General features: G+C 45.6%; 1 pseudogene; it reads left to right on the top strand.

The window, feature by feature from the left end:
- The first annotated feature begins 53,898 nt into the window (after positions 1–53,898).
- LOC148508345 (uncharacterized) lies at positions 53,899–55,919 on the top strand (annotated as a pseudogene).
- The last annotated feature ends 16,170 nt before the right edge of the window (positions 55,920–72,089 follow it).

Raw genomic sequence — 72,089 nt, 5'->3', positions numbered from 1 at the left:
TTTTTAAACTACCATCCTGTCTGCCACTGTAGTGATATGCCTAGATGGGCCACGTGTTTGTGCCGCCCACTCGTATCGCTTAGCATAGTCATCCAGCTTCCTCGGTGCAACCTTTTGGACATAAAAACACTATTGTGAGGTGTGAGGTGTTCAGAATAGACTGGAAATTAGTGGAAATTAAGGTTATTGAGGTTAATAATAGCATAGGAGCAGAAAAACCCACAGATTCTGTGATTTTAGCTGTTTTTATGCATTTAAAAAAAAAAAAAATATAGATCCAAAACACAAAACCCAGAACCCAAAACACGGAAGGGTGGTTTTGGCTAAACCAATCCAGATCCAAAACACGAAGAAAGATCCAGATCCAAAACCAAAACACGAAAAGTGGCCGGTGCACACCCCTAATATTAATTTTACTTAGTTATGTGTACAAAATCAGCATAAAGGAACCTTAGCCATCAGTATCAAAGGTAGCGTACTTCCATCCCTAGCCCATTTGATAAAACTAGGTGTTAGCCTAGGTCACCAACAGGTAGAAGTGTTTCAAATACTGAGTGAGTGACCTGTTCTACTTTTAAAACTCCCTCACGGAGCACTGACACCTTACATGAAGAAGAAGCAACCTTCTTACAATATGAATCTGTCAATTTTATCGCAAACTGCTCTTCAAAGTCAGTGTTATTCTTGTAGTGGGGTACTTGCCTATGAAGTCACAGCCTGGTGTCATATGTTCAGTATCAATAGCTATCTGCCAAGTTAAGAATAATCAGGGTTTACGGCTCCAATTTGGAGTACACACAAGGTTTTCATCAGCCCTGACCATCCCAGTAACCCCAGTAACCGCGGTGGCCATTTTCTGGTGTTCTGAGCAGCGGTGACACCCGACGCGGGACCACGGACAGGTAAGTTTCAAATAATATGGGTGTAGGGAGTGCGGTGCGGGCCCCCCCTGGACCCGGGGCCTCATATGCCCCTCACACACTGCACCCATTATAGATACACCACTGACTATGTGACATTGGGCCTGCTTCAGAGTTCTACACTGTTAGCATCACTGCTGCAACCTTGGACACAGCAGCGATGCTAACATACTGTATGCTAATGCAGCAGGAGGCATCTCCTCTGTAAGTGAAATTTTATGTACCTCATTTTTATGAATGTCTCTGCAACTTTACTGTGGCCCCTTCCCCTCTTTTTCTGTAGTGAATACTGAACAAAAGTAATTATTTAGATGATCTGCTATTTCTTTGTCTCCCTCGATCATGTACTCACTCTCTGTCTTAAGTCTTATTATTCCTCCATGTGACTTCCTCCTTTCACTTATATACTTAAAAAAAAGTTTTGCTCCCTTTATCTACTGACTGGGCCATTTTCTCCTCAGCTTCTGCCTTTGCCTTATCACCTTCTTAGCCTCCTTCCTTCTGGCAAGATACGCCTCTTTGTAGTTATTATTTTGAGTCTGCTTATATTTCCTAAAAGCCATCTTTTTTAATTTCACACTAGCTGATACCTGTTTTTCACTATTTGTATTTTAGGTTCTCTCATTCAGAACATCAAAGTACAGATTATCTTTGATTTATTTCACTTATGTCCTTCTTAACACATATATAAGTTCTATATAATATTATGCATGCAAAATGCCATTAATCTCTGTAATTTGGTCAGTATATATTGCTTTATATATATATATATATATATATATATATATATATATATATATTTTTTTTTTTTCCATAGTTTTTCTAGTACAGAGAATTGTCCATTTTCAAACATGTTCCAAACTCCAGCTAAAACAAGGTTGTGATTGCTAGGCAACCAGCTACAGTACTGATCACATTATAGCCTGGACAGTGCAGGCAGCCTTGAAACAGATATAAAATCTAAAAAAATACATCTTTTAGCCTAAATCATATAGAAAGTTCCATGTGATGTGGCAAATGCATGAAAATTAATCTTTATTAAAGATCTGCTTACTCCCATTGCCCCTTCCATAGATTTGTAGATTCCTTTTCCATTATAATTCTGCTTGTAGGTACAAGTGAGATTGGCTGTGATAAGGCAAAAACTATAGAAAGACATCAGGAAATAAGGGTGCTCTCATGGGGCAAGAGGGGAGGGGAGCAGAGGTGCAGGTACTAATTTCCTGGGCCTGTTGTAGGGGTCTGGCGCAGCGCGGACCAGTTTCTATGGGGAACAAAGGTTTCCCTTTGCAGCACTGCTAATGCTTTAGTAGTGTGAAGCAATAACTGATCAATGAAACTGGCTTGCAGGGCTTTCTAATTGATGAATGGTACATATCCAAACTATTGTGACCACCAGGTGATTTTATGCTAAGTAGCTTTTTCGCAGATAATGCTGATGTAGGAGGTCTGAATCTGTATAAAAACGGAAAGGCGAAGGTATGCACAGCTTAATGAAGTCACTCATGAAATAATAGGTACACACCACAATCTGACAGACTTTAAATGGGGAATGATTGTTGGAGCTCGCAGCAGCGGTGTAAGCATTAGCAAAACAGCTGCACTGGTGACTTATTCGAGGGTGGCAGTTGTAAAACTGTTCTCATAGTGGACCAGCAGACAGAAAACTGGTTTTGAGCGCAAGGCCTATGGTTGTAAATGGCTACTGTGGGTTTTTTTTTCAATCAATCGCAAAGACTAAACTAGGAGAGGAAGTATTGCATATATTTTGTGATACATCCTACCTCCTATTGCATGCATACCGGCGTTTATTAATACATAAATACTTAGCTTCTGAAACTGCTCTTCCTATATAGACCTGTCCCGGCAAAGTGCCGACTTCTGTGTTTATGACCCTGGAGTCCTATTTCACATGTGCGGCCGCTGGGGGAAGGTGAGGGATCCTTCGGATCTCTCGCCAGGAACTCATTGCAGAAAGAAACCTATAGGAAATGCCATGGAGTTAGAATGTAACAGGGTAACATTAGTACAATTATAATTACAATGCAACTTGCAAAACTAGAGATGCTCAGGGAAATGATCTGACCTTTAACCTCAATCAGTCCCAACCAAGCTCTATCAAGAGTAGTTCTAGGCATATATTTATATTGAAGAAAACAGCAGTAATGTCTGTAGATGTCTAAAGAAATAAAATGTATAAAGCCATTTGTTAGATATAAGTGTAGGTAATTCGCACATTCCCAAATATCATTAATATCGAAAGGAAAGTACTTGACAAAATGTACTTCTGCAAGTAACAGATACAGTGCTTGATATTTGTCATGTTTTTCAGAATAAAATTGCCAGCAAATACAAAATATGTATATTGAGTTTAATTTTGCAGAGGCAAAAAAGAAGAAATTTAATTTCTTCTTTTTTGCCTGTGCAAAATTAAACTCATTACAGTTATATACCAATTCCACCGAAGCACCACAAACTTTGTATTATTGACAAGGATATTACTGCAGTTTATTTTCATTTATATTGGTAGATCACTACTTTCTCAAATAGATCCTGTGCATAAATCCTCCCCCTTACCCTTTTTCCCTTGAATTTAGCAAATACAAAATATCAGCAGATCACATTTTTTCATTGACAAAACCTATTCATCAGAAATGCAGATTTATTGTATTCATTTTGTTTTAAATACTTTATTCAGGTATTCATTCTTTTGTAGAGTTTATATGAATGATAAAACTGGAGCACATTGTAATTATATTATACTAGCCGATATACACGGTTTCACCCGGGTAGACCTTAGATATTTACTGTTTCCATTTCCATCTCACCACTCAAGTAACACATTAATCCTTCACCTCTATAGTAATGCATCTGCTCCCTCACTGCTATAGTAATACATTTCTCTCCCTGACCTGTGTACTATTAACACATTATACTCCCTCACCTCTGTAGTAACACATTATCCTCACTCACCTCAATAGTAACACATTTGCATTCTTCTCTGATTTTTTAACACATTCAACATTCCCCTCCCTCACCTGTGTAGAAATACAATCCCTCCCTCATATCTGTAGTAAGACATTACCCTCACTCACACCTGTAGTAACTTATTCCCCTCCCCCTGGAGCAACACATCCCCCTTCCTCACCTCTGTAATAAGACATTACCCCTGCTCACCGCTGTAGTAACACATTCCCATCCTTCACCTCTGTAGGAACACATTACCCCCACTCACCCCTGCAGTAGCACATTCCCCTCCCTCACCTGTGTAGTAACAAATTCCCCACCCTCACCTGTGTAGTAGCACATTCCCGCCTCACCTGTGTAGTAACACATTCCCCTCCCATACCTGTGTAGTAACACATTCCCCTCCCTCACCTTTGTAGTAACACATTCCCCTCCCATACCTGTGCAGTAACACATTCCCCTCCTATACTTGTGTAGTAACACATTATCCTCCCTCACCTGTGTAGTAACACATTCCCTTCCCTCACTATTCAAATAAGGGAGCCACATCAACTGCCAGCGATGTTTGGCAGGGAGCAGACTTTAGGATTGCAGGGAGGATAGGACTAGTATGTGGAAATGGGGAGATTAGAGGTAGGTTCCTTGAAAGGGAGGTATGGCCTGTCTGCCGGAGGTCAGCTAACGCAGTGGGAGATCTAAGCCTGTGTCAGCAGAAGCAACCACTATTGCAAGCTAGTTTGGGGCCTGAAGCAGAATGAGTATTACGCCAGTTTACATGGTTTATCTTGCATGAAATCACTTTGCACATGTCTAGGGAAGTAAGTAGGCATATGCACCTATGCAGATTTCCATGATTCTGGCACTTATGTCAGCCTTTGCCTGGAGAAGTGCGATGGGGAAAGTGGCATGCTAACATAGTACAGTAACAATAAGGCTTGTTAGCGCAATTGTGAATAAATGGGCACAAACTTATATATGCATGAGAAGCCATATTATTTGACTTTGGTCAAAGCAGGTGCAACTAGCAGATGATAATGATGATGATCGCCAGTACTAAACAGCTTACGACTGACTGTTTGCATATGCACCGCTGATTATGAGTCACACTTTCTTTGTGCATGTTTAAGCAAATGCCTTTTGTTCTGTTATGTGAGACGTACATTGTTGCTGATCAATTAGAAAACTATGTTAAGTTTTATTGATACCAAATAACAAATGCATATTTTGCTAATAAAACAAATGGCTGGAAACATGGGTTAATATCTGAGTAAACCGGGCACAAGGTGGAGTATCTATAATGGGTGCAGGGTGTACGAAGCACACTTTGTGCCCCACCTTTTTTAATACATCTCTGCTGGCACATATATTACCGATGCTAATGTGCACGTGTCTTGCTTTGCATATATATAAGCAATTGTGGCTTTTCTATTGAACACAAGTTGTGCTAGCATTTTGGGCTTCAACTGCAGCCAATTCTGCAAACTGGTCTGGATGAGATGAGTATACAAAGATCAACCTTATTTAGTATCTAACGAGTATTTTTTTTTTCAAAACAAATTCTTTATATATTTTACATTGTAGAACTATTAAAACAATGTAGCTGCAGATTTAACAGTTATAGATAAGTTAGTTTCATTATAATTTGTTGAATTTACAGGATAAATTAAGGGTGTAAAACAAATCAGCGTGCGGCGTGATGTCATGACATCACGCCACACTGGCTCACAAGAAAATTTTATTGTACGAGCCGGCCGTGGCATAGGTATGAGGCGGAGTGGGAGGGTGGCCCCGGGCTGGGCATTTCACTCTCAATGGACGTGATGGTAGGAGCGGGCCCCGCCACCGGGCCTGTTAATTTCAATGGGATAGTAGAAGCAGACGGCATGTGGTAGGAGCAGAAGGGCACCCCCAATGTCCGGGCCCGGGACTCCAGTCCCCGCAGTCCCCCCTGATGGCGGCCCTGATTTTGGGATCTAAATGGCTGTGCACTGAAGTCGTGCATTTTGTTTAGCATGTTATGTCCTCTTCTGTACAGACTTCCTTGAACCCACACAGTGTTAGAGTTTTGATGGGTGCTCTATAAAAGTTTGACAGTGTATAGATAGACACTCAATAGGTCGACACCAGATGGTCAACAGTTAATAGGTCGACAGGGTCAAAAGTTTAACAGGGTCAAATGGTCATCAGTTAAAAGATCAACATGGACTAAGGTTGACAGGGCCAAATTGTCAACAGGGTCAAAACGTCAGCACACAAATGGTTGACACAGAAAAGGTTGACACTTTTTATTTTAACCCTAATTCTCACCCTAACCCTATCCCTCCACCTAGTGCCTAACCCTAACCATCCCCCTAGTGTCTAGCCCTAACCATCCCCTTCTGCAGCCTAACCCTAAGTGCCTAAACTTAACCAAAACCCTAAACCTAACCCTAACCTTCATCCTAACCTTAAAAATCATGAAAAATCATGTGTCAACATTTTCTGTGTAGACCTATTCACCATGTTGACCATTTGACCCTGTCGACCATCTGGTGTCGACCTATTGACTGTATATCTAGACACTGTAGATCTTCCATCCAGATACCGTTTTGTTGTATAGAGGAAGCTGACCTACAACTGCGCACTCTAGTTTGACAAACAACCCAGCTTTAAAAATTTTATATTGAGGAGGGTTTATTTCAGTACATTTAATTCATTTTAGTAAAGGCATCCAAATACCTCATGTTTTAAGAAAGTTTATTTTGTTTTTATTTACAGTTGAAACTATTTTGTTTGTTTTGGCCAATATGACATTAACTATCCTGGCTCCTCTACATGCGCCACTTCAAGTCAAATCATTGTGGTATGATACCAGTGATTCTGGATCCATAATTATCCAAAGAGGACATATAACAAGTGGTTTGCATGCCTCTGCCCACAAGCCCATATGCGAGGATTACTTTTTGTGAGGCCATACTATTTGTATTTTAAAAACCTGTGTTTACCTTTCCTTTTAAGAAAGCTTTAACATATTGTAAGTAAAATGAAATGTAGAGGGCATAGAATAAAAGTTTATAGTATTGTAACATTAGTTTTCTATGTGCTTCCAATCACTTAAAATGCTATGGTTTCAAAATTTCTATGTACTTTATATCTTTTTAGAAAACAATTATACCTAGTGAGGCATTGCAATAAAAGCCTCTCGGTTGTTGAATAGCACAAATCATAGCTTTAAGCAGCATAAAATTATTCAGGAGTTGAAGATTAGTCATGGAATGATTTTACAATTTCAGCAATTATTGAAGGGTGTATCACGGACTTAGCATTTTTTTTTCATGTTAAAAAACAGCTGTAAGCTTAACAAAGTAGTCCCAATGATACGATTAAAGGCAGTAATGCTTTCAAATGAATGTCACATCCTTTGCAGCACTTATTTTTAAAACAATGTATTATTTAAATAATCAGCTATTAAGACTTTTGTCTTATTTACCTAAGTTTGACAAAAAAAAATACCATTGTCGTGATTATGTTAAGGATCACAAGACATCAGGAAACATGTAACCCTTTATGATTATTTATCATATTTCTTTTAATTACCAGCATGGTTACCTGTGATTGACCCATGAGGTGTAATATCAAACTGTAGGGTTAATTATTTGTCTGAGAAGGTGAGACAAGCAAATATATATATTTACTGGATCACTTTTCAGATTTATTGTTTCACTCCCCTGACCTGCATGGAGACAGGAAGTTAGGAAGATGTAGTGAGCTGCTTAGACAGAACAGACAGGGCCGGATTAAGGGCAGGGCGACAGGGGCGGTCGTCCAGGGGCCCCCACACATAGGGGGCCCCCACACACTGTCCCCAGCCCCTGGCCACATGCCCGGCGAAAAGGCTGATCGCGATCTACTGGAAGCTCGTGGGGCTCCCGCCCATAGATCGCGATCAACTAAGGTAAGTGGGAATGTTGGCCTCTGAATACTGATCGCTTCAGAGGCCATTGTTCCCAGTGATGCATTGCGCGGGTGACGTCATGACGTCACCCGCGCACCGCAGAGGAGATGAGCCTGCGTGCCTCTACAGCAGACAGCGGCAGTAACGGTGATGGCGCGGGACTCGGGAGCCGTGACAGCGTGGAGCGAAGACAGGTAAGTTTTTTTTAACAGGGGTGTGGGAGGGGAGGGAGAGCTACTGGGGGCACTACTTTACGGGGCACATCTACAGGGGGCATTTAAGAAGAGGCACAACTACTGGGGGCATTGCAAGGGGCACAACTACTGGGGGTATTTAAGAAGAGGCACAACTGCTGGGGGCATTGCAGGGGGCACAACTACTGGGGGTATTTAAGAGGCACAACTACTGGGGGCATTGCAAGGGGCTCAACTACTAGGGGCATTGCAAGGGGCACAACTACTGGGGGTATTTAAGAAGAGGCACAACTACTGGGGGCATTGCAAGGGGCACAACTACTGGGGGTATTTAAGAAGAGGCACAACTACTGGGGGCATTGCAGGGGGCACAACTACTGGGGGTATTTAAGAGAAACAACTACTGGGGGCATTGCAAGGGGCACAACTACTAGGGGCTTTGCAAGGGGCACAACTACTGGGGGTATTTAAGAAGAGGCACAACTACTGGGGGCATTGCAAGGGGCACAACTACTAGGGGCATTGCAAGGGGCACAACTACTGGGGGTATTTAAGAAGAGGCACAACTACTGGGGGCATTGCAAGGGGCACAACTACTGGAAGCATTGGAGTAGGTCCTCAACTACAAAGGGCATAAAAGAAGGGGCACAAATACTGGGGGCATTGGAGGAAAGGCACAAATACTTGGGGCATTGCAGAAGGGGCACAATTACTGGGGGCATTGAACGGACACAACTACAGGGGGCATTGCAGACGGGGCACAACTACAGGGGGCATTGGACATCAGGCAGATAGACGTGTGTGTATATTATATATATATAACTCATTGATGAGGGCCCCCACACGTTTGTTGCCCAGGGGCCCCCACAGGCCTTAATACGGCCCTGAGAACAGATAGTGGTTTATGGGAAGGTTATTAAGTTTTGTACAGTGACTCTTGTTACTAATAGGTCAATGTTCACATGAGATGTTAATCTACTCCCCAAATTCCTTCACAAACCCTGATCCTGTAACAAAGACCACTCCAGCCATGACAAATTCCATTTAGGAAACAGGAATAAATTAGGTAATATTATGACTTTAAAAAACAAACTATAAAAAAATTCTAAATATTCTGTCTATTTGTTGGTAATGAGATACTGCATTATTTAAATCCCATATTATCCTTCTCCTATCTATTCTTGCAGAGATATCATGGGCTAAATCTAATTGGGTCCAAATTTGGAAAATGTGCAAGTATAGAGCTATACGCGTACATTTTCAGAACTCACTCTAGTTTGCATGTTCTCACACCTCTGCAACTCGCAATGGCAAAACACGCATCAAGATATTTTGCCATTGTGAGCATACAACTCGGGTAATGTAATAGAGTGCAAGTGTAATAGAGTGCAAGTCGCATACTATTACTGCCTGAAAACTCTGAAAAAACAGATCTGCTTCTGGCTAGCGAGTCTTGCCTGAGCAGGTCCAAGTTACACAGAAAGATGCACAGATCCGTGCATGTTTCTGTGTGTAAAAAAAAGTAAACAGTAAAAATAAAAATAAAATAAAAATGACATGCGTCTCCCCCCCACAATCATAAAAAAGCCCCGAGCTCTGTTGAGCCTGGCCTGGTTCATAAAATACAGTGGAAAAAATGCATAGGGGTACCCTGTATTTTAAGAACCAGCACCGGGCTCTTTTGAGCCTGTCCTGGTTCTTAAAATACAGGGGAAAAATGTGTAGGGTTCCCCTGTATTTTAAGAACCAGCACAAGGCTCTGCTGGTTGTGGCAATACAGGAGCCAAAATGAGTAGTGGTTCCCTGTATTTTTCATAACCAGCACGGGACTCTTTTTAGCGGGGGTGTAATGCAAAAGCCAGGGAACCCTTTTGCTGTGTCCCCCGGCCAGAGCATTATACCTGACCACTAGTCAGCCCGGGCAAGGGATCCCTAGAGAGGTGGGGACCCTCACTAATAAAGGGGCTCCCCCTCTCCAAGTCACCCCAGGCCTGGGTTGCTAGCCTGGGGCTATTCCCGGTACCCCCGGCCGGCGGGTGCCCGTATTGATTGTGTAAATGTGTTGGTAAAAAATATAGTTAATAATATTGTCTTTATCTGGAGAACTAGAGGTCCCAGCAAGCCTCCCTCACATTGTTTGCTGGTACTTGGAGAACCACAAGTGCCAGCATGTGGGATATTAAGGTATTGCTGGTACCTCTAGTTCATCTGCAAACAAAATATTAAAATAAAGACAAAACTCACACACTTTGAAAGTAAAATGTTATCAAAGCATACATGCACACTCACATTCACGCATGCTCACCTAGAATCCCTGTAGCCATCCACATTCATTTGTCCAGTAGCATCCACGACACCTGTAAAAAAATTCAATACTCACCTATTCCTAGTGTAGATCACATACTCTTCATTCCAAGTAGGCATCCACAGGGTTAAAAACAAAATAAATGCACACCCAAAACCAGATCGGACAGGAGAAAGGGTATGTGTTTACACATACACTTCCTCTGTGCGAATGACCGGGACCCAAGTGACTCCTGCAATTACAGGAGCCAATCAGCAGGTGCCTCTGTAGAACCTGGTGCTGGCACTAAAAATACAGTGGAACCCTATGGATTTTTTCCCCTGTATTTTAAGAACCAGGATAGGTTCAACAGAGATCAGGGCTGGATATGCTTGTGAGGGGCGAACGCACATCATTTATTTTTTATTTTTACTGTTACTATTTTTTTTAACTCAGAATCCTTTAGGGATCTCACTCATCTGTGAAGGCTTCTGTGTAACTCTGACCTTTTAATGCTAATCGCATTAAATGGTCCAAGTTTACATAGGGAAAACTCGCACAGATTCACATAATGTAATAGCCTCAAACTCACAAGTTTTCAGGCGATTACATTTGGGGAGTTGTGGGATGAACACGAACATTTAAATATGCAAAAAGGTCTGGGTTTGTCCTGCAGGAAAACTTGGACCCTATAACATTTACCCCCATGTGTTTTAACTTTTCAGCTGTTCATACAGTTGGTTTAAGCATGCTCTGGACAAATGGTCATGAAGTCTAGTTTTCATTGAAAGTAAAGGAAATGAGGGGGGCAACCACCTGACACCCAGATAAGGATAAATACCATATCCCTTTGGTTCCCAAACTACAGTAGGTGCCATGGGGAAGTTTCAGGGGTGCCATATGTTGGTGGTCCAGGACCAAATAAAATTACCTACGGTCCATGTGGTAGGCAAACCCAGAGCTGGTGGCTGCCAGTCATAAAGTATTTGGAAAAACAGAATTGTAATCATGTCCACCACTACATAACTGAATCAAAGGATGACAGGGGTAAGCAAATGGCCTTGGGGTGCCATAAATAAAATGCTAATACTCTAGGGTGTAGTAATTAAAAAAAGTTTGGGAACCACTGCCATGTCATACAGTCTAAAACTTTGTACAATTCTTGAGAGCATTGGATATTGCTCTATATTCTTGTGTCTCCCCACAAATAGATTTATGTGAGACGTTTCCTTTTTGTTTAGATAAAATTATTTGCAGAAGATTATCTTTGTATATTATTCTTGTAAATTGTTTATGTATATACTTAAAGCATTATGAGTATCTTTCTCATATTAAACTTAATTTAATAAGATTGGTCTCTGTGATTCTTATTGGATCCATTTTGCCTGTGGATTTGGCTAATCCATGCTAGGAATCAACTAGAATTGACCAGATATGCTAAAATCAAGCCTTGGATCTGGAGAGTGTTATCAAAAAAAGGAACATTGTTGGATAAACCTAGATTTAAAGTGTGTCTTTACTGAGGTTAATACATGGTTGTGTGCCTTTTACCTTTATTTTCATATGAAACTATGGAGAGGCGTGACAGGACTACCCACAAAGAAATTTCAGTTGAAGTTCTAAAGACCAAGCCACTGTTTATTGAGTAGAATACCTAAGGAGGTTCACCTATGAAGTGCAAATGAGATGGCTTAGAAGTGGGGATTATCTAGGTGAATAGACTTTTTTAATATATTGAACTCTCTTCTTTACAATAAGAAACCACAACCAGGACTACTTTTGTGGTTATTTATTCATGTTTCTGGTACTTGTGGATGTCCATGTATGTCCTCTACTGAATTATTTCACACAAAAAGGGATATATTATTATTCATCACAGAACTTGTGTGGATATAATACTGCCGAATACCATCTGTGATTTCTAGTTTTACGAACAGTTCTTTGTAGTGACAACCATACGATCTTGCTACTTAATTGTTATCTGGAATTAGTCTTTGATCATATGTTGCAATCCTAGCTTGTCTACGCTACATCAGGGATTGTGTTGATCTCAGCTTTTAAAAGCAGCAGTTCTGTACAGAGTGATCCGCACTACTTGGTAACATAGTTGTTGGCTGCAAACCTTTCTTGATTATTTGTTGCAATCTTAGCTCATTTTGTGTTTCATCAGGGAATCTGATCGTATGTATTTCATCTTTTACAATACTGTGGTTCTGCCATACTAGTGACCGATAGGTGTGTGAGCACAAAAGTTTGTTTGTATATGTTTGATGGTTCTAGGTGGAACCAGTGGTGCTCACTTCTGTGGGCTGCTTTTGGTCCCCTATTTGTTGTTTTACATTGATTAAAGGATGACAAGATACTGTATATAGCACTAACACCATCATTCAGAAAATAAGTTATCAAATCAATTTAATAGTTAGGATAAAAATATTGAAATGGTGTAGCCAGTTGGCATGATGAAACACAAATGCAATCCACTTGCCCGGAACACTACATGGCGTAAAACAATGAAAGGATACAAGGGGCAAGGGGCTTGCTTTCATACATTTTCTCACCTACATATTTATATATAGTTCTGCAAATAAAGATACATTGTGCTGCATTAATGATATAGTTTGTAAATGACCTCCACTGACTTTTCTGAACATCTTTTACAGTCAACATCTGTTCCAGCAATAAAACCAGTGGCTTTATAAAGAAATCCCTTTTCTGTTTTATTATGCATTATAGACTTAATATTAAAACAGATCAAAGTACAAAGAATAAAGAAAACCTGTGTCTTGTCTGCTAAAATGTATCTTGGTTACCTATGATCAGACAGAATGGATTAATACTTCCATGCTTCAAAATGACCCGACCTTTACATTCGCCGCTTGGTTTGTGCCACCCAGACGTGTTTTGGATTTACAGCCGTACAGAGCAATAATGTTTTCATGAATTGGTGCCAGAATACAGGCGAGAACTTGATAAGCAATCTTTTATCAATTTAAGTCTGTCGAGCTTGCTCAGCACATAGACACAATGATTGTGAATGAATAAATCGAATGGCTATATATTCTAAAAATAACCTGATTTAAGGGAGTTGTATTAAAAAATAAGTTTATAAAAAAAACCAAATACGTCTAAACTAAAAGATACTTTAGATGTTTTTGAAACCCATCATCTTTCAATTTATTTCACACACACTCTCATCACTATCACCGATGACGATGACCCATGTTTATTGTAGAACTCAAGTATTACAGTAGTATCAGTGTTTTAGATGTTGTAAAATAGTTACTATAACAATTTAATGTGTGTTACAACATTGTCTACAAAGGGATGGGTACGGGATGCCAGTGCTCAGGATCCCAGCGATCAGAATCCCAATGCTGGCATCCAGACAGGTTTAGAATACCAACAGTTGTCGGTCAGTATTCTAAAACTCCCCCTCTCCCTTCTCAAACCCTCCCCGGTGCCTGACCTTAACCTCCCACCTAAAACTAACCTGCCCCTCCCCGCACACTAAATCTAACCCTCCTTTCTTAATGCCTAACCCTCCCCCCAGTGCCTAACCCTAAAACTCCCCCTAGTGCCTAAACCTAACCTCTAATACTAATGCTAACCCTCCCCCCAACCCCGCTACTTACCTTCGGGATTCCAGCGGTCGGGATGCCAGTCCTGGGATTCTGAGAAGTGTAGGCATATTGACTGCATCCCGTCTACAATAGGCCAGACTGCTTAAATGTGAGATATAAGATATCTGTCACTTATTAAGGTTATAGTTACAAACTGAATTTTATCACACAGTTTGGTAAACACAGAATACTCCTTATGTTCAGCATCTTCTGTTTGAAATTGAACAAAGCTAATTCTGCATTGCAAGCAAGTGGCATGGCATGGGTCACTTAGCTGGCTGATGTTCTCGCAGATTATCCGATGCTGCATTGCACAACGCTGCTTGGATAAGTAATGCATGAAGGAGGCTTGATGCCTCCTGCTGCATTACCATAATTGCAAGGACGGAATTGCAAAGCTGCATTCCTATCCTAGTTCTCATCCTACTATGAAATAGTTCTTTCAGTGTTTGTTTCTCTGATCCACCTCTTCGCTTCCTCTATCAAGGTTTTTTCCTAGGCCCTCTGCTTTTCTCAATCTATACCACATCTCTTGGCAAACATATCACCTCTTTTAGATTTCAGTATCATCTGTATATTGATGGTACTCAAATCTACGTACGAGTATTTCCCCCATATTTGTCATCATCTGTGTTGGTCGACATGACTAAATGTTTTTCTGCTATTTCATCTTGGATGTCATCTTGTCACCTCAAACTTAATCTTTTTCAAAATTGAATGAATAATATTTCCACCGGTCAATAGTAGTTACCATCCTGATATTTCTATCACTGTTGATAACTCGAAAATCAACCCTATCTCACAAGCTCGCTGCTCAGATGTAATCGTTGATTCGGAACTGTATATTGTTTCCCACATTTAATCTGTTTTCAAATCCTGTTACATACATCTAAAAAAAAGTATCTCCCGCATTGATTACTGCAATAGTCTCCTTACTCGTCATTCTCAAAACAAACTCTCATTACTACAATCCATTTTGATGCTGATCCTCCTAGCTAAACGTTCATCTTCTGCTGCTCCGCTCTGTCAGTCCCTCCATTGGCTACCTGTTTTCTACCGAATTCAATATAAAATACTTTTAACTCCCATGCACAATAAGACTTTCCTCTAATCTGAAAACTCATCTATTTAGGCAAGAATTAAAGAATCACCCACATAGCCTCCATAAGTATCCTTCTCAATTACATCCCCTCTATACAGTCCACACATAACTTTACATATTTTCTCTTTCTTCACTTTCACATCCTCCTGACCCTAGGCCAACACTCTTGGGTGGCCTGGTCATACAGCTCACTCTGAACCTCTGCAATCTGGCTGGACCAATATGCAATAGGTACCACGAATCCTTCTGTATCAATGCCTGTTTCCCCATAGATTGTAAGCTTGCAAATAGGGCTCTCTTACATCTAAGTCTGTCTGTTAATACCTAGTCCTGTTTTATTACTGATTGCACAAGTTAAAAAAATCCAGCACTCAAACATGTACTGGATTACTGGAAGGAATAATAATAATAATAATAATAATAATAATAATAATAATAATAATAATAAAAAGCTGACACCGCAAGGCACTAATACTTAGATAAACAAGGACTGCTTATAGACATTGGTTAGACGATTGATGCATGCGCAGGATCTTTACTACGCATTCTCTGGTCTTCTACTTTGAGATATCTTGCAGTTCCCCAAAGCCTGTTTGAGAGCAGGGAGTAGGTGGGGCAGGGTCTCCTTCCAACACAAACTTCCTGGCTCAGCAACGGACCTGTAAAAAGTTGCACTAACTGGATACTAGGGCTCAGGTTACAAGGTACTAAGAAAATAAGAGATATTCATGATTCTCTATATTAAGAAGTCTAAGCAGGTGTATACATTCAATAAACTGAGCTTCCAGGAAGAAAGAAGGACTAGGTGCAATGGAATAATTATTATTGCTATATGCAAGAAACTGAAATCCAGACAGTCTGTCTCCACCTACTAGAAAAAAGATTATAGCCACAGGTGCTGAAAATTATGATATCTACTATACACAAGTGTAAAGATAAGGGGTGATATTCCACGCTGCTGTTAAAAGGTTGCGAACCAAGAGTGAAAAACAAAAAGAGAAAATAACAGCACTGTGGACAACCCAAATCAATAATTATGCATTATCGTAATGGTAGGAATAACCATTTGCCAAAACAATATAAGGAAAATAATAAAAAATAATAAATAATATGCAATAATGATATTAATAATAATGAAGAAATGAAAAAAATATCAAATATATATATATATATATATATATATATATATGTGTAAAAAACAGTTATGCCATATGATAATCAATAATAAATATGTCAATTTATTAATTACATATATTCAATTACAATACATATAAAAATTAATAAACATAAAAAAGAATAAATAATAACACTGATGTGAAATTAATAAAAAGTGTTATATATTAAAAACACCACAATTAATGAGAGATGGTTCTTATGGTCCCCAGTGAGAGTGTGGGGTACAGTGACTGTTACAATTCAGTATTAAACATACTACATCTTTGCACTTGTTGGTTACATCTGAGCGCTGCACTTTACCAACCATCTATTCAGGTTTCACCTGATTTGGATCTGGATGCAAACTTAAGTGTCTCCCAGTTTTTTGTCTCCTTTATTATGCGGACCAGAACAGAATATAATGAAGCAAACAGTTGCTGATAAAGCTTTACAATTTAGATAAGCCAATTATAATGTAGAAGTAACATTGCTCATTATTATCTCTGTCAGTCTTGCACAATTGAATATGGACCGATCATTCTGTCAGAACCATCTCTCATTAATTGTGGTCTTTTTAATATATACATTTTTATTAATTTCACATCAGTGTTATTATTTATTATTTTTTATGTTTATTAATTTTTATATGTATTGTAATTGATTATATGTAATTAATAAATTGACATAATTATTATTGATTATCATGTGGCATAACTGCTTTTATATATATATATATATTATTATTTTTTTTCATTTTACATAATTACTAATATCATTATTGCATATTATTTATTATTTTTTGTTATTTTCTTTATATTGTTTTTGGCAAATGGCTATTCATACCGTTACGATAATGCATAATTATTGATTTGGGTTGTCCACAGCGTTGTTATTTTTTCTTTTGACTCCACCTTCTGGCTAGATGATATACTGTACTGCAGAAATTAGGACTATATATGAGATACTAGATGTACAGTATATACTGTATGTGTAACATTACCTGTCATATAGGATGTGCAGTTCATTTCAGTAATCTTATCAATTGAGCTAAAAATACACGGGATGGGCTGTATATAAGAGAACTGCAGATTATCTCTATAGTAAAGTCATTTTCTCTTAGAGAATCATATCTTAATGTATTTATATAGAGTCAGCATATTCCAATACTGGGTATTAACAGAAAGTAATAAAATTACCCTTCTCAGGCTTATAATTGATTGTACCTGCACATTAAAGCTGGGTACACACCATGCAATATCTCATCGCCCTGATGCGGATCAAAACGATATATCATACATATCGTAATAGTGTGTACACCTGATCAGTAGTTCACGGCCATCATTCATTGAAACATCCCATTAGATATACTGACGTCCTGTGGGAAGACTGAATGATGCAGCATGTAACAATACACTGCGCTGTCGTACTGCTGATCGTACAGTGTATGGCATGCACAATGTATCATTACATCGCTCGCTTCATCACCGGGTCACACTGTCGTAAGGTGTGAACCCAGCATAAAGATGTAACTGAAAGAACACTGGTCACATTTAGTTGAAATAGTAAATATCACTTGAAAAAAAACAAACATACAAAACTGCCCTCCAGGGAGAAGTACAGCGCCCCCATCTGGAACATATTTTATTATTTGAAGCATCTAGTTAAACACTTATCTGCCATCTAGTACACACTGGCAGATATATTGGCCGATCAATTGATCATCCAATATATTGGGTGCCCATCAGCCAGTGTGTACCAACGATATGTCTGGATGACGTCGTTTGCATACATATTGCGTTGGCTGTTCTGCACAGCCGATGGCAGATATATCTTTCCATCGTGCTGTGTGTACAGGGTCTGACATCATCTCCAAGCGTCCACTTCAACGCCGGAGGACCCGGGTCACTGCAGACCCGGCTCCAGTGTGAATAGCGCCAACACGGCAATATCCTGGGTTGGCGGCGGGGAAGTTCCATGTCTTATCTGGATTGGAATCCTGTTCCAACTTCCGGGTCAAACCCAGAACTTTGGTATAAAAGCGGAATTACTCTCCCTAGCCTAGTAGTGATTTTACTTGCACATGTTTTTCATGTAACTCATTCTTTTTACAGTCGCAAAGAATTCTTATAGATTTTATGATTTTACTGTTTATTCTAAAATTATTTTGCAATATTTACTAGAAAAAAAGATTTTATTAATATGTAACATTTATCAAAAGGGGAACTACTTTTATTTTAACCCAAAATAAATTTTCTTCTTTTCTAATGCCGCATTTACACAACGTATTTGTAAAATTTTCATTTGTAAAGTGTGAATAACATCTTGATAACACTTTCAAATAACTCCTTCAAAAAGCAGGCTCCTAGACATTTCACATTTACAGCTGTAATGGAAAGGAAATTGGCTTCAGCTTTGCAACAGTGTCTGCAATACAGATAGAAAAATGCCTGGGATAGTCCCTGTAGAAATGACATCATAAGAGTAATCGTTACAGCTCTCTGGAGTATACATAAAGCTTTAAGACTCTGTACCAGAGTAAGCAGAGAAGAGTTATCACAAGCACACTGTTAAGTGCATTTTCCCAAAATAATAATAGTGATTGCAATAATAAAAAAAATGTGATTGACATATACAGTGCCTAACAGCAAAGCTATAATCAGCCAATAAGCACTCAATTAGCATTATATTTCAGCACAATGTTTTTAGTAATAAAGTTGTTCCAGGAGCTAAGAATATTGATTTTACTCCTATTTGTGTTTCTACAGCAACTATTTTTGTTGTGAGTTTCATTAGGTTATATAAATGTATGTTAATTAATAAACCACTTTGATCTCTGAATTTGGTCATATATTTAATCTACCTATAATAGCCCCTTTAGAAAATCATACCAAGGAAATAGATATAAATTAAAATAGATTACACTGGTTGGGTATGGGATGCCAGTGCTCAAGATCCCGTCGGTCAGAAACCCGATGCCGGCATACCGACAGGGTTAGGATACCGACACCTGTCGGTCGGTTTCCAAAGCCTCCCTACCCTTAACCCTGACCTTCCTTTCATGGTGCCTAAACCTAACTTCCCCCTAGTGCCTATACCTAACCTCCCCTCCCCGCACCCTAAACCTAACCTCCCCCCCTTAGTGCCTAATCCTAACACTCCCCCTAGTGCCTAACCCTAATGCTAGTGCTAACCTCCCCATAACCCTTATACTTACCTTCGGGATGCCGGCACCGGGATTCTGACAGGTGTCAGGATTCCGGCGGCAGCATTCTGAGCGCCAGAATCCCCGTGATAGGCCTTATGACCACATCCTTATTACATTCCTCAGTGTCAATTTGACATAATTAGGAGAAGAAAATAACTCGGTTAATATAAGCCTAATTAGTAGGCAACTGTACATCATGGCTAGTTTGTATCTGTAAGTGACATCTGTCTACATGATTTTATTTGCAAATTGCTATGCCCAGCATGTGGGTAACATGCATGTGTATGGTGTTTGCTTGAATGGGATCTGTGTGGGGGGGGGAAAGGTTGCACAGTTACTAACTTTGTTACAGAATTTAGAGCATTTATATCCAGAAAAATACAACCTTCATCAAATTAGATAACTCTGTAATACCCCTTTTACACCAGAGCAAAACCTGGGTTTTTGCTGGGTCTACCCGGGGTCTCAACTCAGTGTAAAAGGGTCCCTAAAAAATAACCCAGGTCTACTGACCCAGCAATCCAACCCAGGTAGCTACCAGGGTCGGACCCAGGACGGACCTGGGTAATGGTGCAGTGTAAACGGCGCAACCTGGGTTATCTGGCCTGGGTCATGCCTAAAATTAGCTCATTGGTGGTTGTGGAGCAATCACCTCCCCCTTTTTATGACCTCACAAGTTTAGCAGGGCAGACCCAGGTTCAGTGTGAATGGGGCTGACCTGAGAATAATCCAGATCGATGGTGCTGTATAAACGGTGTCTGACTTGGGTTGAAACTATGTCTGAAAACCCAGATCGGACCCAGGTTTTTGGTGGAAAAGAGGTATAAAGGGGCAAGTGGAAGGGGCAGGCTTATTTTTTTTAGCTCATTCTCAGTGCTAAATTCACATTTTTAAAAATGGCATAAACACATTTTAAATATGTGCTTTGCTCTTCAATCATCACATCACTGAAGGGGCAGGCTTATTTTTTTTAGCTCATTCTCAGTGCTAAATTCACATTTTTAAAAATGGCATAAACACATTTTAAATATGTGCTTTGCTCTTCAATCATCACTGAACTAGCTATTTCCCAAGTCTATAATTTCCTACTCTAAGTAAGTATGTTAAATTGAAAATTAATATGAATTTATTGTTTACAATAAAGCATTTGTTCTATAGGAATGCCCCAAGTTTCCCATTTACGTAGTCCCAGTTTTCATTGATTTATTATTACATAATACTTCTCTCAATAAATAACAGGGTAAAAGGTGCAGAGTTTTGGGGTCTTAAGTGCCTTAATAAAAAAATTTAGATAAGCCTATATGGACTAATTTGCCTAATATAATTCTTAACATTCACATGTTTTTAACCAGCTCTCTATTGGAAGCGTATGGAAAGTATCAATTTCTCTGTCCGCACTAGTAAATTTTACACCCTAAAGAAAAATATATTTTTCTTGTATTTTTATCTTGAATATATGCAACAGATAAAGTGCTTTGGTTTAAACCAGTATACTGTACATTTAAAAAAAATACTGGACTGTCCCAGTTACATTAATATCACAAACATGCCATCAAACATAAAGCACAAAAATTTAATAAAATTTATATAGTCACAAAGTATACATTTTACACAGCTAAATGCTGCAGATCATCACTCTTATTTTGGAGCATTATCTGAGGGGGGCCATGGGTTCAGCTGCTACTACCAAAGCTATACATTTGATAGAGATTATTTGAACTGAAAATTATAACAATTCCTGCCTAGGTCTCTGCGGTTAAAGTCGCATACCCAGCGTCTCTAGTACCCTTTGAGTGATGTTTTGCTGCATTTGCGATGCAAATTGGGTGCAAAATTTAAAGAAAAAGATGGTACAGTATACTGTATCTACACCTCTGAGAGCGGCTCAGTCTCACCGGGTGTCTTGCACTGTATGGCATATAAACGCTAGGTGAACAAGGACACATCTGTAGCAACAGCTGCAAGCAATGTGACATGAGAAGCTATGGAGTAGGTGGCACACCATAATAGGCTTAGAATAAAAATCTAACCACTTACCAAACCACCAATTTCTACAGAACAAATGGTTGTGCTCAGTGTTATGTCAGATACCATGGATGAGAACACTCAATCAAGAACAGAGAATAAAATAAAGAGGAAAACATGAGTCAAACACCTACATGGCCCTCATACAAAGCAAGTGTGTTTTGTATAGTGGACCTACAGTACACCCTCCTCTTTCAGAAATCGATGCCAGCAGATGGGCAAAATCGACTAAAGGGCAAATAAAGTCCAGGTACCACTTCCAAACATGCCAGTATGGAGAGATGCCATAGGCTACAAATGGACTTTCAATGACAAGTGTTAACACAGATAACAAATTTGAAGGTTACAAAGCCTCACCTTTGGAGAACGGGTGTTAGAATCTAGCACTAGCTGCAGGCTAAATAAAACATGGCAAAGCTATACTAAAGTGATAGTAGTTGGCGCTGTGTCCTAAAATATTACAGTGCAGTTTCTCTTCATTGTGGAAGTGTGGTCTCTTGTACCTTCTAAAACTTGTTTATTCCACCTCAATGTTATGTTATGCTATGATATAAAGCTTTGCAATGAACTAGTCACAGTAAAGATTATTTCACATCTTTCCTGTCTGTTGATGCTTGAACAAAGAAGCGTATTCTGTAAACATAAATTCATAATCATTTTCTAATTGTGCAATGTTACTTTCTAATTGTGCAATGTAATTTAATAGCAGTTGACATAATTAATTGCCAATTACTCCCAACACAAAAACAGTACTACAAAAATTAGGAAACAAAATTAAAAATGTGACTTTTACATTATAAACCAATATGTCTTCCTTGGCAGACTAATCTCTTTTAATGCAAGAGCTTTGCAAAATAATATCTAATGACTAAGATGTCTTTATAAAAGATTCAGTGCATAAAAGGATTCCTGGCAGAGGCAAAGCCTGAAATCACTCCACATGATGAGGCTTTTCTTCTGGTTCTACAGAAACCATTTTTAAACATTGACTAAAATATGATTGAAACTACAACAAAATGACTGTGTAAGAAGCCCTCACATCACGCAGTAACTGGAAAAAAAACATGCCCTGATTACGGGTTCTGCCCACCCCAGGCTAAAACACTCATAGCTCCACCCCTCAAAAAAAGGGTTTACGATTGGAGTGGCAACAGTGGCAGGTATTATTGCGAAAGCCATACAAAATAAAGCATATCTTAGTGACCGCCATAAAATAAATAAACCTATGCTGTTATGCCCCCTACATTCCTTACTGTGCTGCTGTGCCCCTGTGTTTTACAAACCTGTGCTGCAGTGCCGTTGTTTTACTAACCTGTGCTGCTGTGCGCCCTGTGTGTTACCAACCTGTGTTACTATGCCACCTGTTACTATTTCTGCTGTGGTACTAACCTGTGCTGCTATGCTCGCTGCAGTTGTACATACCTGTGTTGCTATGCCCAATGTGTCAAAAACCTGAGCAGCTGTGACCACTGTGTTTCTAACCTGCGCTGCTATGCCCCAGTGCTACCAACCTGTGCTGCTATGCCTCCGTGTGTGATTATCCCATGCAGCTATGCCCCTGTGTTACTAACCTTTACTGTTGCTAACCTATACTCTATGCTCTGTGTGTAACAAGCCTGTGCTGCTATGCCCCTGTGTGTTATTAACCTAGGCTACTATGTCCATGTGTCTTCCTACTCTGTGTTGCTATGCAAGGACAGACTGGACTATAAATAGGTCCTGGCATTTAAAGCACACAGGCCCACCTCGTGGCAGAATCTGGCTCCTGGCATAGACTCCTCCCCTTACTATTCCTGACTCCGCACACTTCTTAGTCTTTGCTCTTACAAATATAATTAATATTAGAACAATATACAAGTGTACATAATTCTATACACACAAGAGCACATCCTGCAGGGGATTCAAACATGTGCCATAGTCAGACATTTATTATTTGGTTGGTTTTGTTAGGTAAAGCTGGCACTTCATTGGTGTAGGTCACAGGTTCTCAAACTCGGTCCTCAGGACCCCACACAGTGCATGTTTTGCAGGTCTCCTCACATAATTACTAGTGAAATAGTTAGCTGCACCTGTAGATCTTTTAAAATGTGTCAGTGAGTAATGAATACACCAGTGCACCTGCTGGGTGATCTGCAAAAAGTGAACTGTGTGGGGTCCTGAGGACTGAGTTTTAGAACCACTGGTGTAGGTCACACACAAAGTAAAGGGAAGGCATGTTCTCAATTGACCAAGCCCTAACTTAGCAGTTGTAGAGGATCAGGTAGTGGCCCTGATTCAGAGCCGGACGCTCTGACAGAGCGCTCGCTCTGAATCAGGGCCGTCCCTGCTCCTTTTTGGAGCGGCCTCCTGGCCGCTCGCATAGCTGTGGGTGACCACCCACAACTATAGCGAGCGGCCAAAATGATGGTCGTGATGGTCAAGACCATCGCGACCATCGGGCTTGCGACGAGACCCTGCGGTAGGGTTTCGCTGCCGCAAGCCCAGGAGTGCTTTTGGCTCTATCAGAGCCAAAAGCACTCCCACTGACATCACTAGTGATGTCAGTGGGGCCGGACCCAGACGGTAGGCATTCCCATGGGAACGCCTCCGTCTGGGCAGCCACGCCCCTGGCACGCCCACCAAAGGCTTGGCCGTCGTTATTCGGGTCTCGTGCATGCGCACAACGGAGCCGCCTCCATCGTGCGCATGTGTACTTGGGCACCATTGACCCGCTTGCGAGCGCTCAGCGCTCGCGAGCGGGTCAGAATCAGGCCCAGTGTTCACTGTAGGAATTTTTTAGGGCAGGGTTGCTGAACACAGAGAACACATCTGTGCACACCAAAACAGAGCCGTAACTACAAATGTTGGTACCCTGTGTGCATAAAGAGCATTGGTGCCCCCATCCATAATTCAAGCAGGGAGAAAACAGGTGTGGTCTTGCTGGGAAGGGGCGTGACCACACAATAGTTCCCCAATTCATATTATGCCACACAGTAATGCCTCTTACACATTATGCCACACAGTATTGCCTGACACATGCCACACACAGTAATGCCTCTTACACATTATGCCACACAGTAATGCCCCTTGCTCCTTATAGCATTATGCCACACAGTGTCCCTCTTGCAGCCTCTCACCTCCCCCTATGTCTGTCCAGCAGCCTCTCACCTTCCCCTGTGTGCCATCAGCAGGTGTGGATTCAGGCCCTGATTCAGAACCGGACGCTCTGACAGAGCGCTCGCTCTGAATCAAGGCCGTCCTTCTCTTTTTTTAGAGCGGCCTCCAGGCCGCTCGCATAGCTGTGGGTGACCACCCACAGCTATAGCGAGCACCCAAAAAGATGGTCGCAATGGTCAAGACCATCGCGACCATCGGGCTTACGATGAGACCCTTGTGGTAGGGTCTGGTTGCCACATGCTCTGGAGTGCTTTCGGCTCTATCAGAGCCGAAGGCACTCCCACTGACATCACTTGTGATGTCAGTGGGGCTGCCCCAGATGGTAGGCGCTCCCATAGGAACGACTCCGTCTGGGCAGCCACGCCCCCGGCACACCCACCAAAGGGGACGTGCTGTCACTCACCATCGACAGCACGCCCCCTTTGGTACGAGACCCATAGCGATGGCTTGGCCATCGCTATCCATGTCTCGCGCATGTGCACAACGGAGCCCGGTCCATCGTGCGCATGCGCACTGGGCCAACATCGACCCGCTTGCGAGCGCTCAGAGCTCGCGAGCAGGTCTGAATTAGGCCCCCAGTGTCAGGCCACCAGAGCACTGGCAGGCTGCCGCAGCCATGGAGGGATAGCACCACCGTCATTTCAATCTGGCGACGGTCATTAGCCAAATGGAACTTGTGAACTGGCAGCCCCTGATGATTGGCTGCCAGACCAAGAGCATCAGTTAGCTCACAACCGGCACCAGACTCGAATGACTGCAGAGCTGTCTCTCAAGGTCAGCAGTTGCCTCCCAGTTTGCCAGGTGTTATCAGCTGGTGGCCTGTCACCAATTTCAGGCTGCTGCCACCCGCGCACATCTCAGAGTCACTGGCCAGACCGGCCCACCTGGCCATTGGCCCTTCTGGCATTTGCTAGAACTGTCAGATGGCCAGCCTGGTCCTGCTGCTGTGCTCCTACGTGTTACCTGTGTCACAATGTGTAACTTCCTTTATAAAGGACTTTTCACACAAGCTCACATCAGTGGCGGAACTCCCGGAGACAATGGAGTAATTTGCCGCCGGGTGCCAGCCCTGATGGGGGCACATGGCTCCATTGCCATCCGGCCATTCCGGGGCCACCTGCTGCTATGAAACAGAGGAGCAGCTGAGCGCCGATCAGCAGCGGCATTCATTCTTCATGACCTGCTGCAGTGCTGCTGCCGGAGTGGTGCTCTATGGTCGCGGACGTCACATAGCATGTGACCGCAGTGACCCGCCAAAGCCTACCCAACAGAGAAACCAGCCCAGGACTCGGAGACACCCCAGCACTTAACCTGCAGCAGGGAGGCTCAAAGATTTCCTCTCCGCTGGCTGATAGTAAGCACATCCAGGCTGCTGCCTCCATACGCTGACCTGGTGTCAGCTGTTGCACAGCTCTGTATCTGCGGCCCCCGTTCCCAGGGCACAGGCTCAGGACACCCGCAGTCCCTGGTCACCTGCCTCCTCTCAGCCTGTGCTGCCCATCAGTGACCATTAGCCCGCACTCTGGAATGGTGTCTGAGGATATGGGACCAGCACAAACCAACCTCCCCTGTAGCTATGGACAGTAAGTAGTGCCCCCCCTCCCCATAGTCACAGTGATAGCAAGCAACCACCCCCCGCAGTATGGCCATCTCCCCGTGTAGCATGCGCTGATTCTGGCCAGTGTCACCCCTCTCCCCTGCCCTGCTCTGCCCAATTTCACCCCCCAACTGAGCTCCATGGGGTGATTACTCTGGACAATGGTCTTCTGCTTATGAGGTCAACATGACCCAGCACACGCAGAAAGATGGCAAAGATGGCACTCCGGCACTCTGGGTAAGTTTAACTAAAAAAAAATATGCTAATACTATGAATGTATATATATTGTATATATTCGCCAAGTCAATAGCTTTTATGTATGTATTTATTTTCTTGTCTGATGCTCCACCTTCAGTTTTCTCCCTGTTATTCCCTTTTTCCTTGTGTCTCACCATGTTCTTCCCCCATTTCCTCCCGTCCCCTCTGTTCCTCCTCATTGTCTCCGACCCCTCTGTCCGTCCACATTTCCTCCTATTTCCCTCTGTCCATCACGCTTTCCTCCCGTTCACCTCTGTTCATCCCCTTTTCTTCCCGTCTCGCACCATTTTTCCCTATTTCCTCCTGTCTCCCTCTTTGTCCCCCTCTCCCATGTATATATAAATTAGGGGTGTGCACCGGCCACTTTTCGTGTTTTGTGTTTTGGTTTTGGATCTGGATCTTTCTTCGTGTTTTGGATCTGGATTGGTTTTGCCAAAACCACCCTTCCGTGTTTTGGGTTCTGGGTTTTGTGTTTTGGATCTGTATTTTTTTGAAAAAAAGCATAAAAACAGCTAAAATCACAGAATTTGTAGGTTTTTCTGCTCCTATGCTATTATTAACCTCAATAACCTTAATTTCCACTCATTTCCAGTCTATTCTGAACACCTCACACCTCACAATAGTGTTTTTATGTCCAAAAGGTTGCACCGAGGTAGCTGGATGACTATGCTAAGCGACACGAGTGGGCGGCACAAACACGTGACCCATCTAGGCGTGATACTGCAGTGGCAGACAGGATGGCAGTTTGAAAAACTAGGCCCCAAACTGTACATAATGCAAAGAAAAAAAAGAGGTGCAAGATGGAATTGTCCTTGAGCCCTCCCACTCACCCTTATGTTGTATAAACAGGACATGCACACTTTAACAAACCAATCATTTCAGCGCCAGGGTCTGCCACACAACTGTGGCTGAAATGATTGGTTCGTTTGGGCCCCCACAAAACAAGCTGGCAATTAATCTGTCCCTGCACAAACTGGCTCTACGGAGGCAAGATGTCATCCTCATCCTCCTCATCCACCGATTCCTCACCCTCTTCAGTGTGTACATCCTCATCCTCACAGAGTATTAATTCGTCCCTGCTGGAACCACAGGTCCCTCTGTACGTTCTGGAGGCTGGTCTCCCTGGAAGAGTTGATAATTCATTTTATGAACATCATCTTCTCCACATTTTGTGGAAGCAACCTCCTACGCCTTTCGCTGACAAGGTTCCCGGCTGCACTAAACACTCTTTCGGAGTACACACTGGAGGGGGGCAACACAGGTAAAATAGAGCCAGTTTGTAGAGGGACCTCCAAATTGCTTCTTTTTCCTGCCAGTACAGGTACGGACTGTCTGACATGCCTACTTGGATGCTGTCACCGATGTAATCCTTTAACAGACAGACGCATGCTTGTCGCTGCTGCTTTAAGGATGCAGGTGCGGCTACAGCCCACACATTTCACAAAGACCGAAAAAAAAAGAACAATATTTTAATTGTTTGTGTAGCACACTTTGAGGGTGTCACCACCCTTTAACAGACAGACGCACGCTTGTCGCTGCTGCTTTAAGGATGCAGGTGCGGCTACAGCCCACACAATTCACAAAGACAGAAAAATGAAGAATATTTTTATTGTTTGTGTAGCACACTTTGAGGGTGTCACCACCCTTTAACAGACAGATGCACGCTTGTCGCTGCTGCTTTGAGGATGCAAGTGCGGCTACATCGCACACAAGTCACAAACACATTAAAAAAATTGTTTTTTATTTTTTGGAGCACTTTGAGAGTTACACCACCCTTTAACAGACAGACGCACGCTTTTCGCTGCTGCTTTAAGGATGCAGGTGCGGCTCCAGCCCACACATTTCACAAAGACCGAAAAAAAAAGAACAATATTTTAATTGTTTGTGTAGCACACTTTGAGGGTGTCACCACTTTTTAACAGACAGACGCACGCTTGTCGCTGCTGCTTTAAGGATGCAGGTGCGGCTACAGCCCACACAATTCACAAAGACAGAAAAAAGAAGAAGAATATTTTTATTGTTTGTGTAGCACACTTTGAGGGTGTCACCACCCTTTAACAGACAGACGCACGCTTGTCGCTGCTGCTTTGAGGATGCAAGTGCGGCTACATCGCACACAAGTCACAAACACATTAAAAAATTTTTTTTTTTTTGGAGCACTTTGAGAGTTACAACACCCTTTAACAGACAGACGCACGCTTGTCGCTGCTGCTTTGAGGATGCAAGTGCGGCTACATCGCACACAAGTCACAAACACATTAAAAATTTTTTTTTATTTTTTGGAGCACTTTGAGAGTTACAACACCCTTTAACAGACAGACGCACGCTTGTCGCAGCTGCTTTGAGGATGCAAGTGCGGCTACAGCCCACACAATTCACAAAGACAGAAAAAAAATGAACAATATTTTAATTGTTTGTGTAGCACACTTTGAGGGTGTCACAACCCTTTAACAGACAGACGCACGCTTGTCGCTGCTGCTTTAAGGATGCAGGTGCGGCTACAGCCCACACATTTCACAAAGACAGAAAAAAAAAGAACAATATTTTAATTGTTTGTGTAGCACACTTTGAGGGTGTCACCACCCTTTAACAGACAGACGCACGCTTGTCGCTGCTGCTTTGAGGATGCTGGTGGAATCTAGACGGGATTTGGAACCGAGGACACACTACCTCCATCAATTGTCTAAATCCCACTGCACTAATGGCGGATACCGGACGCACATCTAACACCAACATAGCAGTCAAGGCCTCAGTTATACGTTTTGCTTCAGGATGACTGCTGTCGTACTTCATCCTCATCGCTAGGGACTGTTGGAGGGTCAATTGTTTAGTAAAAGTAGTGATGTTCCTACTTCCTCTCTGGGATGATGAACAACTCCCAGCAGCAGCAACAGCACTAGGAGGAAGTGGTTCTTGATCTTTCCCTATTTTATTTTTATCGGAGAAAGTTTGGTCCTCCATTTATGTTATATTGATATATACGTGCGGCTAAAGCGCACACAAACACAGAAAATATTTTTTTATTTTTGCTGGAGAGTAGTGCACTTTGTGGGTTACACCACCCTTTAAGAAATGAGCCAGCCGGCTCTTTACTTATGGGACACAGGCGCACACTTGGCGCTGCTCCTTTGTTGATGCACGTGCAGCCACAGTGCACACAAGTCACAAACACAGAAAATATATATTTTTTTGTTTTGGAGTGTACTTTGGGTGTTACAGAACCCTTTAACGGTCAAGCCAGCCGGCCCTTTACTTATGACACAGGCGCACGCTTGGCACTACTTTGTTGATGCACGTGCGGCTACTGCGCACACAATTCACAAACACAGAAAATATTTTTTTTTTTGGTTTGGACTGGAGTGTACTTTGGGGGTTACAGCACCCTTTAACGGTCAAGCCAGCTGACCCTTTACTTATGACACAGGCGCACGCTTGGCACTACTTTATTGATGCACGTGCGGCTACTGCACACACAATTCACAAACACAGAAAATAATTTTTTTTTTGGTTTGGACTGGAGTGTACTTTCGGGGGTTACAGCACCCTTAACGGTCAAGCCAGCCGGCCCTTTACTTATGACACAGGCGCACGCTTGGCACTACTTTGTTGATGCACGTGCGGCTACTGCGCACACAATTCACAAACACAGAAAATATTTTTTTTTTTGGTTTGGACTGGAGTGTACTTTCGGGGGTTACAGCACCCATTAATGGTCAAGCCAGCCGGCCCTTTACTTATGACACAGGCGCACGCTTGGCACTACTTTGTTGATGCACGTGCGGCTACTGCACACACAATTCACAAACACAGAAAATAATTTTTTTTTTGGTTTGGACTGGAGTGTACTTTCGGGGGTTACAGCACCCTTTAACGGTCAAGCCAGCCGGCCCTTTACTTATGACACAGGCGCACGCTTGGCACTACTTTGTTGATGCACGTGCGGCTACTGCGCACACAATTCACAAACACAGAAAATAATTTTTTTTTTGGTTTGGACTGGAGTGTACTTTCGGGGGTTACAGCACCCTTAACGGTCAAGCCAGCCAGCCCTTTACTTATGACACAGGCGCACGCTTGGCACTACTTTGTTGATGCACGTGCGGCTACTGCGCACACAATTCACAAACACAGAAAATATATAATTTTTTTAGCACTTGGGGGGAGCACCCCTGATGGACAGAGCACCCCCTGGACAACACTACAGCACCCCTTTAGGACTGGGACACTGCACAGGACTTTGGAGTGGACACAGCCCCTATGGAGAACTGACTGCACAACACAGTCCAGCCAGCCCCTATGGACTTTGAAGTAGTGGACACAGCCCCTATTAACAACAGCAGCACAGCACAACACAGCCAGCCCCTATGGACTTTGAAGTAGTGGACAACAGCAGCACTACACTACACTACACTACACTACACAGCCCTAACTCCCACCCTCCCTCTTCACTGTCCACAGCCGAGTGAGAAAATGGCGCCGACGCGGGTACCTTATATAGGATCCAAAACCCGCGAGACTCGGAAGGCGGGATGATGACGTTTTGCCTCGATTTCAGATCCGAGTCAGGCGGGAAAAGTCGAGCCTGACTCGGATCGGACTCGGATCGGGGGGGCTCGGGGGGGTTCGGATTTCAGAAATCTGAACCCGCTCACCCCTAATATAAATATATACATAATGTGATCTAGCAACACCTAAAGTAATAATAACTGTGCATACATATACAAAATACAAGTCATATTACTGTGTGTGTATATATATATATATATATATATATATATATACAGTATATTATAATGTGTGTATCTTGCTTCAGCGAAAATTACTCTAATATATGCACAGGATTGCTTATTGGAGGGGGGCCCCAAACCGATATCGTGCCTAGGGCCTTGTGAGGTCTAACTCCGGCTCTGATCATAGATACTGCCAGCCCATGGCACAGCTGTCATGGGTATTAAGGTATTTTTAGTACTAAGAGCTGAACGCTCTGACCAGAGCGCTCGCTCTGAATCAGGGCCCTCCTATCTTTTTTTGGAGCGTCCTCATGGACGCTCGCAAAGCTGTGGATTACCACCCACAGCTATAGCGAGCGTCCATGATGATGGTCGCGATGGTCTTGACCATTGCGACCATCGGGCTTGCGACGGAGACCCTGCGGTAGGGTCTCGCTGCCGCAAGCCCTGGAGTGATTTTGGCTCTATCAGAGCCAAAATCACTCCCACTGACATGTCAGTGGGGCCGGCTTGAGACGGTAGGCGTTCCCATGGGAGCCAAAATCACTCCCACTAGTGATGTCAGTGGGGCCGGCTTGAGACGGTAGGCGTTCCATGGGAGCGCCTCCTTCTGGCAGGCACGCCCCCGGCACACCCACCAAAGGGGGCGTGCTGTCAATCAACATCTACAGCACGCCCCCTTTGGTGCGAGACCCGGAGCGATGGTGAGCCCGTCGCTCGCCGGGTCTCGCGCATGCACACGATGGAGCTCCCTCCATCGTGCGCGCGCGCAGTGGGGAACATCGACCCGCTTGCGAGCGTCCTGACGCTCGTGAGCGGGTCTGAATGATCCCCTAAGTCAAATCTCTGTTGTGGTATGTGCTGGATCATTCTTCCTGTGTTATTGCTATAGCTTTTATACAACTTATACAACAAATACCCATTGGAAATAAATAAAACAGCGGTAGTAGCCAATTGTATAATTTAGAGATCCCTATGTTTCTAGTTCTGTATGAATGAAACTACTTTATGATTTTTAAATGTGTAACTTTATATGATTACAGCAGTACCTTACCTGGAGAGAACTTAGGTACACACCACACGATGTGTGTACCCAGCCATGGTACAGTACATTGCGCCTTCCGTAATTGTTAGCCGATGTAGTGGATGACGGCACGATGTGTAGTTCAATGCTGCATTTTACAGCATGGTGTTGTTCATCGCATCTTCCCAAATGCTGTGCTGCCCCACAGAATATGGGACGATGCAATGAACGAGCCCTGGGCATGCACGATTGGGATTACACAATATGCGATCCGCACGATATATCGTTCCGATCTGTGTCAGAACGATATATCATGCAATGGATGGCATAGTGTGTACTTAAGGGGCAGAACTATGGGATACAAGGAAGGCGCCTGCCACCGGGCTTCAGCACTGAAGGGGCACCGCCTCCATTGCTCACAATATATTCACCCCACTTAAGGCTATTTTATATTAGTGTCTTTGTGCATACTGTATGTTATAGATAGATAGATAGATAGATAGATAGATAGATAGATATGCACCATATTTATTTACCCTTTTTTTTAAAGGAAGGGGGCACCAAATTATAACTTGCCTCCGGGCATCTGGGATGAACTTACGCCACTGGCTCACATTATGTGTGTGTGTGTGTGTGTGTGTAGGGAGGGGAGTGGGAGGAACAGATCTCCAAACTTAACACATAGGAGCAAAGAGCTGGACTCTGGAGAAGGGCTAGCCACCAGAAACACAGCAATAATAATGACAGGGCTAATGGTTGGCTCCTCTAATATTTCACTGAGATTTATACTGTATATGATATGCCAACACATATGATACAGATATGCCAACTCTTCTTATCTATAGGAATTTTATTTCACACTTCTTAGTATTTGAAAACTCCTAGTTGGTCTGTGGCAGAAGTATCTGCCTAGGTTGTGGTCATACCTGTCAATAGTCTTTATTGTCACTTCACAGACTCACTGTATTGCAGTTTATTATGAGAGCGTTCAAGTCTCAAGTTCAGATCTCTATTATGCCTGTATTTACAAAGTGACTGCAACAATGCCATTATTACAACACTAGTAATACGGATCCAGCATATGCCAGTCCCCAGCCTTGCCCCACTAAACTTAGAGCCCCCATACATGGTGCGATGTGCAAACGATCCAATCTTGTTTGCGATTTCCCTTGAATTCCTGAAATCTCCCGGTCAAACGATATTGTGCCCACACACGGAACGATTGTACAAATGACCAAATGATATAGATGGGTCGTAAACGATAGGGGCTGTAAATGACTGCAGATAATAATCGATATATTATTTGTAGAAAACACCCTCACGATGCTGGAATTTAAATAATGGGAGGAAAAGTGACAACATATCGTCCATCGCATCGTTCATCATGCACACACACGAAACGATGTGTGCCAAATCGTGAAATATAGGTCGATATCTTTCTCCAGGTTCAATTGATCAGCGATGAATATGTACGACGGCGGGGGCGCGCATCGGCATCGTGATCATCCCCGCACACGGCACTTTTTACACGATTGGACGTTCCAATTGATCGAAAACGCCCAAATCGTGCAAAAAAATTGCACCGTGTATGGGGCCTTTACTCTGTGCAGACGTAGGGTTCTTCCCTCTCATGGTCTGTCCCAGACATTGGCGTGCTCCCCTGCTCCCACTGCACAAGTCCATCTCAGGACATGCCTTAGTAGATTATTAAATAGATGCATAAAACTATTGATATAGATGTACATTAATGAATCTAAATTATATTATACTTTATGTTACAAAGTATGTAGTAAAAATGTTTTATTTATCTTTATATCACTTATTTTATCTATGTTATATCGAGTTGGGTATGAAGTGCCAACAGCCGGGATCCCGACAGGGTTAACATACCGACAATTGTTGGTCGGTATACTAACCCTCCCCCTCACCTAACCCTCCCTCTTTGGTGTCTAACCCTATCCTCCCCTCTAGTGCCAGAACTTAACCTTCCTCACCCCGCATCCTAAACTTAACCCTCTCCCCCTTAGTGCCTAAACCTAACCCTAACCCTCCTCCCAACCCTGCTACTTACCTTTGGCATACCGGTGGTCCGGATGCCGGCGCTGGGATTCTGACCAGCATTGGGATTACAGTGCCAGTAATGTAAGCATCGGCATCCCATTATATCCATGTGCAAATCTAGTGAAAATCTATGTGATAGACAATATATACATTGTTCAATTTGCTGCTAAACACTGTTTTCTCATGTAAGTATCTTACCTTCCTTTTAAATACAAGCTGATGCTGATAAGTTGCTTTTGAGTTTGTTAGAAACGATTCATAAATTAATGATTTGAGAAGATGGTAAACGATGAGCATTCTGTTGTGATCAAATGCACAGTTAAATTGTAACTTTGATTTGAAAATACTTGTCTGTTTTAATTGGAAAGAAAATTGGTTTCCTTTGAACATGCTGGCAGCAGATTCAACGCAGAGGCACAATTGTCACAGTTAATCGAAAATAAAATGTGTCGTTTATAAAATGAAACTAGAGCTAAGAGTAATACGGTCATTTGAAACCATACAATATGATACATTAAATGTTCCTGTTGTTGGCACTGACACTTCATAGTTATCTTCATGTACCGTCTGCATTATAATATCTTAATTTTAATATTTGCACCTTTCAGAAATGCTCATGTTCATAGTCTTCAACTTGTCATAAATAGACCACAGATATTAAGAAAAGATAAGACTTTAACCCCTTTGCATGGTGCGCTTTCCCTGACACGGTTGCATCTGATGCAACCTTGTCAGATATGCCCACTAGTGGCAATTGGAATATTGGCCCTCATTCAGAGCCGCTCGTTAACAGCAGTACGCACGTTGCGTTCCGATGTTGAGAAAGCGCGCATGCATCGGTGTAACACTGCGCATGTGCGTACGGCATATTGCGAGTTTTTTTTGTCTCGTTCGTCAAATAGCGTACAGGAAGTGACATGTCAAATGTGATTGACAGAACAGGGCATTTTTGGGCGTTGACGGGGGTGGAGATGGAAAAACGCAGGCGTGGCGAGGCGTTTTTTGGGCGTACATACATTATCTGATGCGAACGTCAAATGTGTTCGTACCAAGTCATACGTCACTGGATGATCCTCTTTCCATTCAAACTGCTCGCACAGCTTGGGGTCTGGATTACTCGACCACATTGGCGATGGCCTTCTCCTCCATCCCGGCCCTCCACGATGTTGCATCGATTAATCACGGCTTGTCAGAAAAACAATCAGTTTTGTATTGAAAACCAGCTTGTAATGTGTTTGGAAATCAGTTTTTTTGGTTAGCACAAAACCGTACGCAGGTGGAAATCATAGCTGCTAATTTCAGGTTTACACAATCAATTCGCGTACTTTTGTTGGTCTTTTCTTTGGGGCTGATATTTGGTTTTTGTGCTATTGTAACAATAATGTCATCATGTTTGTGTGTATTTTTCCAATTTGAATTTGTCGGGTGAATTTGCATCCTTATGTAAATTTTAAAGTGTTCCTTAAAGTGCCCTTTGTTTTTTATTCAACTTTTAATTTTTTGGGTGCTCGTTTTTGCCTTGTGGGCCAGGATTAAATGTAAACCATTTCTAAAATAATGTCAGAATACAATGTCGAACATTTTTTCACAATTTATTGGAAATTAAAATCAATTTCTGGCACATTTTTGGCCCAAACATTTTTGGCAGTGTTATTCCTAAAAAAAAAATAATTTGGGCAAACATAAAAGGTATGGAAACTTCAATCAAAAATTTAAAAACAATTCACAAGAAAGGAGAGGGAAGTTTTGGCCAGAAAGGAATATGGGGCAAGCACAGAAGGAGTGTGGGAAAAGTAGCCAGTGCTGTCAACGTTTTTTCCCCCATTTGGCTGGGGGAGGGAGGGCGCCAGACCGGGTCTGGGATGTCATCGGGCTGGGCCGTCCAGAGGCAGATGTTGTGGCCTCTGTACTAGGCACAGGGCTAGGCACATTTGGAGGATTGGCTGATGTTGTGCCAGAGGTGGAGGATCCTGATGTTCCGGCAGGAAGGGAGGTCGGCTCCACCATGTGCTGGCGAACGAGCTGCTCCAGGGCATTGGTGATGCGGATGTTGGCCCTGGTATTTTCCACCAGGGCCTGACCAATGGTCACGTTGGCCGCAGCATTTTGCTCCAGGGCCTCAGCCACCCGTACCAGACTGGCGTCCATCCTCTGCAGAATCTCTGTATGGAAATCCGATTTCAAATTGAGTTCTGTGAGGAGGGACACTGCCTGCGAGGGGGATTGCCCTGGACTGGCTTCTGCAGGGTCCTCAGCCGGATGTACTGGTTCCTCCCCTGCAGAGCCAGCAGAAATTCTGCGGCCAAGGCTCCCCTCTGGAGCAGACTCATCCGCCTGTGTCTCTGTTTGAAAAATGAGAAAAGAGTCACATTAGAATCTACATATTGGCACAATAACATTTCAGAGTTGGTGACATCACAATATTTACCTGGGACAACATGAGGAGCCGCAAAGTCTGGCATGTCCGTATCCATGTTGGACACGCCAAACACCTCCACAGCCTGCACACACCCCTGTGCCAGCTCTTCTAAATCATTCAACTCCAATGACACAGGGGTGGGACCCCCACCTGTCCCCCTTGCATGCCTAGCCCTGTCCGCCATTTTTTGTTTCAGGCGATATTTGAAGTCGCTCCATCTGTGGGTGAAAAAGGAACAATTATTCTGGTATTTTTTTGGCTTTTGGTTTTAGGGGGGTCAAGTCTTTACTTACCGCCGTTTGACATCCCGGGCTAGACGGACATAATCACCCACCCTATTGACAGCACTGGCTATCTCCTCCCACATTTTCCACTTCTGGCTTACGCCCATATTCCTGTCTGCCTGTGGCAGGATGTCCACACACTTCTGAACCAAAACCTCCATCTCCTTTCTTGTGAATTGTGGCTGCCTTTTCATTTTCCCTGCTTTGCCCGGAATACTGGGCCCAGCAGCCTCTTCCATGTCATCCTCCTCACCTATTTGTTTAAACGTTCAGAAATTTAAGCTTGACAACTTGCACTATATTATGTTTCAAAATAATCCTTGTTTGGAAATGCATGAAATACTTACCGGCAGACTGTTGGCCATTGTTTCCCTGGTCTGTAGCCATTTCGTATCTCCCAACAAGAAATACACCAGAACGTTTTTTTTTGGTCGTGACGTATTTATACATGCGTCCTTATTTTTCGTCCGCATCATTCATTGTGCGTTCCTATGATCCCTCCTTTATTTGTGCGGGAAAATAAACACTATTTATGGCTTGGGGCGTCTCGAGTCGAGGTGGCGGTTGTTGGTTGTTGGAGGTTACGTTGGTCGGAGTGGATTGTTGGCGGGATTTGGATTTGGCGTTGTTTGGAGTGGTTTTTGGTTTGTCTTTTTGGAGTTTTATTTTCCGTTCGCTTTTTTTGCTGTGGTTCTTTTCTTTGTCAAGGTTTTTTTTGGTAAGTTTTTGCCCGTCTTGTTCACTTTGTGTCTCCTTCTTTTTGTGAAGTTTGGCTCTTTAATTTCTTTAAAAATCTCCTTTGTTAGGTTTCTTTTGGCTCTGCCCCAACGACCTTTTTATCCGGTGACTTATATATCCTCTATTGGTAAGTTTATATTTTCCCTTGTTTATTAAATGGTCATGTTTTTTATAACGCAACTTTGTTTGACCTTACACTTTTAAACTTTGGTTTTGTGATTCCGAAATGTATGAAATAATTAGCTTTTTTTTAACTGCGTATTTTTTGCCTTGTATTTGCGAATTAATTAGCGCATTTTTATCTGCGTATGTTTTGCCTTGTATTTGCGAATTAATTAGCGCTTTTTTATCTGCGTAATTTTGCCTTGTTTTTGCGAATTACTTAGCGCATTTTTATCTGCTTATTTTGTACCGTGAAATTGGTTGTGATTTCCCTTTAGCAATTTTTTAAAACATTTGGGCCCAAATTGAGGTAGTCTGCGCACTGTCGTTTTGCTCTTTGCCCAAATGTGTGTTTCGCCCCTTTTCTGTTTTGTCTTGCACCCAATTTAGATTCCTAAATGTCCACCCTAAATTGTTGCATTGTTTTTTTGTTAATATTTATAGGTTCGGAAAATCATGACAATACCCCGGCATGTAACCATCATTGGATTGTATCGTCAAGCTAAGTAATTTTTCAATTATTTTTGGCCCAAAAAACCTTACATTCAATTCTTGCAATTTCAGGTTGATCTTGGTCGGATTGTTCTGGCCATGCTCCCGGAATCCGACCAACCTCAATCTCGTCCCAGGCGTAGGCATCATAGGTGTGCAAGGCCCCAGATATATCGAACACGTGGTACCCTTTTTGGAATGCCCGATGATGAGGTGTTAAGACGCTCCTGTCTTCCGCCCCAAATCATCATAGACACTCTCTCATTAATAGAGAGTGATCTTGAGCGGCAAATTGACAGTCCGACAGCAATACCACCACTTACGCAATTTATGGCGGAGTTACATTTCTGTGCCTCAGGATCGTTTCGAACAACGGTGGGAATAGTGGCGGGAATCTCACAATCCTCCTTTTCCCGGATCCTGAGGGCAGTGATGGAGGCCCTTTTCAAGCACCTCCATCATTTTATTCAAATGCCTTTGGATATGGGTGCCCTTAGTGTGGCCAAGGTCAATTTTTACCAAATAGCTGGCTTCCCACACATCATAGGGGTTGTGGATGGTACTCACATACCACTTCAGCCTCCAACACGGCTGGAGGCCATATTTCGCAACCAGAAACACTATCACTCCATGAATGTAATGGTGGTATGTGATGCCTCCCTCCAGATCCTGTCCCTGCATGCAAAATTACCCGGAAGTGCACATGACTCATTCATCATCCGGCAATCAGGGATATGGCACAAATTAAACAACCTACAAGCTGGTGATGCGTGGCTTCTGGGTAAGTGGAGACCTTTAGTACATAACAATGTTAAGCTTGATACACAGTGATCCTGATGTTGTCACTTCTTTTTCACAGGAGACAGTGGCTACCCTTGCACGCCCTGGCTGCTCACTCCTTATTTGGCTCCTACACCAGGGCCACAAAGTAATTTTAATGCCGGACTTACAGCCACCAGGCAAGTGGTGGAGTGCTGTATCGGCCTTTTAAAAGGCCGATTCAGATGCCTCCACCGCTCTGGTGGCGAGCTCATGTATTTGCCGGATATGGTTTCGAAAATTGTGGTCCTGTGTGGGATATTTCACAACATCGCCATAAGGAGTGGTGTCCCAATGCAGCCAGAGGATGCCTTGCCTGAGAATGGCCCCCCCGAGGTTGGTCGGAGGTCTGTATGTAGGGGGGCCATACGCGATGATGTGGTGGCCAGATATTTTAGGTAATTATTAGCAAAAAAAATGTTTTTAGACACAATGTGGTAAGGATTTTTGGAGACCATCTAATTAATTTGTTTTTTGTTTCCCATCTTCTGTTTGATTTCATAATCTTTGGGACTCAAACGATGACTACTTCCTGCTACCCAAAACAAACCTTCATGGGGACACATTGGATATATATTCTGGAACCAATATTGCAACGCAACATTTGTGGAATCATGTTGGCATGCTCCTTCGTCAACCAGTTCTTGATTTTTCATTTCTTTTTTCATATGGTGTTTGATGGGTTGTATTTTTTGTTTTCACTGTGTGTATTGTTTGTGAGTCAACACTTTGGTTTTTTAGTTATGTTGTGAATAAATGTTTTGAGAGTGTAATTTTGCAAATTTTATTGACCATTACAAGCAAGTGTAACCAGGTTCACCCACATTAAAATTTATTAAGGGTTAATCCTATAATGACGCAATTTGATCTAAATTTAAATATGCTTTCTGGGTCAAAACCAACACCAAAATGAATTCTGTACAATCAGTAGGCTTTGTAAGCTCGGCCTAAGCAGGTTGCCCCCCAAATTGGAACATGTAAAATGTAGTAATATATAAATTGTCACACACAAAAAAAGGCCAAGCAGATTGTTACTGTTAGGTGTTTCATGTGCCTGTTTCCCTAAAAAATACAACACACAATCTTAGTGACATTAATTGCAAATACTTGCTGGAAGAGTCTACTTATGTCAGTGTAAACAATCTAAGATTTGGAGACAAGGAATGAGACAGAACGTTAAGTTTAAATTTTTAATTAATACAACTCTTTAAAAAAAAAAATAAAATTAGGGACGCAGGATCACAGACATATGGTCAAGGACCACCAGCAGCCCGATGACGTAGCCCCGCATCCTTTCGATGCATCCGGCTAGGTCTGCCAAACGCCTCTGGTCCTCTGTGGGTTAGAAAAGTGTGGGGCTTAATACATAATTAATGAAACCCAATGAAAAAACAAGCCAAACAAAGCTATCCAAAAATGACAATATTGTGACCAAAAGCACATTTAACCAAAAAAAACCAAGGACCCAAAAATGGACACCCAAAAATTGCCCCAAAAAACATCAGATTTTGACAGGTGGGATATGTATATGGGGAAATCAGCAGTAAAAGGTAAAGACAAACAGAAATCTACACCAAATTCTGACAACCCAAAAAAAGTAAAAGGCACAGACACAGGATTAGATACAAACATTTAAAAAAAAAAAAAAAGGCAAACATACCGTTCAAAATCACGCCCGGTCCAGAAGCAACTCCCTTGTCCTCCTCGGAGGTGCCAACATTCCCCAACGAGGTGGGAGGGGAGATTTGGGATTCAGGGGAGGGGGTAGTTACGAGAGGGGTGGTTGGAGGGGAGGGGGAATTGGGATGGAGGGGAAGGAGCCCCGACACATGTTCCACAGGGTCTGTGCAGGCTGGGGAGGAGGGGGAAATTAGGGAATTTTGGGGTGTTGATGTCTGGCTGGGGGTTGGGGAGAGGGGCCGAGAGCGCCGTCTTTGACGCCGTAGTCTTCGCTCTGCCCCTAAAAGATGGGAAACAAATTGTGGTTATTTTCGACCCTGACCTGTTAAATGCTAATTTTTGACACCACAAATATGTAAACATGCACATGCAGATATGAGTACAAAGAATAAATAGGACATACATGAAAACATGCACATGCAGATATGAGTACAAAGAAAAAATAGGCCATACATGAAAACATGCACATGCAGATATGAGTACAAAGAATAAATAGGCCATACATGAAAACATGCACATGCAGATATGAGTACAAAGAATAAATAGGACATACATGAAAACATGCACATGCAGATATGAGTACAAAGAATAAATAGGCCATACATGAAAACATGCACATGCAGTTAGGGCCACAAAGATAAACATGAAAACCACAGTCCAAAAAACGTACCTTCCGCGATCTGCATGCGAAAGCATGCCAGCAAGCGGGGCGTCCGCCGTTGCAGGTCGGACCACCTGCGCTCCAGCTGGCCGATCTGGCGGCGTGAGCCGAAGGAACGCAGGCGGCCACGTACCTCCGCATATGCGGAACGCTTTTCCCTATTGGTGATGGGGGGAGGCTGGCTGGTGATCCGCCTGTCCATCACCTCGGTTAACACCATCAGCTCGCGCCTGGTGAATGCCGAGGCTCTCATGATGGCAATGGTGTATTTTATAAAAAACTATTTTAATAAAGACCCGAAAATAAATTTGATTGGCTAATGTATTTGGGTAATTAACAGGACAAATTCTATTGGTTAGTGTATGAGTCATGTGTTCGACAGGGCCACAAATCTTTTGCGAGTTATGATAGGCTTGATGCAGTGACATGCGTAAGCTAATTTAAATAAAGAAATGAACCCAGTAAAATATGCGTGGTTAAAAACAAAGAAAACAAATGTTTAATTGGCTCAAACATGTATTTTGACAAATAAAAGCGAATGTTTAAGCCGTACGTATTCTGCGGGTAAACACAAACACGGACAAGAGTAAAGTTTATTGCATTGCAAAAAAAAAAAAAAAGACGAGCAATTAAGATAATTGATATATTGATTGGCATGATACGATTGAGGGAGGTAGGCAGAATAAAGGAGCAGGTAATCGGAATCTGACCGGCCCACTTCCGGGTTGAACTTGTGCGTCCGTTCCCTGCAAGCCACATTGGGGATGTACGCTCGCTATTTGGCACGCTCGTTAGTTAGAGGAGGGGTTGGTAGAGTTTGGGGAGGATGTTTACATGCGTTCGAAATTACGAGCGAGTGCTTGTATTAACATATTTCTGTACGTACGCCGAACGTACGAACGCCCACTTGCGTCCGGGTCTGAATGAGGGCCATAATCTTCTAGCAGCTGCCAATCTCAGAAGGCTCAGTGCGTGCCCCTCGACTCCCTCCCTGGCCATCCTATTAGAAACGCCAAGCCGTGCCTGCAGGAAACAATCTTCCTGCAGCCCAACCTAATAGGGCTCAGAGTCCCGGTGGCCTCCCCTACATCTTGTCACTGGGGAGGGGGCTTCTTGGTTCCCTTCTGTGATGAAGATATACCACCAGCAGCAGCCTTAATGTGCAAGGATTTTTCTTGGGAATCCTGGATAGAGGAGGAGTCAGTTAGCCTTTTACAAACTGGATGCAAGAGGACTATTTACGATAACTAATGAGGAGGTTGAAATCAGATACGACCATGCCAAGTCGGTCTATTCCTGACAGGATAGCATCAGATGCAACCATGTCAGAAACACCCATCAGTGTCTGCGGGAAGCTAATCTAATGGCATTTGCTGAGCTATAAAGATCAAGCTGGCCGCTCTCCTTCCTCCCCAGTTTCTTCCTCCCTCCCCAGGCCACAGTGAATGGCAATTGTCCAGCCATGGCAGCAGCCAGACCAGGGCTCAAAGTGCTCAAGGCACTTGCAACCGTGGCCACTGGGCCAGTCACACTGAGACTGTGATCTGTGATCACAGTCTGAGGCTGAGCTTGCTGCTGCAGCTGCACCACCCCCAGTGTCCCCCCTCCCTTATCCCAGGCAGCTGCAGATTTTTTTATGTTCACCCCCGCAATTGGATATGCCCCCTAGCCTTCTTGGTTCCTTTCTGTGATAAAGATTCACTTCCTTCTCCCAGGCAGCTGCAGCAGTGATGGGTGAACCCAAGGAACACCAACCCCATGCGAAGTAAAGTTTTTTAAACTGTGTAAAACTATTTTTTTTTCAAAATATGTCCACAAAATTGTTGATTATTATTTTATTATCAAATTTTGTACATAATACAGGTTGAGTCTCCCATATTCAAATATTCCGAAATACGGAATATTTTTAGCATGACTGAGATAGTGAAATCTTTGATTTTTGATGGTTCAATGTACACAAACTTTGTTTAAGGCACAAAATTATTAAAAATAAAGTATAAAATTACTTTTAGGCTGTGTGTATAAGGTGTATATGAAACATAAATGAATTTCATGTATGTACACAAAATTTGTTTGTGTCACAAATTATTGAAAGTATTGTATAAAATTACTTTCAGGCTGAGTGTAGAAGGTGTATATAATACATAAATGCATTCTGTGTTTAGATTTGGGCCCCATTCCTTAGACATTTCAATATGGTGTGCAATTATTCCAAAATACGGAATATTCCGATATCCAAAATAGCCTTGGTCCCAAGCATTTTGGATATGGGAGACTCAACCTGTAGCAACTTGATTAAGTATAATTTTACTGACAAATCTGCATATATATTAAAAAATTATACTTTCTCAGGTTTAAATAGCTATTATTTACATAATTTGATAATAAAAAAATAAATAAAAAATTTTGGGGGCATTTTTGGAAAAAATATTAGCCAGTTAAGTGGTTAAAGCCAATTACAAAAAAAGTCAATATTTTTCATACTACAGCCATGGCCAAAGGTTTTGAGAATAACACAAATGTTGGTTTTCACAAATTTTGCTGCTTCAGTGTTTTTAGACCTTTTTGTCAGACATTACTCTGGTATACTGAAGTAAAATTACAAGCATTTCATAAGTGTCAAAGGCTTTTATTGACAATTACATTAAACTTATGCAAAGAGTCAATATTTGCAGTGTTGACCCTTCTTTTTCAAGACCTCTGCAATACGCCCTGGCATGCTGTCACTCAACTTCTGGGCCACATACTGACTGATGGCCATCCATTGCGTTCTGTGCATGTGTATGCATTGCAGTGCGCGTGTGCGAACTATCTATTGCGTTCGGGACTGCGATCGCAGTGGCCACGCAGAATGATCGCAGAATGATTGACAGGAAGTGCCGTTTGTGGGTGGTGATATGGGGGTGGCCAGCAAAACGCAGACGTGCCAGTGCCAATCAACGCCATTGCAGGGGCGTGCATAAATTAACCGCTGTGATGGCCTACGCAGTCTGAGACCTCATAGCGTGCCTGGTTGTTAGCAATTTCTGAGTAAGGTCAGGGCTTGTGCAAGTGTGTGTGAGGCTGAGATGGTACTCGACTGTACCAATGGTTTTGCAGTCTTGCTAAACATTACTGCTGTGTACTAAATAAAGTGGGCGTCCTTATGTATTGCTGCGAGGGAATAGCAATCGCAATGTATTAGCATACTATCGCAGTTGAACTGCGTGCGTAATCGCTATTGCATATGCAGTTGTTGTGTCGGTAGTGAATCAGCCCCAGAGTTAGATCATGAAAGAAACACAGCGCAGTGTAATGATTTAAGGATCATGTATGAGTTAGTGATTGGATCACTGCGGTATTATGAACACAGCCAGATGTGATATTACGTTCATGCATCCAACTTGTTGTGCTATTTATGTACTTCAAAAAATATAATTGTTTGGTTATTAGATTTACTTTGTTTAAAAACCAAATTCCAGAATATATACAAACCGCAGCAGTGTTATAAAGATGTAGAGTGCTGGGGTATTATCTTGTCTTGTGAAAATAGAGAGCAGTTCAGTGTCTACACAGAGCATCCTGCACATGCACTTACTGTATATTTTTTTTGGCTCAGTATTAATTGAGCTAGTGCTACGAGCTTTCATGCTGCTTTATTTGCAGCATTTAAATTACAGCACATATTGTTGTATAAGCTTTAACTCTTCTCTGACCTTATAAAACTAACCAGTGATTTTGCAGATCCTCTGTAGATCTTTACTAACGCAAGTCGAGTGTTATTATTTTCAGATCAAAAAGAGTATTGTCCTCCTGGGCTATGCTGGTGCTACCACTACCCCTTTTACAGAAGCTTTGCTGTTCACAACTAGGCATGGCCACCCCCACACCCTTGGACTACTCCCCTGGGCGCTCTGGTGTGTCATATGATGGCAGACCTGCCTATGCATAGCACAGCACATGATAAAATAAAACAGCAATTTTCTTAACTCTTTAGAGGGGATGATTCTGACTCAAAGCCCATATTCACGTAAGTTGGAGATTATTTGCTACTGCACATGCCTCTAAAGCCCACGGAATCCTACAGATTCTGCGCACAGTGGCCCTGATTCAGAGCCGGACACTCTGACAGAGCGCTTGCTCTGAATCAGGGCATCTTTTTTTTTTTTTATGGAGCGGCCTCCTGGCCGCTCGCATTGCTGTGGGTTGCCACCCACAGCTAATGCGAGCGGCCAGGATGATGGTCGCGATGGTCAAGACCATCGGGCTTGCGACGAGACCCTTGTGGTAGGGTCTCGTGGCCGCAAGCCCCAGAGAGCTTTTGGCTCAAACAGAGCCGAAAGCTCTCCCACTGACATCACTTGTGATGCAATGGAAAGTGCAATGGAAGTGTCACAGGAATGGTATCGGACTCAGACGCTTACTTGCATACATTGGAGGCCATACTCTAGTGGAGATTTTGAACCTAGCATGGGGCTGGTACAGGTGTTGATGGTGCTTCAGGTGGTTGCGACTGCAGCCACTCAAAATGGCTGTCCCAGTCCTTCCGCATTCAGAAGCATGGTTGTACACCAATAGACGGGCTGATACTATAATTAGCATAACGTTGTGGGCGCGACTATGGCAAAAGACGCAGTCCAACTCAGAATAAGCCCTAGAGCCTCCATTTATCAAACATAATAGATTTCAAAGGCAAAAAATTTAATAAATGACTTCCAAGGTCAAAAACAAAGACCATGAGCACCCTGACAGTCTAAATATACAGTCAAATCTTATTGTGAAAATGATCAGAAAAACAAAATACATTCAATCATAACAAATATATCAGGTGAACAATCAGTACACTGAGAAGTGAGTGAAATCCTTTCTAATTACAATGTTATACCTATGTGAACACAACATGAATTCCATCCTTTTGCAATGAGCTGAATAGAAGTGTAACAGACTATGGTCTAGTGACCCTTCAGCTATCTGCGGGCCAGTTTCACACCTCATTGCTTGCAACAAATGAACGGTGAAATGGAATTTGTAGCAAATGATAGTTGTTCCTTAGGATAAGCATTTGTAGGTCAAATATATTCATTTATAAAATTTATAGTAGGCCAAATTATTGTAAACAGTAAATATTTTATAATTGATAAGCAAAAGGAATCAAATATAATGTACAGTAGGCCTGATTCAGATCCGCTCGCGAGCACATAGCGCTCGCAAGTGGGTCGATGGTCCCCCACTGCACATGCGCACGCCGGAGCCGGCTCCGGCATGCGCAAGACTCAGCCAGTGATGGGCGCTCCGAAGCTACAGGTCTCGCACCGAAATTAGGCGGCTGTTGATTGTGATTGACAGCTCGCACCGTTTTGAAGGCAGGGGGGGTGGCTGGCCAAACGAAGGCATTCCCGAAGGAACACCTGCCGTTTGGGGGCGGCCTCAGTAGTGAGATTCCGGCTCTATTAGAGCCGGAAGCTCACTGGGGCTTGCAATGGACGAGGCCCTACCACAAAGGTCTCGTCGCAAGCCCGATGGTCGCGGCCATCGCGACCATCACCTGGCCGCTCGCAAAAGCTGTGGGTGGTCACCCACAGCTTAGCGAGCGGCCAGGGGGCCGGTTAAAAAAAAATGCCGCCCTGATTCAGAGCGAGCGCTCTGAAAGAGCGTCCGGCTCTGAATCAGGCCCAGTGTTTTTGTTTTATTAAAGTAGAGTGAAACGTTGCAGGGGATGTATTATTAGAAATGTTCCCAATTGTGATATCTCCCAGGTATGATTCATGCTAAAACCCTGCTAACTTTAATTTTCATCATCATCCAATCTTCAAATGGTTTCTTTAAACAAATGGTTCCATGTACTGTATAAGGGCACAGTGTTGTTATCCCCTGGCCAAGACTTTCACATAATTCCAAGCAATATGATAATTGTGATGATAACACAGAATTCAGCTATTGAGAAGGTCATTTACAACACAAAGTAAAATAACCAATACAACTGCAGAGATTGTGAACAAGAAAAAATATTTAATATGAAAATATATATGAATTAAGTACTGACTCTCACATAGCTAAAGTATTAATAATATGATATAAAGAGATTATAAAACTAAACTTTTATTAACAACAGTAGTTGTTAATAAAATAAGTACAGAATTATAAAGACATAGGTTTTATTTTGCAATTAAAATATACAGTATTTAAGGGTCTACCAATATTACAGTGCTGCATTGGGTAGTTTCACATTTTGGCAGATCTGTGCTAGTGTAAGAGTCAATCGTGATGCTCTCTTTTTGTACTGCTAGTCTGGAACACACCAACAATTATGGGGCTGATTCAGAGTTGTAAGCAAATCCTATGGTTTTCATATAGCTTTGATGGATGAAGATCTTGTCAGCCCCGTTTTCTGGTTGTGTTGAAGCCAGTGGCTGCGTCCATGTACGCAGCTTCACTGGCTTCAGCTGCATGAAAACACCAACCATCCTGAAGAACCTGAGGGTTACTCAGATGACCGATGTTCAAGCAGAGTGATCCAATGCGGCGGCCTCAGACAGCGCAGTGCTTCATAGAAGCTGGCAGAAGGCTTCTATTAACACAAAATTCCATCCAAGGATGCAGCTGCTGTGCTAATGACATACAACTCTTATTTAGACCCTATGTCCAATAAGCATGTGAAATGCGTCATACGAGCCATCACATGATGTTCACCTGTTCTATTAAAATCTGCTTAACCTGTTAAATTGCTGATCACATGGTGTAATTGTCCTGGTCCTTCCATAAGTTACACTCTTAAAGCCAGGGGTGAATTGGCCATAGGGCTCACCGGGTAGATTCCCAGTGGACTAACACATATAGGGCCATCTCTTGACTGGGTGACTTTTTGTTTTTACATGTAATCCCACCCCCAGTAATGCCACACTTCTTGCAGGATGACAGGCAGCCAGACAGTGCCTGTCATAGCAAGCAGAGCGACCCATGGGGGAGCTCTTAACATCACAAGAAGGGGCTGGTAGTCTTTCTGCAGAGCTCCTCCCCATTCCCCACCAAGATGGAGAAGAACTGTGCCACAAACAGTGACTCAGAGCCCCTCTGGCTGGATGGTAACTAGAGTGGTATCAGTTAAAACTTACCAAGTCCATAACTACAGCTCCTGAAAAAGGGCCAGCACTCACCAGTTGGCCTAGGGGGCCGTGGGCACTGGGCTAAGGTGTGCTGGACAAGGGGGCTCAGGAGATAATGAGATAATGAAGCTAAGGCCTGGGGGGTCTGAGGCTTAGTTAGAGGACAAGGCTAAGAAGAGACTCTGGCTAATGTGGGAGCTGTTTTGGCTGGTGTGATATTTAGGGTAAGGGGTCTCGTAATGTGGAGGCTGTTGATTGGAAGTACAGGGCAGGGGGCTCTGTATTTAGGTGGTGCTGTACAGTGAGTAGGGCTGTCTGATGGTGCAGTGTATGTGTGGAAGGCTTTGCTGGGATCAAGTGTTTGATACCAGCATCAGCAGAGTTGCAGGGGCAGGCAGAGGGGATGTGTCCTCTGCGGGACACATCCATTGCCGGCACTGGGACAGTGATGTCCCTAGCGTCAGTGCAGACGCTGCGGGCACCTGGTGAAGGGACCGTCTGGTCCCTTTCATCAGTGCCGGCGGTACTGTGGCGCCGGGAGAAGCTTGGCTCCGGGCGCAAGCTCAGCGGAGCTTGGTGCCTGGCAGCCAAGAAGCGGCGGGTAGCCGGCGCTGGGACAGAGTACCTGCTCCCAGTGCCGATCAGGCATTGGGCGTGGCGCTCCATGCAGCGGGTGTTTGGCTCTGGCCGCGAGCCAAACCTGGTTCGCGGGCCAGCAGCCAATCAGAGGCGGATGCGATGAGCCAATCGCGGCTTGCCGCATCATAGCCCCGCCCACTCGCGCTGTCTTGTATTAGACGGCGCCGAGCGGGAAAAGTTAGTTCGGCGGCGGAGAGGGACGAGAGAAGACCTCCCGAAGAGTGGAAGATCGGTGTGTCAACAGGGGCGGCGGCCGCCGAAGAGGCCAGAAGACGCCGCTGTCAAGAGAGAAGACAGGCGGCGCCGGCTGGAAGAAGAAAAGAAGAGGCGGCGCCGCTGGCCCTTCCTGAAGAATGCGGCTGAGGACCGGAGAGGACTGCAGGGGAGGGAAGTAAAAGAGCATCACGAAGTTCCCCCCAGAGCTTCTTCCAACGTAGCAGGTAGGCCCTCCGTGAGGCCGACCATATACCCCCCTCCCTAGACTGCCAGGGTTGTCGGGTGCTAGGCCCGTGGAGCGTTGTCGGGCACTAGGCCTGTGGGTAATTAGTCGGGCACAAGGCCTGAGGCACAGTAGCGGGCATTAGGCCCCATAACAGGATTTCCCCTTAAGTAGGTGTAAGTGGCCTGGGTATTAGGCCCAGGCCACTAGTCAATAAAGTAGGTGGGCAACTGCCCGAGCCACCCAAATTATAAGGTGGTCTGGGCATTAGGCCCAGACCGCTAAGTGAGCCCCACAGATAGGCAGGCAAATAGGCTTGATATCCAAATAAAGTGGTCTGGGCATTAGCCCACCGTTTGGCAGGCACCTAGGCCTGAGCCGCAGGTAAGACCCTGGGCGTTAGGCCCAGGGCCCTGAGCCCATTAGCTGCAGCACTAATATAGAGAGGCAGATGATTAGAGGTGTGAGCAGTGGTGGAGAGATGTACGGCTCCCACCAATGAGGTAATGTTTTCCCCAGTCACTGAGAAGAGGAGCTGGCCAGCTCTGGATAGGTAGGTAGCAGACATTTAAAGGGACAGCACCGTGTTTAGCTCTTGTATACTTATAGTCTGTGATTGGTGTTCCGTGCAGGGCAAAAGTTTAGTTATTGTTATATCTGTCGCACTACACACACTGTAGGTTGAGGGTGATGCTGTTTTAGTATGTGTAGTTGCTTGACATCGGTTTAGGCCCTGCACTGCTGTGTTGTGTATCTCCTTACAGGGACCTGTAGGCGAGTGAGCGGACGAAGAGCAAGAGTGGACATGGTGAGAAATATCTGTGTGTACTGTCTCTCCCTGTTTGTTTGCAGCAGGCACCGCACCACCTCTCACATTTGGCGTAGTCGGCAGGATCACGGACACGATGTGGACCACCGGCAAGAGGACCCCCCTACGGACAGCTCCAGAGTGGAACCATCCCCGGGCGTATGAGGACCCCCTGCAAGACGTGTCAGCGGCTAGGACATTATGCCAGCGAATGTCCCTGGTGTGAATTTAGGGCGACAGAAGAGGAAGAAATGTCCCCGTTGGAGATCACACAGATGGCCCAGCAAGCAGTCCAAAGATGTGGTCAGAAGAACCCGGTGAAGAAGAGACTCTGGTGTATGCTCTGCGGAACCTACGGGCATGAGCATAATAGCTGTCCACGTGATGAAGAGTGGCACCAGGAGGACGAAGAATTCCAGTGTGAAGGATGTGGAGATCCAGATCACGAGCTGCTGGATTGTCCCTGGACGGAAACACAGAAGAAAGCAGAAATATCTTATGTGTCGCGGCAGGTGGAGCAACACCAAGAACTCCGGCACAAGGTGACCAAGGAGCCAGTGTGTGAGCTCTGTAAGAAGAAGGGACATGAGCTTCAAGATTGTCCGTGGGATGAAGACCAGATGATCTTGGATGGCCGAGCCCAGAAGTGGATAGAAGAAGCCAGGGAAGTGGAGTAGAAGAGCCTGCTGGAAGTACGTTCGCAGGTGCCCATTGTTCCTGAGCAGGAGCCGAAGGGTAGAGATCCCTTTGTGAAGAAGGTGGCAACAGCACCCCCGTGCTGGAAGTGTCGGCGGCAGGGACACTTGGCCCATGAGTGTCCCTGGGAAGATGCAGCGGCACTGTTATGCCCCGAAGAGGCCCCAGTGAAGAAGAATCCTTGCCCGCAGAGGACGGATGTGGATGACTGGGAGGTGAAGATGCTGTGCTGTAAGGAAGAGCGTGAAGACCCAGTGGCAAGGAAGTCCAGGATCTCCCCATGCTGTAAGAGTCCACGACCTGGATACCCGGAGATGTCAGCAGAAGAGATGGAGTATGCTGAAGAAGGAAATTGTCGCCTCCTGCAGGAGTCTGTGGAGAAGATCCAGATTCTTGTAAAATGTCGGCAGAGACCCGGGAAGAAGAGGATGCCCCGGAGGAAGCGACTATTGGGTGGTGGTTAGTGCCACACCCTGAATGCAGTGAAGATGCCCCAGACAAGTTGGAAGAAGAGTGGGTGGCTGCGTCATCCTTAGAAGAAAATTCCCCATGGTGGCTCATCATGAGTGGCACTTCCGAGTTGCCACTCTCACAGAGGATCCGCAGAGTGAAGTCAGGAGGTACGAAGATGGAGAGCCCGGAGCCAGTGGAGAAGGAATGTGGGGTCATAGTCGGTCCCGGCTGGGCCCTCGAACAGATCCTCGCTGGAGGGACCATAGAATACCCTGACCTGCGGACGATGGAGATGGAAGAAGACTTTGTAGGGGCTACAAAGGAGAAAGGGGGGGAAAATGTGGAAGGCTGTGCTGGGATCAAGTGTTTGATCCCAGCATCAGCAGAGTTGCAGGGGCAGGCAGAGGGGATGTGTCCTCTGCGGGACACATCCGTTGCCGGCACTGGGACAGTGATGTCCCTAGCGTTGGTGCAGACGCTGTGGGCACCTGGTGAAGGGACCGTCTGGTCCCTTTCATCAGTGACGGCGGTACTGTGGCGCCGAGAGAAGCTTGGCTCCGGGCGCAAGTGCAGCGGAGCTTGGCACCTGGCAGCCAAAAAGCGGCGGGTAGCCGGCGCTGGGACAGAGTACCTGCTCCCAGCACCGGCCAGGCATTGGGCGCGGCGCTCTGTGCGGCGGGTGTTTGGCTCTGGCCGCGAGCCAAACCTGGCTCACGGGCCAGCAGCCAATCAGAGGTGGATGCGACGAGCCAATCGCGGCTCACCGCGTCATAGCCCCGCCCACTCATGCAGTCTTGTATTAGTTAGTTCGGCGGCGGAGAGAAGACCTCCCAAAGAGTGGAAGATCGGCGTGTCAACAGGGGTAGCGGCCGCGGAAGAGGCCAGAAGAAGCCGCTGTCAACAGAGAAGACAGGCTGCACTGGCTGGAAGAAGAAAAGAAGAGGCGGCGCCGCTGGCCAGGACGCGCCAGTGGCCGAAGAATGTGGCTGAGGACCGGAGAGGACTGCGGGGGAGGGAAGTAAAAGAGCGTCACGAAGTTGCCCCCCGGAGCTTCTTCCAACATAGCAGGTAGGCCCTCCATGAGGCCCACCATATACCCCCCTCCCTAGATGCCAGGTTTGCCCGTGGAGCGTTGTCGGGCACTAGGCCTGTGGGTAATTAGTTGGGCACAAGGCCTGAGGCACAGTAGCGGGCATTAGGCCCCATAACAGGATTTCCCCTTAAGTAGGTGTAAGTGGCCTGGGTATTAGGCCCAGGCCACTAGTCAATAAAGTAGGCGGGCAACTGCCCGAGCCACCCAAAATATAAGGTGGTCTGGGCATTAGGCCCAGACCGCTAAGTGAGCCCCACAGATAGGCAGGCAAATAGGCCTGAGCCCCAAAAATAGTGGTCTGGGCATTAGCCCACTGTTTGGCAGGCACCTAGGCCTGAGCCGCAGGTAAGACCCTGGGCGTTAGGCCCAGGGCCCTGAGCCCATTAGCTGCAGCACTAATATAGAGAGGCAGATGATTAGAGGTGTGAGCAGTGGTGGAGAGATGTACGGCTCCCACCAATGAGGTAGTGTTTTCCCCAGTCACTGAGAAGAGGAGCTGGCCAGCTCTGGATAGGTAGGTAGCAGACATTTAAAGGGACAGCACCGTGTTTTGCTCTTGTATACTTATAGTCTGTGATTGGTGTTCCGTGCAGGGCAAAAGCTTAGTTATTGTTATATCTGTCGCACTACACACACTGCAGGTTGAGGGTGATGCTGTTTTAGTATGTGTAGTTGCTTGACATAGGTTTAGGCCCTGCACTGCTGTGTTGTGTATCTCCTTACAGGGACCTGTAGGCGAGTGAGCGGACGAAGAGCAAGAGTGGACACGGTGAGAAATATCTGTGTGTACTGTCTCTCCCTGTTTGTTTGTCACTATCTATCTTTCCTTCCTTCTGGGCGGACGGTGAACCTTGCAACCCAGTGCAAGGACGGATCTTCACCTGGTGCGTGAGTACCGATAGGTGAAAATTCGGGATCTGAGGCCAAAAGTGCCAATGATGATCTTCACTTAAAACCTGAATTTATCCCCCGGTTCGGTAGGGCGCGTCGGTCGACGTGAGGAAGGACGGTACTCACCTCGTCTCCTTCCCCCTAGGTCATCGTGTCCGTGTTCTATTTGGAAGTTCCAGGACCGTCTGTTCAACACACGGCCTGAAGGTGAGAGGGTGCGACGCAAGGTAAGGAACCGACGTACACCTGCACGGCAGCAGGCACCGCACCACCTCTCACATTTGGCGGCATCGGCAGGATCACAGACACGATGTGGACCACCGGCAAGAGGACCCCCTACGGACAGCTCCGGAGTGGAACCATCCCCGGGCGTATGAGGACAAGAGTGACTGGATTACGGTGTCGGGAGAAGACATCATGAAGATGGTGCAGCAGTCGGTACAGCGCGGCAAGGAAGAGCGCTGGGAGAAGGGGCGCAAGAAAGCAGATGTGACCCCCTGCAAGACGTGTCAGCGGCTGGGACATTATGCCAGCGAATGTCCCTGGTGTGAATTTAGGGTGACAGAAGAGGAAGAAATGTCCCCATTGGAGATCACACAGATGGCCCAGCAAGCAGTCCAAAGATGTGGTCAGAAGAACCCGGTGAAGAGGAGACTCTGGTGTATGCTCTGCGGAACCTACGGGCATGAGCATAATAGCTGTCCACGTGATGAAGAGTGGCACCAGGAGGACGAAGAATTCCAGTGTGAAGGATGTGGAGATCCAGATCACGAGCTGCCGGATTGTCCCTGAACGGAAACACAGAAGAAAGCAGAAATATCTTATGTGTCGCGGCAGGTGGAGCAACACCAAGAACTCCGGCACAAGGTGACCAAGGAGCCAGTGTGTGAGCTCTGTAAGAAGAAGGGACATGAGCTTCAAGATTGTCCGTGGGCTGAAGACCGGATGATCTTGGATGGCCGAGCCCAGAAGTGGATAGAAGAAGCCAGGGAAGTGGAGTAGAAGAGCCTGCTGGAAGTACGTTCGCAGGTGCCCATTGTTCCTGAGCAGGAGCCGAAGGGTAGAGATCCCTTTGTGAAGAAGGTGGCAACAGCACCCCCGTGCTGGAAGTGTCGGCGGCAGGGACACTTGGCCCATGAGTGTCCCTGGGAAGATGCAGCGGCACTGTTATGCCCCGAAGAGGCCCCAGTGAAGAAGAATCCTTGCCCGCAGAGGACGGATGTGGATGACTGGGAGGTGAAGATGCCGCGCTATAAGGAAGAGCGTGAAGACCCAGTGGCAAGGAAGTCCAGGATCTCCCCATGCTGTAAGAGTCCACGACCTGGATACCTGAAGATGTCAGCAGAAGAGATGGAGTATGCTGAAGAAGGAAATTGTCGCCTCCTGCAGGAGTCTGTGGAGAAGATCCAGATTCTTGTAAAATGTCGGCAGAGACCCGGGAAGAAGAGGATGCCCCGGAGGAAGCGACTATTGGGTGGTGGTTAGTGCCACACCCTGAATGCAGTGAAGATGCCCCAGACAAGTTGGAAGAAGAGTGGGTGGCTGCGTCACCCTTAGAAGAAAATTCCCCATGGTGGCTCATCGTGAGTGGCACTTCCGAGTTGCCACTCTCACAGAGGATCCGCAGAGTGAAGTCAGGAGGTACGAAGATGGAGAGCCCGGAGCCAGTGGAGAAGGAATGTGGGGTCATAGTCGGTCCCGGCTGGGCCCTCGAACAGATCCTCGCTGGAGGGACCATAGAATACCCTGACCTGTGGACGATGGAGATGGAAGAAGACTTTGTAGGGGCTACAAAGGAAAAAGGGGGGGAAAATGTGGAAGGCTGTGCTGGGATCAAGTGTTTGATCCCAGCATCAGCAGAGTTGCAGGGGCAGGCAGAGGGGATGTGTCCTCTGCGGGACACATCCGTTGCCGGCACTGGGACAGTGATGTCCCTAGCGTTGGTGCAGACGCTGTGGGCACCTGGTGAAGGGACCGTCTGGTCCCTTTCATCAGTGCCGGCGGTACTGTGGCGCCGAGAGAAGCTTGGCTCCGGGCGCAAGCGCAGCGGAGCTTGGCACCTGGCAGCCAAGAAGCGGCGGGTAGCCGGCGCTGGGACAGAGTACCTGCTCCCAGCGCCGGCCAGGCATTGGGCGCGGCGCTCTGTGCGGCGGGTGTTTGGCTCTGGCCGCGAGCCAAACCTGGCTCACGGGCCAGCAGCCAATCAGAGGTGGATGCGACGAGCCAATCGCGGCTCACCGCGTCATAGCCCCGCCCACTCATGCAGTCTTGTATTAGTTAGTTCGGCGGCGGAGAGGGAGGAGAGAAGACCTCCCAAAGAGTGGAAGATAGGCGTGTCAACAGGGGTAGCGGCCGCGGAAGAGGCCAGAAGACGCCGCTGTCAACAGAGAAGACAGGCTGCACTGGCTGGAAGAAGAAAAGAAGAGGCGGCGCCGCTGGCCAGGACGGGCCATTGGCCGAAGAATGTGGCTGAGGACCGGAGAGGACTGCGGGGGAGGGAAGTAAAAGAGCGTCACGAAGTTCCCCCCCGGAGCTTCTTCCAACATAGCAGGTAGGCCCTCCATGAGGCCCACCATATACCCCCCTCCCTAGACGCCAGGGTTGTCGGGCGCTAGGCCCGTGGAGCGTTGTCGGGCACTAGGCCTGTGGGTAATTAGTTGGGCACAAGGCCCGAGGCACAGTAGCGGGCATTAGGCCCCATAACAGGATTTCCCCTTAAGTAGGTGTAAGTGGCCTGGGTATTAGGCCCAGGCCACTAGTCAATAAAGTAGGCGGGCAACTGCCCGAGCCACCCAAAATATAAGGTGGTCTGGGCATTAGGCCCAGACCGCTAAGTGAGCCCCACAGATAGGCAGGCAAATAGGCCTGAGCCCCAAAAATAGTGGTCTGGGCATTAGCCCACTGTTTGGCAGGCACCTAGGCCTGAGCCGCAGGTAAGACCCTGGGCGTTAGGCCCAGGGCCCTGAGCCCATTAGCTGCAGCACTAATATAGAGAGGCAGATGATTAGAGGTGTGAGCAGTGGTGGAGAGATGTACGGCTCCCACCAATGAGGTAGTGTTTTCCCCAGTCACTGAGAAGAGGAGCTGGCCAGCTCTGGATAGGTAGGTAGCAGACATTTAAAGGGACAGCACCGTGTTTTGCTCTTGTATACTTATAGTCTGTGATTGGTGTTCCGTGCAGGGCAAAAGCTTAGTTATTGTTATATCTGTCGCACTACACACACTGTAGGTTGAGGGTGATGCTGTTTTAGTATGTGTAGTTGCTTGACATCGGTTTAGGCCCTGCACTGCTGTGTTGTGTATCTCCTTACAGGGACCTGTAGGCGAGTGAGCGGACGAAGAGCAAGAGTGGACACGGTGAGAAATATCTGTGTGTACTGTCTCTCCCTGTTTGTTTGTCACTATCTATCTTTCCTTCCTTCTGGGCGGACGGTGAACCTTGCAACCCAGTGCAAGGACGGATCTTCACCTGGTGCGTGAGTACCGATAGGTGAAAATTCGGGATCTGAGGCCAAAAGTGCCAATGATGATCTTCACTTAAAACCTGAATTTATCCCCCGGTTCGGTAGGGTGCGTCGGTCGACGTGAGGAAGGACGGTACTCACCTCGTCTCCTTCCCCCTAGGTCATCGTGTCCGTGTTCTATTTGGAAGTTCCAGGACCGTCTGTTCAACACACGGCCTGAAGGTGAGAGGGTGCGACGCAAGGTAAGGAACCGACGTACACCTGCACGGCAGCAGGCACCGCACCACCTCTCACATTTGGCGGCATCGGCAGGATCACAGACACGATGTGGACCACCGGCAAGAGGACCCCCTACGGACAGCTCCGGAGTGGAACCATCCCCGGGCGTATGAGGACAAGAGTGACTGGATTACGGTGTCGGGAGAAGACATCATGAAGATGGTGCAGCAGTCGGTACAGCGCGGCAAGGAAGAGCGCCGGGAGAAGGGGCGCAAGAAAGCAGATGTGACCCCCTGCAAGACGTGTCAGCGGCTGGGACATTATGCCAGCGAATGTCCCTGGTGTGAATTTAGGGTGACAGAAGAGGAAGAAATGTCCCCATTGGAGATCACACAGATGGCCCAGCAAGCAGTCCAAAGATGTGGTCAGAAGAACCCGGTGAAGAGGAGACTCTGGTGTATGCTCTGCGGAACCTACGGGCATGAGCATAATAGCTGTCCACGTGATGAAGAGTGGCACCAGGAGGACGAAGAATTCCAGTGTGAAGGATGTGGAGATCCAGATCACGAGCTGCCGGATTGTCCCTGGACGGAAACACAGAAGAAAGCAGAAATATCTTATGTGTCGCGGCAGGTGGAGCAACACCAAGAACTCCGGCACAAGGTGACCAAGGAGCCAGTGTGTGAGCTCTGTAAGAAGAAGGGACATGAGCTTCAAGATTGACCGTGGGACAAAGACCAGATGATCTTGGATGGCCGAGCCCAGAAGTGGATAGAAGAAGCCAGGGAAGTGGAGCAGAAGAGCCTGCTGGAAGTACGTTCGCAGGTGCCCATTGTTCCTGAGCAGGAGCCGAAGGGTAGAGATCCCTTTGTGAAGAAGGTGGCAACAGCACCCCCATGCTGGAAGTGTCGGCGGCAGGGACACTTGGCCCATGAGTGTCCCTGGGAAGATGCAGCGGCACTGTTATGCCCCGAAGAGGCCCCAGTGAAGAAGAATCCTTGCCCGCAGAGGACGGATGTGGATGACTGGGAGGTGAAGATGCCGCGCTATAAGGAAGAGCGTGAAGACCCAGTGGCAAGGAAGTCCAGGATCTCCCCATGCTGTAAGAGTCCACGACCTGGATACCCGGAGATGTCAGCAGAAGAGATGGAGTACGCTGAAGAAGGAAATTGTCGCCTGCTGCAGGAGTCTGTGGAGAAGAGTCCAGATTCTTGTAAAATGTCGGCAGAGACCCGGGAAGAAGAGGATGCCCTGGAGGAAGCGACTATTGGGTGGTGGTTAGTGCCACACCCTGAATGCAGTGAAGATGCCCCAGACAAGTTGGAAGAAGAGTGGGTGGCTGCGTCACCCTTAGAAGAAAATTCCCCATGGTGGCTCATCGTGAGTGGCACTTCCGAGTTGCCACTCTCACAGAGGATCCGCAGAGTGAAGTCAGGAGGTACGAAGATGGAGAGCCCGGAGCCAGTGGAGAAGGAATGTGGGGTCATAGTCGGTCACGGCTGGGCCCTCGAACAGATCCCCCCCTCCCCTATTTTCCTGTCCTGACTCCTCCCCTCCTCTTACCTTAACCTCAGTGCAGTTGTCGGGGGTCTGACATCACATTCTAGTGACCGGCCCCGGTGCAAAGAGTTGAGTGTTGTAAGTGGCCTGTGTTTCCCCCTCTCCACGTGGTCCTGCTGTCTCCGTTACTTTGTCTGCTGTCCGGGAAGTTACCAGCTGCAGAGAAGTCAGTTCAGTGTCCTCCCGACTTCATTTCTATGTGGGGCGTTGTGTTTTTTTTTTCCCCTCTCTTTCTTTTTTTGATCCCTCCTTGCTCTTATCTCTCCTAATAATATGTGCCTAATGGATGCTGGGTTTTGGGTTACCACTCCACAGCCATCTCTGCACTGATCAATCACATTACAAGGGGCAGTGTGATAAGAAACACAAACAACTAATCACCTTTGCAGAAGACCAAACAAACACTAGAGTGGGGTGTGTGTACTAGCGAGGGCTTCTCTAATGTTCCTGCTGGTGATACCAGAGAGCAGCAGCATACTGCACTGCAGCTACTGAGCTACAACAATCCCCAATATGTTCAGCCTGGAAGTGCTAATGTCATTGTGTAACCAAATAATAAATTATTTCCCCACAATTAGCCCAGCTCAGGGGAAGCCTGCTCTTCCAATGACACTACAAGTCTCAGCATCCAAATACTGTATACGATATACTCAGCTGATTATATTGAGGCTGAACAATGAATAGAGTAAAAGACCAATAGAAAAAGTGTTTTATTTCAGATTGATGGCCAATTACCTTAATACATAATCTATGCACATAGAATGCTGGTCTCTCTCTCTCCCCCTCCCCTCCCCTCCCCTCTCCCCATGAGCCCTACACCTGTGCATTATGTGCAAAACATCCCTTTTATAAACCTATACAGGGATATTTTGCCCATAATGCAATTAATATACTGTATTAATGATTATCCATTCGATTAACAATTCACCAATCACCTATGATATGGCTGCTTCCAGTACCAACGAGACTTTAATGCTCAGATGCATACACACTATGGATATCGATTAGACATGTTTTTGGATTGGATTTCACAGAGGGTGTAGTTTATTAAATGGTGGTAATATAACATTCTGTATCCTTGTGGCATAGTGTAATAGACTATTTTAATATATTTCTCTCTCTTCTTTTCATCCCACCCCCCTTTCCTACTGTCTCCCTCTAGTTGCCCCCCTTTACTCTCCCGTTTCCTCCTGTTTGTCCCTCTTTCCTCCCGTGTACCTCTGTCATCCCCCTTTCCTCCCATTTCCCTCTGTTCCTCCCCTTTCCTCCCATCCCACTCTGTTTGTCCTCCTTTCCTCCCATATCCATCTGTCCTCCCCTTTCCTCCCATCTACCTCTGTTTGTCCCCTTTCCTCCCGTGTCCCTCTGTCATCCCCCTTTCCTCCCGTCCCCCTCTGGTTGTCCTCCTTTCCTCCCGTTTCCCTCTGTTCCTCCCATCCCACTCTGTTTGTCCTCCTTTCCTCCCGTTTCCCTCTGTTCCTCCCCCTTTCCTCCCATCTACCTCTGTTTGTCCCCTTTCCTCCCATCTACCTCTGTTTGTCCCCTTTCCTCCCATCTACCTCTGTTTGTCCCTTTTCCTCCCATCTCCCTCTGTTTGTCCCCCTTTCCTCCCGTGTCCCTCTGTCATCCCCCTTTCCTCCCGTCTCCCTCTGTTTGTCCTCCTTTCCTCCCGTTTCCCTCTGTTCCTCCCCCTTTCCTCCCATCTACCTCTGTTTGTCCCCTTTCCTCCCATCTACCTCTGTTTGTCCCCTTTCCTCCCATCTCCTTCTGTTTGTCCCCCTTTCCTCTTGTGTCCCTTTGTCGTCCCCCTTTCCTCCCATCTACCTGTTTGTCCCCTTTCCTCCCGTGTCCCTCTGTCGTCCCCCTTTCCTCCCATCCCACTCTGTCCTTCCTCCCATATCCCTCTGTCTTTCCCCTTTCCTTCCATCTCCTACTGTCCGTCCCCCTTTTCTCCCCCTATCCTCTCATCTCGCCCTATTTTTCCCCCTTTACTCCTGTCTCCCTCTGTTTATCCCATGTATATATATAAATATATACATTATATAATGTGATCTAGTAACACCTACTGTAATAATTGTGCATATATTACAGTCGGTGTTATTGGAACAAGATCCCCACATCATATTACTGAGTATATATATATATATATATATATATATGTGTAATTATCTTGCTCCAGCGGAACCTACTGTAATATATGCACAGAATTGTTTGAGGGAAGGGGGCCCCAAACAGGTATCTTGCCTAGGGCCCCACGAAATCTAAATCCGGCTCTGGCTGTTACCAATAAATCTGCAAGCCTAGCTAAGGACTCTCTGTGTGAAATAACCTCCATTTCATATTCCACTGACACCCTTTTGAAACGACCCAGGTTCAACCAATAGGTCATTTCAATAGATTTTTGGTTAGTTTCTAGCACTTACCTCTCCTGCTCTAATGCATGCAATAAACCCCCAAGTCCTCACTTCACAACCGACAGCTCTTATTGGAAGATCCGTCCTATGTGGTTTTAATCGCAATTGTACATGCATACGACCTTACTTAATGCCACTATGCATGCGGTAAGTGCTGGGATATTTTGCATTCAAAATGTGATGATTTATACATCCCGCCCCATGGAGCTCATTCAGACTCGGTCGCAAGCGGCCGCTCGCTTGTACGCGGCTGATGTTAAGCGACCACGCATGCATTCGCTTCGTACTGCAAGTGCGCGAAATACTCAGCGATCAGAATCCGATCGCTCGCCAAGCAAAGACAGCTCAGTGAGTGACAGGAGAGGCCATTTGTGGGTGGTAACAGGGGAAGGATAATAATAACGGGGGGAGTGGAGGTGCAAACGCAGGCGTGTTTCAACGCCGTTTCTAAGGCATACATAATTAAGAGGCAGCATCATAGTACACGTCACCGTTTTTTTTTTTTACAAAGAAATCCTCGCAGTGCTTGCAGTAAGGTAAGGCAACCACAAGCGCTGCGAGCCCTTCCGATGGTCCTCGATGTACCAATGTTTTAATACACTTCCTGGAGATGACATGCGCTAGTGGGCGTCTCTACATATGCTAATGGACATCTGCATACACAAAGTGATCACTCGCCAAGACAAAGTGGGCGTGCTTATGCCTTTCCGAGCGAGCGCCTGCCATGCCGTCACTTTGCTGAATTTGCATACGCTGGGGGCGAGCGATCGCATCTAGTGAGCGGCTCTGAATCAGGGCCTATGTCTGATGTCTAAAGGCAATGATCCTGATGTGATATTTCAATTTAGAACATTTTCTAAGGTGAAGTGAGCACAATTTATTTTATTAAATTTTTTTTGTCCTTGAAGAATATGATTTGTTTTATCAAAAGTAAATATTTTATCTAGTGCAAATCTATTCCCAGTGTGCTCTCTAAATCTTGACAAAATATAAACCTTTTTAAATAAAGTATTATGTAAGGATATAAGTGCATCATGTCTTTGGGCTATAAAGCAGTACCACATAATGTGCTGTCAACCATTTAAAACGGTGAAAAGAGATGTTAATGACATAATAATGGCCCAGAGTGTTGGAGTGAACAACTGTTATGGTGCTAAAGAAAGACATTACTGTGCATATAGGAATGCACTGTCAGCACAACGCATGCAAATCTGTCAGTGCCGCTCAAAATATACAAAAGCAGTATGTCTATTCTCTACCACTTCTTAGTAGCCGATCTGGGCTAATTATTATGATTAGTGGAGACTAGCGCAGCATTATCATGGAGGAAGCATTCAGTGCTATGGGTTAGGTGTAAGCTGAATAGTGGGTACGGTTATTATTTTGTTGCAAGTGGTCTGCAATTCACAAGGGGTAGACACTAAACAAGACAAGTGGATGTGTTCCCAAAGCAAACAATCAGATTCTAGGTATCATTTATCTAATACATTATATAAAATAACAGCTAGTATTTCATTGGTTGCTATGGGAAACACCTCCAATCTCTAGAAAGTTTCTCCTCCATAGAATTCCAGTAATACCCCTTTTCCACCAAAATTCTGGGTCTGACCCGGAGTTGGAACAGAGGCCCTGATTCAGAGCCGGACGCTCTGACAGAGTGCTCGTTCTGAATCAGGGCGTCTTTTTTTTTTTTATGGAGCGGCCTTCTGGCCGCTCAAATTGCTGTGGGTTACCACCCACAGCTAATGCGAGCAGCCAGGATGATGGTCACGATGGTCAAGACCATCGCGACCATCGGGCTTGCGATGAGACCCTTGTGGTAGGGTCTCGTGGCCGCAAGCCCCAGAGAGCTTTCAGCTCAAACACTTGTGATGTCAGTGGGGCCTCCCCCAAACTGTAGGCATTCTCATGGGAACGCCTCTGTCTGGGCAGCCACCCCCCCGGCCTGCCCACCAAAGTGGGCGTGCTGTCACTCAACATCGACAGCACGCCCCCTTTGGTGCGAGACCCGGAGCGTTGGAGTGCATGTCGCTATCCGGGTCTTGCACATGCGCACAACGGAGCCGGCTCCGTCGTGCACATGCGCTCTGGGCCACCATCGACCCGGTTGCGAGCGCTCAGCGCTTGCGACCGGGTCTGAATCAGGCCCAGAGTTCCTATCCGGATCAGACCCGGAATTTAGCCGGTGCCAAGTCGGCGCCGCTCACACCGGTGTCGGGTCTGCATAGACCTGGCTTTCCTGGCGTGAAAGTGGACGCTTGGAGATTGAGTCATCTCCAAGCGCCACTGAAGCCAGACCAATCGGCCAGCTTGCAGCGCACTCCAGGTCATCGTGACCCGGAGTGCGCTGTTCTCACAGCAGGGTTTCACAGGCTACGCCCGTGTTACTGCTATTTACCTGGATTGGATTGCTGGGTCACTCAACCCGGCGATCCAACCCTCTCCCCTTTTACACCAGGGAGCTGCCCGGGTTAACCCTTCAATAACCCGGGTTTTAGCTCCGATGTAAAAGGGGTATAAGTGACCTTGCTTTATAATGAGTGCTCATTGGATGACCATGAATTGTTACCTGCAGGCACAGATAAAAAAATCTGATTAACAGTTTTCACAGTTGACTAGATATTGGCTAATTTAAAAATCCTATAGTAACTAATGAAATATAATGGATGCAGTTAATATCAAAAGATCATCTCTAAACACACAAGAACCCACTGGGACCATATTGCAGGTGACATAGAATGCAGGCGCACACTTTAGGTACTAAGAACAATGATAGACAAAAAAAATCCTGATAAACTCTACAATTAACATGGAGTATTAGTGAGGTTCTTAGTACAGGTTTGGGCAAATACGTTTGCCCATCCACCTCGCCAAGGTGAACCCCATAAGATGGGTCCCCAACATCCCAAATACTAAACTATGTATTGTATTATACTACAAGTCTCAGCATGGCAGCACCTCATTTAGCTTTAAAATTACACAGAATAATACCCCTTTTACACCGGAGCTAAAACCCAGGTTTTTGAAGGGTTAACCCGGGCAGCTCCCTGGTGTAAAAGGGGAGAGAGTTGGATCGCCGGGTCGAGTGACCCGGCAATCCAACCCAGGTAACTAGCAGGGTTTAACACGGGCTTAGCCCGTGAGACCCTGCTGTGAGAACAGCGCACTCCGGGTCACGATGACCTGGAGTGCGCTGCTAGCCGGCAGATTGGTCCGGCTTCAGTGGCGCTTGGAGATGACGTCATCTCCAAGCGACCACTTTCACTCCGCAAAAGCCGGGTCTATGCAGACCCGACTGCGGTGTGAGCGGCGCTGACTCGGGAATATCCCGAGTCGGCGCCAGCAAAATTCCGGGTCTGATCCGGATAGGAACTTTGGGCCTCATTCAGAGCTACTCGCTAGCGGCAGTACGCTTGTTCCGAGCGATGTTCGCACATCTGCGCATGCGTACGGTTTTTAGTACGCATGCGCGAACCAGTCAGTGAAGCCGAAAATCGTTGGTACGCAATATAGCGAGGGCCTGCTATTTTGAGTGACAGAATGAGGCGTATGTGGGTGGTAACAGGGGAAGGTGCTTGAAAACGGGGAGTGGAGATCCGAACGCAGGCGTGCTTAAAGGTCAAAACGGGCGTTTTAAGGGAGTGCATAATTAATACAGCAGCGTCATTGACCACGTCACTTGGTTTTTTTTAACTCAGAACTGCTCGCAAAATAGCGGTTGAAAACACCAACCACAAGAATAGCGAGCAGTTCATACACTGTACGATGTACTCGATTAATCTAATAAATAGCGGACATGACGTATGGTGCGTGCGGCCAGGGGGCATTTTTATCAAATAAACGAGCGTATGTTTTGCTCGCTCGTTCAGACTTAGAGGTGGGAACAGACTGCAATTTGCGAACGGATCATTTGAATAGCCACCCCTTGTTTTTGAACGAACGACCACAAATAGCGAACGGCTCTGAATCAGGCCCTTTGTTCCAACTCCGGGTCAGACCCGGAATTTAGGTGGAAAAGGGGTATAAGTGAACTCAATTTCAGTCACTTAAGGGTGCGCTTAGTAAAATCATAAATACAGGTTGAGTCTCCCATATCCGAAATGCTCGGGACCAGGAGCATTTCGGATTTTGGATTATTCCGGTTTTCGGAATACCTTGGGGGGGGCCCGGCGGGTGGGTCCGGAAGGTGTCGCGCAGGTGTTGCGGTGGTCCGGCGTGTGCTACAGATGTCCTGCGGGGCTGTCGCGCAGGTGTTGCGGTGGTCCGGCAAGTGCTACAGGTGTCCGGCGGGTTTCGTGAGGGGTCCGGTGACTGAGGCGGAATGGTCCGGCAGGTAAGGTGGAAGGGTCCGGCGGGTGCTGTGGCTGTCACGAGGGTCCGGCGGCTGCCGTTGGGGGTCCGGAGGGTGATGCGGGGGGTGGCCTGGCGTGTGGACCACGCTCAGGCCGCTAGTCATTGGCCGCTGATACTAGTGACGTCATGACGTCAGGTCACGTCGTGATGTCACATATGCACCAAAATATTCAGTTTTTTGGAATATTTCGGTTTTTGGAATAACGGATATGGGAGACTCAACCTGTAATACATTTATTAAAAACAAGGCATAGCATTAGACATAAAACAGATACAAAAATTATTGCAGTCCTCACATATAATGAAGCATAAATGTTTCAAAAAACTACCCAATCACTGGTAATAAAAATTGTACTTCCACTGGTTCTAGATGATTGTGTCCACTTTAAATACAAACAGGATAAGAGCTGCAGTTAATTAGTATCCTTAGCCGCATTAGGCCATGCATAAGACTTGAAATGTCTCTATATTTTGTGAAGAATAATGGCAATGTCTATATGGTCCAAAAACAGCTATAGCAGAAAGCTTGTTTGTGAGTAGCTTTCTGCTATAGCTGTTTTTGGACCATATAGACATTGTATCAAGTTCTAACCTGATTTCTGCTACAGGCTTTACGTACCATTGCTACAATTGTTTATAAGAACACTGTTCAAGTTTAATGTTTATTGCCGCTATAAGCCATATGCAATATTGCTATTATTCTTCACAAAATATAGAGACATTTCATCAAGTCTTATGCATGGCCTAATGCGGCTGAGGACATTAACTGCAGCTCTTATCCTGTTTGTATTTAAAAGTGGACACAACCATCTAGAACCAGTGGAAGTACAATTTTTATTACCAGTGATTGGGTAGTTTTTTTTAAACATTTATGCTTCATTATATGTGAGGATTGCAATAATTTTTGTATCCGTTTTCTGTCTAATGTTTTGTCTTTTTAATAAATGTATTATTTATGATTTTACTAAGCGCACCCTTAAGTGACTGAAATTGAGTTCACTTATTCTGTACTGTTTACATTAATAGTTGGTCAGAGCTATTTTGTGGGTGGCTGCTTTAGGTTTATTTGTATATATAGTGGACAACTTGATATTCTATTGAGCCTAGATTTTCTTTGTTTCAATGTTTAAAATTAGCGTGTGCAGTCCAAGCCCGAGCCCCCGCCCCAACTACCATATTAAAGGTATAAACACTTTTGGGAGGCTTGCAACTGTTGTTCGACTGTAATAGGATTTACTAACAAACAAAAGTTAATGGCTAAATAATTTCTGGAAGTGACACTGTGAGGGCGATTCAATAGTTTTTGCCCATTGCTGGTGGTGCTGGTTGCCCAATGGAGCAATTCAACATTTGCTCCATTAGGGCGCGAGCAGCCACCGGCCTTGGCATTTCTGCTCGCCCCCTCCTGCGGAGTCGAGCAGACATGTGCAATAAATGTGCTGTTTGGGCGCCGTAACCTGAACTTTAGGCAGATTTAGCCATTTACACCTAATTGGCCCGTGAAGCGCTCGATAATTCATGGGCACCCAAAACAATTGAATTGCAACATTGGGGGCCCATTAATTACCGTGACGTAGAAAACTTTTGAATCACCTCCTGTGAGGTTACGGATTTATTCTTTCAAGCTGTCATAGTTTGGATAAAATGAATGGATACAGGGCCTGATTCAAAGCTGGTCGTTAAGGCGCGATCGCTCGCTGCCAGGCAATTGTCGCTAAGTGCGCATGCGTATAAGTCACCGTGCACATGCGTAAACCAATCATTGCGATGGGGAATCATGCTCATAGGACAAAGACAGAGCGCTACTTTGAGTGACAGATAGTGCCATTTGTGGGTGGTAACAGGGGATGGTGATTGTGAACGGGGGAGTGGTGGAGCGAACGCAGGCGTTTCTGACCGTCAAAACTGAGTTTTATGGGCATCCATAATTAAAAGGCAGCATCATTGTACACATCAGCTGACATCTATTTCGATTGAAGTACTTGTAGTGCTTGCAGGAGTCCAGGGTCTACAACAAGCACTGTGTGAGTAGTCGATGGTTGTTTACGCACCCAATGGTTGCAGCCAGATAATAGAGTAGCAGGTGCTACTCATTGCATTGTATTATTGCTAAGTAGATGCGTTATTTAGCATATTTTTATTTTATTTTTTCTGGTTACTCTTTTTGATTGTGATGTCTTTACAGATACCAATCCCAATAACATTTTATTTTTTCATAATCAAATATATGATAAATTGTTTTTTGGAGTATTTAAAGTGTAATAGGGTGAACTCTGTTTTTTTCTTTTTTGTACTCCCTTCAAGCTGGTGTGGAACTGCATATCCCAGCATGCCATTCCAGAGTAAATACATGCCTTAATAGCAATATTGTGCCAGGCAAGGCTTGGATTTGTAGTTCTTAAAAAGACAAATTACTGACTAACCTCCAATCTAAGGCACCCAACATCTGTTTTTGCCTTTGGGTCAAAGCCAAGCTGTCAGGGAGGGGACCCCCTGGCCCATTAAAGTTTTTGATCTGTAGATTGAGCTTTGTATTGAGTCGGCTGCAAAGGTCACCCCACCTAATAAGATTTTTAGCTTCAATTAATGGTTTGAAAAAACATCTTGCTATGTCACTATATATATATATATATATATATATATATATATATAGACCACTGGGCTTTCAACATTGGGACTTCAACATTTTTATTTATTTTTTTGGAAACCTCAAAAAACAACATTTTCTAGATATTTTCTTTTGTTTGTAAAATAATATGAGATATGGTAAGAACTTACCCTTGTTATCTCTATTTCTACGAAGTCCATAGGGTTCCACAGGATACCTTGGGGTATAGGTGTGACGTCAGTCGCTGGGCACCATAGAGTTAAGCTTTTCAGCCTCCCAGGATGCACTAGGGTCCCCCTCCTATACCCCGCCCCCGAGCCAAGGCACCTCAGTTAGTTATCAAGCCATAGGCCGGAGGAGGAGAAGGAAGAGAGAGAAAAAAGATCTGGACACATACAAGAATCACATTCTCACCAGAGGGAGACGGAAAACCAGAGCAAAGCCCATCTGCAGCACAGGTGCGACAGGGCGGGAGTCCTGTGGAACCCTATGGACTTCGTAGAAATAGAGATAACAAGGGTAAGTTCTTACCATATCTCATATTTTCTACTTCAGGGTCCATAGGGTATCCCAAAGCAGTATCCTTTAGGGGTGGGGACGCCCTTGTGCAGAAAGGAGAATCCGCCGCCCGAAGGAAGCATCCTGAGAGGCGAAGGTGTCAAACCTGTAATACCTCACGAAGGTATGGACAGAGGACCACGTAGCAGCCTTGCAGATCTCAACTGCCGAGGCACCATGTCGAGCTGCCCACGAAGGACCCACAGACCTAGTGGAATGAGCCTTCATAGAAGGAGGAACCGGTAGGCCTTCATGAAGATAAGCTTCAGAAATAGCCATACGGATCCAGGCTGCCAAAGTTTGCTTTGAAGCAGGCCAACCCTTTTTACGGAAGCCATAGAGGACAAACAAAGCGTCCGACTTCCTAAACGAAGAAGTGCGGTCAACATAAGTCCTTAAGGCCCGCACAACATCCAAAGAGGCCTCACCCACGGAAAGACCCGGTGAGTTAAAGGCCGGAACAACGATTTCCTCGTTAACATGAAACTGGGAAACAACTTTGGGAAGAAACTCGGGCCGAGTGCGGAGCACTGCCCTGTTCCCATGAAAATCCAAGAAAGGGGGTCTACAAGAAAGAGCCCCTAACTCAGAAACACGTCTGGCTGAAGCAATGGCCAGAAGGAAAACAGTCTTAGCTGTTAGCCATTTAAGATCCACTGAGCCCAGTGGTTCAAACAGCGGTCCTTGGAGAGCCCTCAGGACCACAGCCAAATCCCAAGGCGCCACAGGTGGAACAAAGGGCGGCTGAATGCGGAGAACACCTTGCATAAAGGTGCGCACATCCGGGATTGTAGCAATCCTACGGTGAAACCAGACAGATAGGGCCGAAACCTGTACCTTCAAAGAAGCAAGGCGAAGCCCATGATCTAGTCCCGCTTGCAGGAAGGCGAGAATCCGAGACAGACGAAACTCCCGCGGTGCATAATCTCTCGGTCGACACCACTGGAAGAACGTATGCCACACGCGATGGTATATCTTCGCGGAAGACGGTTTCCGAGCTCGCAACATGGTACGCACCACAGAGCTGGAAAACCCCCGGGACCTCAGCATGGCCGTCTCAACAGCCACGCCGTCAAAGACAGCCGAGTCAGGTCCTGGTGAAGACAAGGACCCTGAGACAGAAGCTCCGGTAATAGCGGCAACCGCAGAGGACTGTCCACGGACAGACCCTGAAGGTCTGAGAACCAGTGCAGTCTGGGCCACGCGGGAGCTATCAACAGGAGCGTCCCTCCTTCCTGTTTGAATTTCCGGATTACCCGTGGAAGAAGGGAGACCGGAGGGAACAGGTATGCGAACCGGAACGTCCACAGGACGGACAGAGCATCCACCAGAGACGCCCCTTCGTCTCTTGTGCGAGACCCGTACACCGGCAACGCCATGAGGTCGATCTCTGGAAGACCCCACCTGTCCACCAGCAGTTGAAAAACATCCGGGTGCAGGGACCATTCCCCCGGATGAACGTCCTGGCGACTTAGAAAGTCCGCCTCCCAATTTAGCACTCCCGGGATGAAGACCGCTGATATGGCCGGAAGATTGCGCTCCGCCCAAACCAGGATCCGAGAGACCTCTACGAGAGCCGCCCGACTGTGAGTTCCTCCTTGCCTGTTTATGTAGGCCACGGTGATAGCGTTGTCTGACTGGACCTGCACCGGGTGACCCTGGAGAAACCGATGTGCCTGCTGGAGAGCATTGAAGACTGCACGGAGTTCCAAGATATTTATTGGAAGCTCCGCTTCTGTCGGCGTCCACCTGCCCTGGAACAAGTGTGGACCCGAAACTGCTCCCCAGCCCCGAAGACTGGCATCCGTTGTCAACAGGACCCAATTTGGAACCCAGAACGGACGTCCCTTGTTGAGGTGGGTCGTCTGTAACCACCACGCAAGGGACAGGCGAACCTCCGGGGTGATCACAATCGTCTGGGACTTCAGAGACTGAGGCAGCCCATTCCACTTGGACAGGATCAAGTGCTGCAGAGGTCTGGAGTGAAACTGGGCGTATTCCACCATGTCGAACACCGACACCATGGAGCCCAGTAACCTCATCGCCGAGTGTAGGGACACCCGGCGGCTGTGCAGACAACTGCGCACCCTTGACTGTAAAGCAGAGATCTTGTCCTCCGTCACGAAGATCCTTTGCTGTCCCGAGTCCAATAAGGCTCCAAGATGCAGAATCCTCCGAGACGGGATTAGAGCGGACTTCTGCCAGTTGATTAGCCAGCCGTGCCATTGCAGCAGTGCAATGGTCAGGTCCAAGTGGCGTAACAGGAGCTCTGGAGATCCTGCCACCAATAACAGGTCGTCCAAGTACGGCAACATGCGGACTCCCTGCAGCCGCAGAGAAGCCGCCATGACCGCCATCACCTTGGTGAAAACACGTGGTGCTGTCGCCAGGCCTAAAGGTAATGCCCGAAACTGGAAGTGGTCGCTGCGGATTGCAAACCTGAGGAACTGTTGATGGCGCAAAAGAATAGGGACATGCAGGTAAGCGTCCTGTATGTCCAATGACACCATGTAGTCCCCAGGTTCTAGCGCCAGAATGATGGACCGTAGGGTCTCCATCCGAAACTACGGAACCCGCAAAGACTTGTTGAGTGCTTTGAGGTTGAGAATCGGACGATACGACCCATTGGATTTCTGTACCAAAAAAAGATTTGAATAGAAACCCTGGCCCCTCTGGGAGAATGGAACAGGCACTATAACTCCAGCCTGGAGCATAGTGTGCAATACCTTCCGCAGCTCCGTAGCCTTGTTCTGGTCTGATGGTAGACCCGTGGTGAAGAATCGAGCCGGGGTCTGTGCCGGAAGGAGAGGGCGTATCCGTGGGAAACCACCTCCAGAACCCAAGTGTCTGTCGTAGTGGCTGACCAACACTGGGCGAACTGCAGCAGGTGGCCTCCCACCCTGGGATCCCCAAAAGGGAGGCCCGGACCGTCAGGCCGCAGGCTTGTCATCTGGCTTGGGGGCCGGACGTCTGGTACTCCATGCCTGTTTCCGGGGCTTGGCTGATTTCTTAGGGCCAGCCTGTCGAGGAAACGACTGTGGTTTGGGCCTGCCCTGGGCCCTAGATGACCGAAAGGATGATGGTCCAGAACCAGAAGGAGCAGCGGCCGACGGGAGACAAGCCGATTTGGCTGCCGCCAGCGTGGCCACAATCTTATCCAGATCCGGACCGAAGAGAACTTCTCCGGTAAACGGCAACGCCTCCAGACCCTTTTTGGAATCTGCGTCCGCCTTCCAGGATCACAGCCACAAGGTGCGACGAGCAGCCACCGCTGCTGAAGAAATTCTAGACCCCAGAGTACTAATGTCTAGGGCCGCCTCGTTGA

The sequence above is a fragment of the Taudactylus pleione genome, unplaced genomic scaffold (genome assembly GCF_031769625.1).
Source record: "Taudactylus pleione unplaced genomic scaffold, aTauple2 ptg000370l, whole genome shotgun sequence".
Classification (NCBI taxonomy): Eukaryota; Metazoa; Chordata; class Amphibia; order Anura; family Myobatrachidae; genus Taudactylus; species Taudactylus pleione.
Note: the sequence above shows the minus strand (reverse complement) of the source record. Positions and strands in the feature narration are given on the sequence as shown.